This window comes from Oncorhynchus kisutch, linkage group LG6 (assembly GCF_002021735.2).
Source record: "Oncorhynchus kisutch isolate 150728-3 linkage group LG6, Okis_V2, whole genome shotgun sequence".
NCBI classification, from domain to species: domain Eukaryota; kingdom Metazoa; phylum Chordata; class Actinopteri; order Salmoniformes; family Salmonidae; genus Oncorhynchus; species Oncorhynchus kisutch.
This window is the reverse complement of record NC_034179.2, coordinates 32564610-32620231: the sequence shown is the minus strand read 5'-3', so window position 1 is coordinate 32620231 and position 55622 is coordinate 32564610. Positions and strand designations below refer to the sequence as shown.

The following is a 55622-nucleotide window of genomic DNA, read 5'->3' as shown; positions in this document are numbered from 1 at the left end:
GATCAATAGATAAACAGAATAACATTATATATATATATATATATATATATATATGTGTGTGAGTGTGTAATACTGAACATAGAAATCCTAAAATGGTAAAGTAGCGTACATGAGTCTGAAAGTGCTTTGTCGGCATTAAAGTGCTGAAGTCCATTGGCATCATCAGACAGATGAGTGGTTTTGGTTCATCAGGCTTGCTTCCTAACGCTATATGTTTCGCGGAGTGGAACAGGGGAACCCAAGAGCAGACTCAGATGAGGAGAGTGATATGATGTAACCAAGGTATTTATTGAAACAAGGCAGAGATGGAGTGCAGGTCAGGGGAAGCTCTGACCTTCAGAGTCTGGAGCAAGAAGGGTTGAGACAGGGTAAGCAGGTCCGGAGGGGAATCCAAGGGAGTAGTAGAGTTGGGAATCCAGAGTAGCAGGATGACGAGACGTAGAACTGGAGACAGGGACCAGAGTCAGAGCGGGCAGAAATGTTGCGGAGAGGAAAACAGCGTCAGGCAGGGAAAACGGGCACAACAGGATCTGAATAATAACATATGGCTAGAAACAGCCTGACTGAGCAGAGATTATAATCTGGAAGTGTGGAAGTGGCAGGGCTGAGTATTTGTAGAGGTATTGATTACGGAACAGGTTGCAGCTGGTGGGGATCTGCTCTGACTCCAGCACACCTGTCTCCCCACACACAATCACACACACACACAGAGGGAGAGAGTACTGGGGAAGTGGCGGCAGGTCAAGGAGACACAGGATGAGCAGTAGAGGGCGTTGCAGGAGCAAATGTGACACTATAATACAGTTTAATTTACACATATCTCATTTGCTACAATATTGTGTGAGCCAGTACATACACTTCCTACCTAACACAAATTACACATCATCCCAAATTTGCAAGATAGCAACCTCCTCTTCACTACTTGGCTCCTGTTTAAAAAACTCTATCATGTCCATTTACAACATTAATATACTCCAACCTTCATCTACAAATACACATACCTCCTAGATATCCTGACCAAACCCTCCAATGGATTCTTCCAGGTTAATTCCCAAATCCATGCATACAACACAGAACACTGCGATAATCTTCACCTTCCCCACTGCCACACCACACATAAGCAATTTTCTATCAGATACAGAGGTTCCTACTTTGGAATTCCTATCTTCACATTTCCAAAACATAACCAGCCCTCAATATATACACTACCGTTCAAAAAGTTTGGGGTCAGTTAGAAATGTCCTTGTTTTTGAAAGAAAAGCAAATTTTTTGTCCATTAAAATAACAGAAAATGTATTACAAATACAGTGTAGACATTGTTAATGTTGTAAATGACTATTGTAGCTGGAAATGGCTGATTTTTAATGGAATATCTACATAGGCGTATGGAGTAGATGTCGACCGATTATGATTTTATCAACGCCGATACCGATTATTGGAGGGCCAAAAAAAAAAGGCCGATACCGATTAATCGGCCTAGTTTTTTATTTTTATTTATTTGTAATAATGACAATTACAACAATACTGAATAAACACTTATTTTAACTTAATATAATACATCAATCAAATCAATTTAGACTCAAATAAATAATGAAACATGTTCAATTTGGTTTAAATAATGCAAAAACAAAGTGTTGGAGAAGAAAGTAAAAGTGCAATATGTGCCTTGTAAAAAAGCTAACGTTTAAGTTCCTTGCTCAGAACATGAGAACATATGAAAGCTGGTGGTTCCTTTTAACATGAGGCTTCAATATTCCCAGGTAAGAAGTTTTAGGTTGTAATTATTATAGGATTACTATTTCTCTGTATACCATTTGTATTTCATACCATTTGTATTTCACCTTTGACTATTGGATGTTCTTATAGGCACTTTAGTATTGCCAGTGTAACAGTATAGCTTCCGTCCCTCTCCTCGCCCCTACCTGGACTCGAACCAGGAACACATCAACAACAGCCACCCTCGAAGCATCGTTACCCATCGCGCCACAAAATCCACGGCCCTTGCAGAGCAAGGGGAACAACTACTCCAAGTCTCAGAGCGAGTGACGTCACCGATTGAAACGCTATTAGCGCGCACCCCGCTAACTAGCTAGCCATTTCACATCGGTTACACCAGCCTAATCTCGGGAGTTGATAGGCTTGAAGTCATAAACAGCTCAATGATTGAAGCATTGCGAAGAGCTGCTGGCAAAACGCACGAAAGTGCTGTTTGAATGAATGCGTACGAGCCTGCTGCTGCCTACCATCGCTCAGTCAGACTGCTCTATCAAATATCAAGTCATAGACTTAATTATAACATAATTACACACCGAAATACGAGCCTTTTGTTATTAATATGGTTTGAATCCGTAAACTATCATTCCGAAAAATGAAATGTTTATTCTTTCAGTGAAATACGGAACCGTTCTAACGGTTATCTAACGGGTGGCATCCATAAGTCTAAATATTCCTGTTACATTGCACAACCTTCAATGTTATGTCATAATAACGTAAAATTCGGGGCAAATTAGTTTGCAACGAGCCAGGCGGCCCATACTGCTGCATATACCCTGACTCTGTTGCAAGAGAAGTGACACAATTTCCCTAGTTAAAAGAAATTCATGTTAGCAGGCAATATTAACAAAATATGCAGGTTTAATAATATATACTTGTGTACTGAATTTAAGAAAGGTATTGATGTTTATGTTTAGGTACACGTTGGAGCAACGACAGTCCTTTTTCGCGAATGCGCACCGCATCGATTATATGCAACGCAGGACATGCTAGATAAACTAGTAATATCATCAACCATGTGTAGTTAACTAGTGATTATGATTGATTGATTGTTTTTTATAAGATAAGTTTCATGCTAGCTAGCAACTTACCTTGGCTTCTTACTGCATTCGCGTAACAGGCAGGCTCCTCGTGGAGTGCAATGTAAGGCAGGTGGTTAGAGTGTTGGACTAGTTAACCGTAAGGTTGCAAGATTAAATCCCCGAGCTGACAAGGTAAAAATCTGTCGTTCTGCCCCTGAACAAGGCAGTTAACCCACCGTTCCTAGGCTGTCATTGAAAGTAAGAATGTGTTCTTAACTGACTTGCCTAGTTAAATAAAGGTATAAAAAAATAAAAATCGGTGTCCAAAAATACCGATTTCCGATTGTTATAAAAACTTGAAATCGGCCCCAATTAATCGGCCATTCCGATTAATCGGTCGACCTCTAGTATGGAGGCCCATTATCAGCAACCATCACTCCTGTGTTCCAATGGCACGTTGTGTTAGCTAATCCAAGTTGATCATTTTAAAACCCTTTTGCTATTATGTTAGCACAGCTGAAAACTGATGTCCTGATTTAAAGAAGCAATAAAACTGGCCTTTAGACTAGTTGAGTATCTGGAGCATCAGCATTTGTGGGTTCGATTGCAGGCTCAAAATGGCCGGAAACAAAGAACTTTCGAGCCAGTTTGAGCTGTTCTGTGAAGGGAGTAGTACACAGCGTTGTGCGAGATCTTCAGTTTCTTGGCAATATCTCACATGGAATAGCCTTAATTTCTCAGAACAAGAATAGACTGACGAGTTTCAGAAGAAAGTTCTTTGTTTCAGGCCATTTTAAACTGTAATCGAACCCACAAATTCTGATGCTCCAGATACTCAATTAGTCAAAAGAAGGACAGTTTTATTGCTTCTTTAATCAGAACAACAGTTTGCAGCTGTGCTAACAATTGCAAAAGGGTTTTCTAATGATCAATTAGCCTTTTAAAATGATAAACTTGGATTAGCTAACACAATGTGCCATTGGAACACAGGAGTGATGGTTGCTGATAATGGGCCTCTGTACGCCTATGTATATATTCCATTAAAAATCAGCGGTTTCCAGCTACAATAGTCATTTACAACATTAACAATGTCTGCACTGTATTTCTGATCAATTTGATGTTATTTTAACGGACAATTCTTTTTTGCTTTTCTTTAAAAAACAAGGACATTTCTAAGTAACCCAAATTTTGGAATGGTAGTGTATGTGATTCTCGGCACCTAGCTAGCATGAAAACCAAATACAGGCACAGTCTGTGTTTGGAAAATGATTTAAGAATGAGACTATCTCCAATACAACCCAACATTGCAGAGTTATGTGCATCCTTTCAAGCACACCGTTCTCATTAACCTGTGGTGAGATATTCACAATTTTCAATGAACAAATAAGGTTTTATATGTAAGATGGTTAAATAAAGAGCAAAATGATTGATTATTATTATTTGTGCACTGGTCCTATAAGAGCTCTTTGTCACTTCTCACGAGCCGGGTTGTGATGACAACTCACTCATTCTTATGTTTAATAAATGTATCGTATAGTGTGTGTGTGTGGCAGGCTTACAATGATGGCAAAAAACAACATTTGAGAGTTTTTTATTTTACCTTTATTTAACCAGGTAGGCAAGTTGAGAACAAGTTCTCATTTACAATTGCGACCTGGCAGTGCGTTGACCCTGGTGCTAGAGGGAGCAGCTGGAGGTTGAATGTTTGAAGGGGTAGGGACTATAAAAAGTTTGGGAAACACTTGGTTAAGTAATTATTAAACCAGTTACAGTACATGCAGCCTGGTCTATGCCAATTGGGGAAAGCCTCTGAATTAGCAGTGAGCGATCAACAGTATCAAAAGCCTTTGACAGGTCAATGAAGGGGGCAGTACAATGTTGATTTTTATCCATACAGTTAACCACATCCTTTATAACTAGGAATGCAGCAGAGATAGTGCTGTGATCTGGTCTATAAACCGACTGACGTAGATTTAAAATACATTTCAAAGATAAGAAAGCTGAGAATGAATCAAGGATTCTAATATTTTAGCTAGGCAAGAAAGTTTAGACAATAATTATTTAGGCCACAAGGGTCACCACTGTTATGAAGGGGGTGTACATGGGCCACCTTCCATATCTTGGGAATAGTACCAGATTTAATAGTCAGGAAAAAACTATGGAGCGGGTTGTGTGTTCAACGTGACCCCAGTCATATGCATCTTGTCAGGCATCGGTGTGTCTCAGGTCCTCACCCACTAGACTGAGATAAGAGAGGAATGATAATTCAGGGCATGACGATGAGGCAAACTTGGCCCCCAGATGGCACGGTACAATACATGTTTGTTCATAACACCGAAATGAGGCGCTGAGAATGTATCTAATGATACTGGATGTCATTCTAACTGATGAAGGTGGGACACATTTGATAAGGGTGAAGCGATCTAGTGAGATCTCGGCCTGGTCCAGTAACAACCCATAGGCACTTGTGTAGGTCTTTTAGTCCACTGATATCTTGTACCATTTTGTCCAACAGGTGGCCAGTGGGATTTTACTGGTCATGACCTTCTTCTTCATCACTTACACCTTTCACTCCACCTGGGTGACCAGCGAGGCCTACTCCTCCCCCTCCATCGTCCTGTCAGATCGTGGCAGAGACGGCAGCCGCGTCATCTTTGACGACTTCATAGAGGCCTACTACTGGCTCAGGCACAACACCCCAGTGGATGCTAAAGTGATGCCATGATGGGATAATGGCTATCAGATAACTGCCATGGCCAATCAAACAATTCTAGTGGACAACAACATGTGGAACAACACTCACATCTCCAGAGTGGGCCAGGTGAAGTGTTATTGGACCTAGTTGGACCTAGTTTTGTCCCATGGAATAAATGTGGTGGATCTGAATGTTTTTCCTCATAATCCTGGACTATCGGACCACCATTTTATTACGTTTGCAATTGCAACAAATAATCTGCTCAGACCCCAACCAAGGAACATCAAAAGTCGTGCTATAAATTCACAGACAACACAAAGATTCCTTGATGCCCTTCCAGACTCCCTCTGCCTACCCAAGAACGCCAGAGGACAAAAATCAGTTAACCACCTAACTGAGGATCTCAATTTAACCTTGCGCAATACCCTAGATGCAGTTGCACCCCTAAAAACTAAAAAAAATTCTCATAAGAAACTAGCTCCCTGGTACACAGAAAATACCCGAGCTCTGAAGCAAGCTTCCAGAAAATTGGAACGGAAATGGCGCCACACCAAAATGGAAGTCTTCCGACTAGCTTGGAAGGACGGTACCGTGCAGTACCGTAGAGCCCTTACTGCTGCTCGATCATCCTATTTTTCTAACTTAATTGAGGAAAATAAGAACAATCCGAAATTCCTTTTTGATACTGTCGCAAAGCTAACTAAAAAGCAGCATTCCCCAAGAGAGGATGACTTTCACTTTAGCAGTGATAAATTCATGAACTTCTTTGAGGAAAAGATTATGATTATTAGAAAGCAAATTACGGACTCCTCTTTAAACCTGCGTATTCCTCCAAACCTCAGTTGTCCTGAGTCTGCACAACTCTGCCAGGACCTAGGATCAAGAGAGACGCTCAAGTGTTTTAGTACTATATCTCTTGACACAATGATGAAAATAATCATGGCCTCTAAACCTCCAAGCTGCATACTGGACCCTATTCCAACTAAATTACTGAAAGAGCTGCTTCCTGTGCTTGGCCCTCCTATGTTGAACATAATAAACGGCTCTCTATCCACTGGATGTGTACCAAACTCACTAAAAGTGGCAGTAATAAAGCCTCTCTTGAAAAAGCCAAACTTTGACCCAGAAAATATAAAAAACGATTGGCCTATATCGAATCTTCCATTCCTCTCAAAAATCTTAGAGAAGGCTGTTGCGCAGCAACTCACTGCCTTCCTGAAGACAAACAATGTATACGAAATGCTTCAGTCTGGTTTTAGACCCCATCATAGCACTGAGACGGCACTTGTGAAGGTGGTAAATTACATTTTAATGGCATCGGACCGAGGCTCTGCATCTGTCCTCGTGCTTCTAGACCTTAGTGCTGCTTTTGATACCATCGATCACCACATTCTTTTGGAGAGATTGGAAACCCAAATTGGTCTACACGGACATGTTCTGGCCTGGTTTAGATCTTATCTGTCGGAAAGATATCAGTTTGTCTCTGTGAATGGTTTGTCCTCTGACAAATCAACTGTAAATTTCGGTGTTCCTCAAGGTTCCGTTTTAGGACCACTATTGTTTTCACTATATATTTTACCTCTTGGGGATGTTATAAGTTTCTGTAAACTTTCACTGCTATGCGGATGACACACAGCTGTACATTTCAATGAAACATGATGAAGCCCCAAAATTGCCCTCGCTAGAAGCATGTGTTTCAGACATAAGGAAGTGGATGGCTGCAAACTTTCTACTATTAAACTCGGACAAAACAGAGATGCTTGTTCTAGGTCCCAAGAAACAAAGAGATCTTCTGTTGAATCTGACAATTAATCTTAATGGTTGTACAGTCGTCTCAAATAAAACTGTGAAGGACCTCGGCGTTACTCTGGACCCTGATCTCACTTTTGAAGAACATATCAAGACCATTTCGAGGACAGCTTTTTTCCATCTACGTAACATTGCAAAAATCAGAAACTTTCTGTCCAAAAATGATGCAGAAAAATTCATCCATGCTTTTGTCACTTCTAGGTTAGACTACTGCAATGCTCTATTTTCCGGCTACCCGGATAAAGCACTAAATAAACTTCAGTTAGTGCTAAATACGGCTGCTAGAATCCTGACTAGAACCAAAAAATGTGATCATATTACTCCAGTGCTAGCCTCTCTACACTGGCTTCCTGTCAAAGCAAGGGCTGATTTCAAGGTTTTACTGCTAACCTACAAAGCATTACATGGGCTTGCTCCTACCTATCTCTCTGATTTGGTCCTGCCTTACATACCTACACGTACGCTACGGTCACAAGACGCAGGCCTCCTAATTGTCCCTAGAATTTCTAAGCAAACAGCTGGAGGCAGGGCTTTCTCCTATAGAGCTCCATTTTTATGGAACGGTCTGCCTACCCATGTCAGAGACGCAAACTCGGTCTCAACCTTTAAGTCTTTACTGAAGACTCATCTCTTCAGTGGGTCATATGATTGAGTGTAGTCTGGCCCAGGAGTGGGAAGGTGAACGGAAAGGCTCTGGAGCAACGAACCGCCCTTGCTGTCTCTGCCTGGCCGGTTCCCCTTTTTCCACTGGGATTCTCTGCCTCTAACCCTATTACAGGGGCTGAGTCACTGGCTTGCTGGGGCTCTCTCATGCCGTCCCTGGAGGGGGTGCGTCACCTGAGTGGGTTGATTCACTGTTGTGGTCATCCTGTCTGGGTTGGCCACCCCCCCCTTGGGTTGTGCCGTGGTGTAGATCTTTGTGGGCTATACTCAGCCTTGTCTCAGGATGGTAAGTTGGTGGTTGAAGAAATCCCTCTAGTGGTGTGGGGGCTGTGCTTTGGCAAAGTGGGTGGGGTTATATCCTTCGTGTTTGGCCCTGTCCGGGGGTGTCCTCGGATGGGGCCACAGTGTCTCCTGACCCCTCCTGTCTCAGCCTCCAGTATTTATGCTGCAGTAGTTTATGTGTCGGGGGGCTGGGGTCAGTTTGTTATATCTGGAGTACTTCTCCTGTCCTATTCGGTGTCCTGTGTGAATCTAAGTGTGCGTTCTCTAATTCTCTCCTTTCTTTCTCTCTCTCGGAGGACCTGAGCCCTAGGGCCATGCCCCAGGACTACCTGACATGATGACTCCTTGCTGTCCCCAGTCCACCTGGCCATGCTGCTGCTCCAGTTTCAACTTCCACCTGACTGTGCTGCTGCTCCAGTTTCAACTGTTCTGCCTTATTATTATTCGACCATGCTGGTCATTTATGAACATTTGAACATCTTGGCCATGTTCTGTTATAATCTCCACCCGGCACAGCCAGAAGAGGACTGGCCACCCCACATAGCCTGGTTCCTCTCTAGGTTTCTTCCTAGGGTTTGGCCTTTCTAGGGAGTTTTTCCTAGCCACCGTGCTTCTACACCTGCATTGCTTGCTGTTTGGGGTTTTAGGCTGGGTTTCTGTATAGCACTTTGAGATATCAGCTGATGTACGAAGGGCTATATAAATAAATTTGATTTGATTTATTATTTTTTGTATTGATGACTTAATTAAGTGGGATAAGTGGGAAAATCCTATCATCTGTTAATGGCTGCTTGGTACCTGTGACTGCTGAATTTCAATTAAACTGTGTTTCTATTGACCGGTAGGCAATGGCGTCCACCGAGGAAAAGGCCTATGAGATCATGTGGGAGCTGGATGTCAGCTACGTCCTGGTGATCTTTGGTGGACTAACGGGGTACTCCTCAGACGGTATGTCTACAAAGCCAGTGGAAACTATCAATGCCCATCACCCTATGGATAATCACTTTGTTGAATTATTGCAGCTTCTTATTATTACAGCATTTTAACATATGTATTTCAGATTAAGTTATTGAATTAATGATCATTAGAGTTGTCAATGTCTAATACATAGATTAGATGGAGCACTTTGTGCATGTCCATTAATACATTTCAACTTGAGAATGTTACTAATGCTTTAGATCTGCTAACACTTCCAAGTTCCTGTGGATGGTGCATATCAGGGGCCATATTACAACCTATGTATTGTGATAATTACTTTGTTTGCTCTATAACCTGTTAATTCATATGCCTTGCGCCCGTGATATATAGGCCTGCAGGCCGAGACAATAAGAAGACACAGTGGCAGAATAAATTCAATCATCCTTTTTTATTTAAATCACAACACTGGATAACAACCTCTGTCCAGTGAAGTCCATAAAGCATATTGCATGTACAGTAACAGAGGGTTACATGACCTACAACATGGTCAAGTAAGTTAATGTTTCCAACATTTTTGGACCACAAAACAACTATTGATTTAGAACCACCGAGAGTTAACGCTAGTCGCAAAGAAAACAGGAGCTGCCTCCACCATTCCAGCACCATTTCAATTTCAACATCATCAAGCCACATCTGCTTAGTTTAATACAGTGACAACTAAAAGATACCAAAAACAATTTAGTCCAATCAAAGTAATCTAAATATGATGTGACTGTCCATAGTTCTGATTTGTGTGTGTGCGTTCCTGCAAGTAGAAAAACATGTTGACTCACCCTACTTGTAGAGAAACACCAATACCATCCTTCTCTCTTTCATGTTGACGAAACGGTCTATCACTCTGTTAAATAGTACACACTATTATTTTTTGCTGTCCTAGGCTACCTGGCTAAAATGCTTGCTCGCTAGCCTAACTTCCATTCATTGGCAACGTTAGTTAGTTAACGTTAGCCTTCTAGGCCTACATCTAGTTAAATACTGGACTTACATTCTCTCAGGCCAGGGGCAAAACAATGCATGAATTATTGGTTGGATCAGAATTGCCGTTGCAACCATTGGCCGGTACGGAGAATTAAGTATAACCACAAGTCCAAAGCCCTATCTCCATCCATGGCTAATTTAGGAAAAGGCTCATTTTAGCTAGCTGGCTAGCTAGCAACCGTAGGACAATAACACGAGATGTAACAATTCAAGTTTTTCTGTCAATGACGTAATACTCTGAATGGGATTTGAAAGGAGTGACGCCAAAATCCAAGCTGGCTTCCCTTGACACTTTTTTTTGCTGCACCAGGACCATTCACAGTTGAGCAAGTGGCGACCCGTCATTTGTTCTGTGCCTGTTTTGCATGTTATTTTGCCATTAATACGTTTTACATATCAGTTTGCAAACAATGTGAAATATATATCATTGAGTTAATTAAACCACATACAAACATGTTCTCTTTTTCGCTTTCTTGAGTAAGGCATCTCCAAAATGCATTTGTTTCAGCCTAGCTCAGTGCTTTATGTGGTGGTGGGGCAGCCAGCAAACAATATAGAGTGTATGGGTTGGTAATGTTCTCTAGTTGTGTTGTAATTGGCTCAGTGTTCTTTCTCTCCTGGAGACACTACGTCACCACAAAATCTATGGGGAGAGCTCGAACTTTCAAGCCCCTTGTGTGCTGCCATAGAGTTATATTAGAAGTGCCCATCCAAGAAGGCTCAAGGTCATTTGGCCACCGATAAGATGTTGTTAAATCACGTTATATCTACCATAGCTTTGATTGGACTGATCATGTCAGCATCATCATTTCAAAATCTTAGCTAGCAAACTAGCAGTCATCATCATGAATCAAGTCGACAATCTACTGGCAAATCCTTTTGAAAACGTATCGCAGCACATCCGCTATTGGACATAAACATTACACAACAAGTTGGAAATCGCAAATTCGACAGTGAATCAGGAATTGGTGGCTAACTGGGTGTGTGGTCCAAGTTTGGGTTTAAGGGTCTCTTTTCCAAGCTTAAAAGGATAAACATTCTACATTGGCCATACTGTCAATGCAGCATGACTTCTGTCGCGTTCAAAACAACTGGAAACTCAGAACTGGGAAATCTCAGACTTCAGTGGTTCAAGACAACTGGGAACTCCGACTGGGAAGATACGTTTTGAAAGGTCATCCGACTCGGAATTCCAAGTTGGGAACTCTGGCCTCTTTCTAGAGCTCCGACCTGAAGATCACTAACGTCATGATTCAACCTTGTTTTTTCCCAGTTGTCTTGAAACCACCATAAATCCATAGAATGCCAGACTTTGATGACATAAATAGCCTACTGTTCTGACTTGGTTGTGCACATGTAGCCTATAGCCTGTTTTAGAGAAATGTCATCATCAAATATTGTGAGAGCTTTCATTGTCTGCCTACATATCCCCTTTATTTATCCTACGATTCTGACTTGGTGTACAAGGAAAATACCTTAAGAACGGCCCATGTTCTGAATTCTGTTGCTGTATATTTCAAAAGTGCTGAACAAATAGTTATATTGACTACGTCTGTCCTAGCTCGTTCATTAATGTTTTAATCGAAATTACGGATTCACTCTAATCCGCTCGTCGTCCTTTTTTGCCATAGTTTGTACATCTCAATTATCAGTAGAAACCACATTTGTTTAAGCAAGTCAGCCATACCAGCTATATTTTTTTACCTCTACAGTATTGGTGTCCTGACTTCGGGACAGTTGAGCTAACGTAGGCTAATGCGATTAGCATAAGGTTATAAGTAACAAGCACATTTCCCAGGACATAGACATTTCTGATATTGTCAGAAAGCTGAAAAAAAAGAAATATTCACAATGGTATTCAGTTGGTAAGAGACAGACATTCCGTAAATACTAGGAATAGATTGTCCACCATCTATGCGTTATCCAGACAGAAAAGAGAAATAGGCAAAAGAACATTTCGATTTAGAGCAATAAAGAAATTGAATAAATTAACTAGGCAAACTAGAAACCTTTCAATATATAAATTTAAACATTATTTTAAAACAATTTAAATATAGTATATAGAAATGTTGTGGGACTATAGTTGATGAAGAATCAATATTTTTTAGATTGAGTATTTATTGGGTCATTATGCTAGTAAATTATGTATGTTTGTAATAGTGTGTTATATGTGAAAGTGTGTTTGTATTATAAATTGTATTTTAATGTTAAGGACTCTGGGAAGATTAGTGAAAAAAAAGAGATTCAAATCAAATCAAATCAATGATGTCGCTCTTGCTGCTGGTGAGTATCTGATCCACCTCTACGTAGACGACACCATTCTGTATACTTCTGGCCCTTCTTTGGACACTGTGTTAACAACCCTCCAGACGAGCTTCAATGCCATACAACTCTCCTTCCGTGGCCTCCAACTGCTCTTAAATACAAGTAAAACTAAATGCATGCTCTTCAACCAATCGCTGCCTGCACCTGCCCGCCCGTCCAGCATCACTACTCTGGATGGTTCTGACTTAGAATATGTGGACAACTACAAATACCTAGGTGTCTGGTTAGACTGTAAACTCTCCTTCCAGACTCACATCAAACATCTCCAATCCAAAGTTAAATCTAGAATTGGCTTCCTATTTCACAACAAAGCATCCTTCACTCATGCTGCCAAACATACCCTCGTAAAACTGACCATCCTACCGATCCTCGACTTCGGCGATGTCATTTACAAAATAGCCTCCAATACCCTACTCAATAAATTGGATGCAGTCTATCACAGTGCCATCCATTTTGTCACCAAAGCCCCATATTCTACCCACCACTGCGACCTGTACGCTCTCCTTGGCTGGCCCTCGCCTCATACTCGTCGCCAAACCCACTGGCTCCAGGTCATCTACAAGACCCTGCTAGGTAAAGTCCCCCCTTATCTCAGCTCGCTGGTCACCATAGCAGCACCCACCTGTAGCACGCGCTCCAGCAGGTTTATCTCTCTGGTCACCCCCAAAGCCAATTCCTCCTTTGGCCGCCTCTCCTTCCAGTTCTCTGCTGCCAATGACTGGAATGAACTACAAAAATATCTGAAACTGGAAACACTTATCTCCCTCACTAGCTTTAAGCACCAACTGTCAGAGCAGCTCACAGATTACTGCACCTGTACATAGCCCATCTATATTTTAGCCCAAACAACTACCTCTTCCCCTACTTTATTTATTTTGCTCCTTTGCACCCCATTATTTCTATTTCTCTTCCACTGCAAATCTACCATTCCAGTGTTTTACTTGCTATATTGTATTTACTTTGCCACCATGGCCTTTTTTTTGCCTTACCTCCCTTATCTCACCTCATTTGCTCAGATTGTATATAGACTTATTTTTCTACTGTATTATTGACTGTATGTTTGTTTTACTCCATGTGTAACTCTGTGTTGTTGTATGTGTCGAACTGCTTTGCTTTATCTTGGCCAGGTCGCAATTGTAAATGAGAACTTGTTCTCAACTTGCCTACCTGGTTAAATAAAGGTGAAATAAAATAAATTTTAAAAAGGTGAAAGACCTGGATAACCGAGGGCTCTCACGGACGTAAAGCCCTCCAACCCGCCAGTGTTCATGCACCTCTTTTAGCACACAGCACTGAAAATCATTCCCCTGTGGTCTACAGATGAGTGTGAAATGAAACTTTTTTTCATTTTGTTTGCAGATTATTTGTTTTTGTACTTACCAATGTGGCGCCTCATCTGGGAATGGAAGGAGGTGGTGTTTGATCATGTCCAATCAAATGTCAATGAGTGATTTCTGCAATCAGTGACCAAAAGAATGATATTGTCTGTCAGTGAGCTTTGAAGTTTTACAATTTGATCAATTAAAGATGCATAAATGTGGCACATTTTTCCAAGAGCTTTATAGGAGGGGGGAGGGGGGTCTGCAGTCTGAACAGCCAAAAAGCACATTGCATCAGATATTTCTAGCTGCAGACGGTTATTTGTCATATCTTGTTGCTTGCTAGCTACTCTGTTGACAGTTTGACATGAATATGTGGTAGCTAACTAACGTTAGCTTGTTAATTTTTTTACAAACAAATTAGTGATGTACTAGAAAGCTAAACAGATAGCTAGCTAGTTGACTGCTGTGGCTAGCCTAAAAGGACTCGTTTTGAAAGCTGGATCATCTTATCCTTTGAGGCTTTAAGTGTTTTCCCGACACAATGATTTTTAACATTCAAAGCAACTGCCAAACATCCATGACAGGCATTGTTGTCACCTTCGCCTGCTATATAACTTCTGACTGATGGGAAGCACGAGCACCACAACCAATCAACCTACAACACTGCGCACACACCCGTCGTTAATATGACAACCAGCGTAGCCATGTCAGCAAATTATTGCTGTCTTGAACACACACTTATCCGATTTGGTCACTTTAGGCTCCAGGAGTGAGCGTCACGTTTTATTCCTCTGCTTGCTCTTGCAAGTTGCACAAATGCAGCAAAGATTTTTTATAACTAACCCAAGATGGACCACAGCCTTTAATTTCCAATGGCAGAAAATGTATCATAGTGACCAGAACAAGCAAGGAGGTGGGCAGAACCAAGCACGAGCTAACGAGATCCTATTGGCGCGTACTAGCAGGTATTTGCACATATCTGTTAGGAAACGCCTACTCTGAAGTGCGCGTATGCAATAACTCAATTCGCACCTTGCACTCCTTTAGAAACTTTGGCAAAGGGTAAAGTCTAAAAAACGTAATCCACAATGATCGTAACTGATTGTAGTTTTGAGAACACTGTGTTGAGATCAAATGTTTCATTGATGAGAAAATTTGCAGAATGTCAGCCAAAATCCATCTGGCTCCATCTTCTCCCAGTGCTGGCCACTGGGCTTCCTCTCATCACCGTATTTGGTGGTGAGTGGGAATTCCAACAGGATGCTTCAGATTTATACATCTGGTGAAACGTCTCGTTTATTGTTCTATCTGTGTATGTGTAACAGCTGTCTAGCGAAGAACAGAAGACTGGTCACGGTAGCAGTGTAACAGATGTGATTGTACTTCGTAACTCTCTTGCGTTGTGCTTTTAACGAAAGCACTGTCCAGCCAGCAATCCCAGTTGATTTGTGTTTATGCTAACGATAGACACAAGGAAGCACATTAGATGTGCAGGACAACAATATGTTAGTGGCCCTAGATTCGTAATTCGTCGCTTGCATGTCAATATCTGACTGGGAAGAATTTACATTTCCAATGTCTCCCTATCTGCAAGCATGACCAATGCCATAACACATTATTGATATCTAACTTCAACCAACCAATACATAAACATCAAATGCATATTTCTGCAGTGTCAAGTGAAAACATAACCAACCTTGTTACATATGCAGCCTCTTGATCTCTTTGTCAAACCACATGTTGACTTCATGAATCATTATAAAAAGTATGGAAAAGAACTAGCAAGTATAATTGAAAGAGATATGTTTGATGACATAATAATGACACTTGATGTGGTATACACATCCCCCGGGCCCCCCAAAAAGAAATATATGACAACATCAGAATTTGAATATACTTATTTTACAGTTACTATCCTGTCTTTGAGGAAATATAGAAAAAGGAACACTATCCCATGCATACCTTGCCCTTCTCAAAATTAAAGCATGAAATCAAGCTTTGCATTTGGTTGTTCTTCTTTTGGTACCACTTTTGTTGCATCATGTAGAAACATGGTGTAACTAAGTTTAACAGGGTTTAACCACACAGTTACTATAGTTATAGAATCCACTTTTACAAGGGCATGCAATATAGTTTGAGAGACGTGTTCCTTTTCTTTCATAAACTATTCATTCATCATTTACACATTAATTACTCAATGGTGGCCAGCTGCAGTGCTTTTGACATTTTCAAGGTAAAGTCTAGGAGGATGTTTTACCTATAATTTAGTTTATTAATTTGTACATTAAAAATAAAAACATTTACAAACGATCCACAGAATATGCAGGAGATTGATATACCCATATACTGTACAATGCTTGATTTCATGCTTTAACTTTGAGAGGGGCAACGTTTTGCTGAAGAACATGTAAGTTGTCACATACCATTAGCATACATGCTGCATTGGATTCCATGTCCCCTTTTCCACATTTCTTCAAAGACAGGATAGTAACTATAAAAGAAGTATATCCGAATTCACACTCCAAAAGTCAGGGCCAACACGTTGAATCCCAAAGAAGTGCCTGATGCTCACCTTGCCCCTTCCACATCTCCTTCAGCCAATTTCTTCTTCACCTGAAACTGCAACGCAATAAAAGGTGTGTTCGTAACACATACTGAAAGCTCATACATTATGAAGGCTATTAAAAAAATAGGATTTTATAGAGACTAACATTTATGGACTGATTGCACGCAATTGATCCAAACAGCAAGTTGGAAAAGATCATATTCAGGATGGACCAGCAGTAGTAGCCTGGTACTGATGGCTCTTCAGTGTTGACATATTGGAAGGCTCCTCTTTGCCTTTGGGACTCAACACCATCTTGGGATTGCATGTCAGTTACAGGGGTGTTTGACACACCCCAACAGGCTCTAAAGATGAATGCTTAATACAGCTCATCTCTTACCAATTATACTAAGTAAAACCTTCTTAATATAAAGGTACACCTCCACCAAGGCATGCTACCCATCCGCCGACCACATCTGTGACAGAGCACAAGCCATAACTACGTAGGTAAGGATTCACTTAATTTCTCTGAAACAATTGAACCCTTGCAACAAATAACCATATTCTGTATGTGCATTTTGAAAAATTCTGATATTGTCAAATATAGTGGTGGAAAAAGTACCCAATTGTCATACTTGAGTAAAAGTAAAGATCCTTAATAGAAAATGACTCAAGCAAATGTGAAAGTCACCCAGTAAAATACTACTTGAGAAAACGTTTTAAAGTATTTGGTTTTAAATATACTTAAGTATCAAAAGTAAATGCAATTGATAAAATATACTTAAGTATCAAAAGTTTGAATAATTTCAAATTCCTTAAATTTAAGCAAAGCAGAAGTACCAATTGTCTTCAAAAAAAATGTTAACGGATAGCCAGGGGCTCACTCCAACACTCAGACATCATTTAAAAATGAAGCATTTGTGTTTAGTGAGTCTGCCATATCAGAGGCAGTAGGGATGCTCAGGGATGTTATCTTTATAAGTGCGTGAATTGGACCATTTTCTGTCCTGCTAAGCATTACCCGAGCGCCAAGTCTAGGTCTAAAAGGCTCCTTAACAGCTTCTTCCCCCAGGCCATAAGACTGCTGAACAATTAATCAAATGGCCACTCGGATATAATAGATTTAATTATATTTTCTTAAAACTGCATTCTTGGTTAAGGGCTTCTAAGCAAGCATTTCACGGTAAGGTCTACTACACCTTTTGTGTTTGGCTCATATGACAAATACAATTTGATTTGATTACAATTGTAACAAGTACTTCTGGGTGTCAGAGAAAATGTGTGAAGTAACAGTAAGTTGTTAGAAATATAAATAGTAAAGCACAGATACCCCAAAAAGCTATGTAAGTACTTTACACCACTGGTCAAATATTTATTGGGTGGGGAATGTGTATACCACATCAAGTGTCATTATTGAAAGATCATGTCATCAAACATCTCTCCTTGAATTATACTTGCTAGTTTTCTTATTTCACTCTTTTCCATACAATTTTTTTTTTTTTTAGATTCGTAAAGTCACATTTTTTTCTCTCCAAAAGGCACATCTGATTCTTCATCTGCAGGATTCAATAGTCATCATTATGATGGAATTCTAAACACAAGAAATGTGTCTATAAATTGTGTTTTGTGAAGAAGAGTGAAAAGTTCAGTCTGGTTTATCCAGGCTGGTGAGTGGTCAACCTAGTCTCAGAGCATTTCATATATGTATGTAAATCCGAGACAATACATTTATGTTATGTTTCGTATGCTATGCATGAATTTAATCACCAATTGTGTATTATATGTTACAAACAACAATATGTTATGAGTTTTAAAAATGTACAATATGTTACACATTTGCAAAACTAACAATACGTTATGAATTGGAAAACATATTACGAACGTTAGCTAGCCGGCTAACGTTAGCTAGGTTAGGGTCAGGGTTTAGCGTTAAGGTTAAATGTAGGAGTTACTTAAAAGGTTAGAGTCAGGGGAACTGTAAATCTTACTGCCGTTTATCCACATGGTTGCTCCCAGGCAGACTAAACAACTTTTTTGCCCGCTTTGAGGACAATACAGTGCCACTGACACGGCCTGCAACGAAAACATGCGGTCTCTCCTTCACTGCAGCCGAAGTGAGTAAGACATTTAAACGTGTTAACCCTCGCAAGGCTGCAGGCCCAGACGGCATCCCCAGCCGCGCCCTCAGAGCATGCGCAGACCAGCTGGCCGGTGTGTTTACGGACATATTCAACCAATCCCTATACCAGTCTGCTGTTCCCACATGCTTCAAGAGGGCCACCATTGTTCCTGTTCCCAAGAAAGCTAAGGTAACTTAAAAGGTTAGAGTCAGGGGAACTGTAAATCTTACTGCCGTTTATCCACATGGTTGCTCCCAGGCAGACTAAACAACTTTTTTGCCCGCTTTGAGGACAATACAGTGCCACTGACACGGCCTGCAACGAAAACATGCGGTCTCTCCTTCACTGCAGCCGAAGTGAGTAAGACATTTAAACGTGTTAACCCTCGCAAGGCTGCAGGCCCAGACGGCATCCCCAGCCGCGCCCTCAGAGCATGCGCAGACCAGCTGGCCGGTGTGTTTACGGACATATTCAACCAATCCCTATACCAGTCTGCTGTTCCCACATGCTTCAAGAGGGCCACCATTGTTCCTGTTCCCAAGAAAGCTAAGGTAACTGAGCTAAACGACTACCGCCCCGTAGCACTCACATCCGTCATCATGAAGTGCTTTGAGAGACTAGTCAAGGACCATATCACCTCCACCCTACCTGACACCCTTGACCCACTCCAATTTGCTTACCGCCCAAATAGGTCCACAGACGATGCAATCTCAACCACACTGCACACTGCCCTAACCCATCTGGACAAGAGGAATACCTATGTGAGAATGCTGTTCATCGACTACAGCTCGGCATTCAACACCATAGTACCCTCCAAGCTCGTCATCAAGCTCGAGTCCCTGGGTCTCGACCCCGCCCTGTGCAACTGGGTACTGGACTTCCTGACGGGCCGCCCCCAGGTGGTGAGGGTAGGCAACAACATCTCCTCCCCGCTGATCCTCAACACTGGGGCCCCACAAGGGTGCGTTCTGAGCCCTCTCCTGTACTCCCTGTTCACCCACGACTGCATGGCCACGCACGCCTCCAACTCAATCATCAAGTTTGCGGACGACACAACAGTGGTAGGCTTGATTACCAACAACGACGAGACGGCCTACAGGGAGGAGGTGAGGGCCCTCGGAGTGTGGTGTCAGGAAAATAACCTCACACTCAACGTCAACAAAACTAAGGAGATGATTGTGGACTTCAGGAAACAGCAGAGGGAACACCCCCCCATCCACATCGATGGAACAGTAGTGGAGAGGGTAGCAAGTTAAGTTCCTCGGCATACACATCACAGACAAACTGAATTGGTCCACTCACACAGACAGCATCGTGAAGAAGGCGCAGCAGCGCCTCTTCAACCTCAGGAGGCTGAAGAAATTCGGCTTGTCACCAAAAGCACTCACAAACTTCTACAGATGCACAATCGAGAGCATCCTGGCGGGCTGTATCACCGCCTGGTATGGCAACTGCACCGCCCTCAACCGTAAGGCTCTCCAGAGGGTAGTGAGGTCTGCACAACGCATCACCGGGGGCAAACTACCTGCCCTCCAGGACACCTACACCACCCGATGCTACAGGAAGGCCATAAAGATCATCAAGGACATCAACCACCCGAGCCACTGCCTGTTCACCCCGCTGTCATCCAGAAGGCGAGGTCAGTACAGGTGCATCAAAGCTGGGACCGAGAGACTGAAAAACAGCTTCTATCTCAAGGCCATCCGACTGTTAAACAGCCACCACTAACATTGAGTGGCTACTGCCAACACACTGTCAATGCCACTGACTCTACTCCAGCCACTTTAATAATGGGAATTGATGGGAAATGATGTAAATATATCACTAGCCACTTTAAACAATGCTACCTTATATAATGTTACTTACCCTACATTATTCATCTCATATGCATACGTAGATACTGTACTCTATATCATCGACTGCATCCTTATGTAATACATGTATCACTAGCCACTAACTATGCCACTTGGTTTACATACTCATCTCATATGTATATACTGTACTCGATATCATCTACTGTATCTTGCCTATGCTGCTCTGTACCATCACTCATTCATATATCCTTATGTACATATTCTTTATCCCCTTACACTGCGTATAAGACAGTATTTTTGGGGGGAATTATTAGTTAGATTACTTGTTCGTTATTACTGCATTGTCGGAACTAGAAGCACAAGCATTTCGCTACACTCGCATTAACATCTGCTAACCATGTGTATGTGACAAATACATTTGATTTGATTTGATTTGGTTGTGTTACTGCAGTCAGTCATTTTCCTTGGGGTGGAGCTGTGGTTTGACATTTAGTTCAGAGACTGCATACACAGAACAATGAGTCCGATGTTTCAGCAGATGTATAAATATAAAGCAACCGGTTGGCATTCCCATTCATCACCAAATATGTTGAGAGGAAGCCCAGTGGCAGGCAGTTGGAGAAGATGGACCAATATGGATTTTGGCCAACATTCTGCACATTTTCTCATTGATGAAACATTTGCTCTCAATACAGTGTTCTGTTCTCAAAACTAGAATCTGTAACAAACAGAGTGGACTACGTTTTGTAGAATAAATATTGCTCAGGTTGTAAATCACAGCTGGCCTGGTAGATTGTTTGCTGCGTCTACCCATTCGGGATGCATTGTTTCAGTTTCAATGACTCAATATTTTGAATAAAAACGGACGACTATGGCAGGAAATGTCAATACAATCAAACTAGCAAGGGCAATGATCACAACTCAGTCATAACGTGGCGAATAGGCTATCGCACATGCGTCAAACACAAGGACCGCGGGCCGAATAGGACAAACAAGCGAGTATAAATGAGTCGGTGAATTAAACTTCAATTGCACTGCTTTCGTGTGTCCCGTTTACAGACATGCCACATTATGGCTAGGCTACTAAAATGTTGCAGGTTGGCTTTGGTTTTTAAAGTTTGACAATGAATAACCAAAAAACTAAACCTGCACCAAAACACCATGCAAAGGAGAAACATGTAACGTTAGGCCTATTACAGCAACATTTGAGCAGTAGCCTAGGCTGGCTACTCAAATACAATACATTTTGAGTGCATCATACAGCAATGCTGCATTCAACCGCACCGCTGATCCTTGCAGTGTACATAAAAAACATGTTATTTGGATTGTTAAATACTTTTTGATTAGGGTCTGAAAGCATAACAGCAAAGGCTGAACAAAAAAATAAATATCTTATTTTGTTTTAATATGTTAAAATGCTATGTAGAGCATCCTACGTACATAAGTGGACATGATAAAAGGGACATTTTTTTCTAATGAAATCAATGCCAATTTTTTGGGAAAAGCAAATATGCCATGTCTGGCCCTATAATTCATAGTGTTTTTTTTTATATGGCCCGTGCGCTGATTGAGTTTGACACCCCTAGGCTAGTTTATCTATTTATGTAGCTAGCTATTTAAGTCATTGGAGGGGTCATTGGAGGGGTGGGTGAGTGACCAACTTTTCCCTCTCATATCATTTTTAGGTGGCTACAGCTAGAGATCCAGGTGTCATTTGGTTAGCTAGCAAGACATGTGAATTGCTTTTCTAGCTATGCTGAACTTGAATGACTTATCCATAGTTAGCATATCTCTTAGTTGTCATCAACTGTATTTGGCATCGGACGTGTTAGCAAGTTTCCATTCAGTTGTCAAAACATGGGTTGAAACAAGCATGCATTGGGAAGCAAACTGCAGGACAAGGAGGCTACTATTCCCCATTGTTAATCAGTGCAATTTTGACAGTCAACTAGATACGTTTATCTAATGTTCCCTCATTACATTTTAGCTCATCTGGCTCTGGCTAGCATTAGTTGATCTTGTTGTTGACGTGATTCAGCAACCGAGGGAGCGATAGTCCGATTGATTAAACAGCCATGAAAAGGTAGGCTCTGAAGTTCCCACATGTAAGAGGACTCCTGTGGAATTTACAGAAATCCATTCAGGTTTTGTTTTGGCGAACGCGTTCGAATGATGCTACTGCCTGTTAACAAGCAGTCTAGCTCAAAGTGAATAATGAAAGGCCCGTGTGGCAAATGGCTTATTTGCATATAGGCTTACCGTGGTTCTGATGGGCGCACGGGTCTGCATAGACTAATTCCGGACAAGACAGATGTTTATTAGGTTTTATTTACTGCAGTTTCTAAACGCATGGCCGCTTTCCCACTCTATATTGCTATAGAATTTGGACACACGTCTTACTATACGCAATTCCAACATTCTATGGATTTATTTAAACGACCATATCCAAGTGCTCACTTGTCAGGGGTACATATGAAAATATTTTAATAAGAGTTCATTTTGCTACAATGCAGTCAGTTCTAGTTTAAGCGTTCACACTGCAGGCCTTATTGCTTAAATCCGTCTTGGAATACTGACTGTCCAAACAGTGAGTTACAAATGACCAAATCAGATGTTTGTGTGTTCAGACAGCAGTATCATTTTCTGACTTGGCTACGCTAGTTGTCATAGTAACGACGTATGCGTGTGCAATGGCATACAGTATGTTGATTGGTTGTAGTGCTCCGTGCTTACCATCACTCAGAAGTTATGTAGCAGGCTAAGGTGACAATGCCTGCCATGGACATTTCCCAGTTGCTTTGAATGTTAAAATCATAGTGTAAGAACACTATGCATCAAAAGATAAGATGAACCACCTTTCAAAGAGAGTCATTTTTTGGGATAGCCACAGCTGTCAACTAGCTATCTGTTAAGCTTTAACACATTCACTAATTTGTTTGTAAACAATTAACAAGCTAGTTAGCTACCACGTGTTCTTGTCAAACTTTCAGAGTAGCGTGCAAGCAACAAGATGTGCCAAATAACAGTATACTAATTAACCATCTGTGGCTTGTAATATCAGATGTCATGTGTTTTTGGCTGATCAGACTGCAGGAAAAAGAACAGATTAGAATTGGATATGCATTTCTTTAAAAAGTGTCACTTAAACTGCCAATGTGAACAAGGCTTTTGAACCTTGAGAAACTGCAGCTATATACAGTGTAGGTGACCCATTTAGAAAAAACTGTGTTCCTTTTCTGTGAAATGTGACCACAGTTACCACTGCATATATAGTACTTTTCCCCCCACAGTTCAAATCATACCATTGTCTTGGTATTCAGTAAGCAAAATCATCAAAACAATTTGTGAGTTGAAAAGGTTGCCAAATCTTGACTCCTATAAAGCTTTTGGGGAAAACAAATCTGCCAAAGATTGCATTGTACTGTGCAAAGAAAATTCAAAAAAAATGACAGACAACATGCCATTTTGTCACATTTATGCCTCCTTTAATTGACCAAATTGTAAAAATTCAAAGCTCGTTCTTTTGGCCACTGATTGCAGAAATCACTCCTTGACATTTGATTGGACATTATGAAACACCACCTCCTTCCATTCCCAGACGAGAGGTAAGTACAAAAAAACGTTTTTTTTCTTTCTACAAACAAAATGAAAAAGTTAGACCACAGGGGAAGGCTTTTCAGTGCTGTGTGCTAAAAGAGGTGCATGAACGATGACAGGTTGGAGGGCTTTACGTCCGTGAGAGCCCTCGGTTATCCAGATCTTTCACCTCAAGGGGGTAAACACAGGACAGTGTTAATAATGTGTTTAAAATAAGTGTCTACATCAGGAGGTATTCAACTCTTACCCTAAGAGGTCCGTAGCCTGCTGGTTTTCTGTTCTACCTCATAATTAATTACACCCACTTGGTGTTCCAGGTCTAAATCAGTCCCTGATTAGGGGAGGAACAATTTAAAAAATGCAGTGTGACTGGCTTCGAGGTCCAGAGTGGAGTTTGAGGGGTTTACATGTAATGCCAGGTAGCCTAGTAGTTAGAGTGTTGGGCCAGTAACGGAGACATCGCTGGCTCGAATACCTGAGCCGATAAGGTGAAAACAACATATTCAACTAGAGACATTTCATATAAATAACCCCCTGGAATGGCCTGGTACTCTACGGGCGGGACTGAATAAATACAGAGGAGAGTAAGACAGTAGTCACAGAAAGAAAGTTTACCTTGTATATCCTGACCAGCCAGTGCTCTGTAGTGTAGGCCTCCTCCAGCACATCCAGCTCAAAGTCCTTGTTGCCGATCTCAGCATTTCGTACTCTGTCATAGCCAGGGGGGCGCTCTGGAACAAGGGTTAGAAAATCAGGACTAGGGCCAAGATGATAAAGAGGAATATAATATTTTCACACACAGTCCTCTGTGGAGACATGTTATGAGGTATAATACCACTCTGATACTTCAGGAAATCATTGAAAAATCAGGAGAAATAGGATATTAGTTTGAAGGGATAGAGGATGATGTCAGACAAGCATACCTGATACTAGATAGTTTGGGAGCAGACCTGCCATATGGATTATAATCATGCAGGGTTACTCACTGGCCTCTGTGTAGACCTGCCCGAAGCGGTAGTAGCACATCTTGTACATGAGGCAGTTTAGCAGGACGGGGGAGCCCTCTCGGTCCACACGGAACTCTCCAGTGGGGGTGTAATAGTCGTGCTCCTTGATGTGCTTCCCTGTGTCTGTGCTACCACCTATACGCACCATCCACAGGAACTTGTTAATGTCTGCACAGAGGATAGAGGAAGTGTTAGCAGACCTAAAGCATGATTTGCATGTCCATAAATAAACTTGAATGTCAAAGGTGCTCCATCTAATGTATGTATTAGGCATTGACAACTAATGATCATGAGTTAAATAATGTAATCTGAAATGTTAAAATGCTGTAATAATAAGAAGCTATAATAATTCAACAAAGTGATTATCCATAGGGTGATGGGAATTGATAGTTTCCACTGGCTTTGTAGACATACCGTCTGATGAGTACCCCGTTAGTCCACCAAAGATCACCAGGACGTAGCTGACATCTAGCTCCCTCATGATCTCATAGGCCTTTTCCTCAGTGGATGCCATGGCCTACCGGTCAACAGAAACAGTTTAATTGAAGTTCAGCAGTCACAGGTACCAAGCAGCCATCAACCTCTCTGCACACCGAACCGGTGATCGCTACATAAATAGTCATATTAAACATGAATGAAAATACAAGTGTCTCACATGATTCGAAAGCCTAGAATCTTCCAGCTTTTGTGAAGAATCAACAACAAGTGGGACACAATCATGAAGTGGAGTGACATTTATTGGATATTTCAAACTTTTTTAACAAATCAAAAACTGAAAAATTGGGCGTGCAAAATTATTCAGCCCCTTTACTTTCAGTGCAGCAAACTCTCTCCAGAAGTTCAGTGAGGATCTCTGAATGATCCAATGTTGACCTAAATGACTAATGATGATAAATACAATCCACCTGTGTGTAATCAAGTCTCCGTATAAATGCACCTGCACTGTGATAGTCTCAGAGGTCCGTTAAAAGCGCAGAGAGCATCATGAAGAACAAGGAACACACCAGGCAGGTCCGAGATACTGTTGTGAAGAAGTTTAAAGCCGGATTTGGATACAAAAAGATTTCCCAAGCTTTAAACATCCCAAGGAGCACTGTGCAAGCGATAATATTGAAATGGAAGGAGTATCAGACCACTGCAAATCTACCAAGACCTGGCCGTCCCTCTAAACTTTCAGCTCATACAAGGAGAAGACTGATCAGAGATGCAGCCAAGAGGCCCATGATCACTCTGGATGAACTGCAGAGATCTACAGCTGAGGTGGGAGACTCTGTCCATAGGACAACAATCAGTCGTATATTGCACAAATCTGGCCTTTATGGAAGAGTGGCAAGAAGAAAGCCATTTCTTAAAGATATCCATAAAAAGTGTCGTTTAAAGTTTGCCACAAGCCACCTGGGAGACACACCAAACATGTGGAAGAAGGTGCTCTGGTCAGATGAAACCAAAATTGAACTTTTTGGCAACAATGCAAAACGTTATGTTTGGCGTAAAAGCAACACAGCTCATCACCCTGAACACACCATCCCCACTGTCAAACATGGTGGTGGCAGCATCATGGTTTGGGCCTGCTTTTCTTCAGCAGGGACAGGGAAGATGGTTAAAATTGATGGGAAGATGGATGGAGCCAAATACAGGACCATTCTGGAAGAAAACCTGATGGAGTCTGCAAAAGATCTGAGACTGGGACGGAGATTTGTCTTCCAACAAGACAATGATCCACAACATAAAGCTAAATCTACAATGGAATGGTTCAAAAATAAACATATCCAGGTTTTAGAATGGCCAAGTCAAAGTCCAGACCTGAATCCAATTGAGAATCTTTGGAAAGAACTGAAAACTGCTGTTCACAAATGCTCTCCATCCAACCTCAGAGCTCGAGCTGTTTTGCAAGGAGGAATGGGAAAAAATTTCAGTCTCTCGATGTGCAAAACTGATAGAGACATACCCCAAGCGACATACAGCTGTAATCGCAGCAAAAGGTGGCGCTACAAAGTATTAACTTAAGGGGGCTGAATAATTTTGCACGCCCAATTTCAGTTTTTGATTTGTTAAAAAAGTTTGAAATATCCAATATATGTCGTTCCACTTCATGATTGTGTCCAACTTGTTGTTGATTCTTCACAAAAAAATACAGTTTTATATCTTTATGTTTGAAGCCTGAAATGTGGCAAAAGGTCACAAAGTTCAAGGGGGCCGAATACTTTCGCAAGGCACTGTGTATATATTTATTATACCTGTTGATACAGGGCTCATATGTGAAACTATTCTAACTGAACATTTTCTTTCACAGTGACACTGACTCCGAATGGGAGCCCCCAGTGCCAAGGTGTCCATCCCCCACTGAAGCTGGTTCATCCAGCCGGACACCTGTTGTCTCAGCGCTACTGGGGCATGGACCGCAAAAAATGACCCCATTCCAACTGCAATAAAGGACTACAACAAGAGCATGGGAGGTGTGGACATGTCAGATGCGCTGATAGGCTATTACAATGTTCTCCATAAGACGATGAAATTGTACAAGACTTTCTATCATTTCATCGACATTGCTGTGGTGAATGCATTCATCCTACACAAGGAAATGGCTAAGAGCTGTGGAAAGCCCCCCATCTCACAGCTAGCCTTCAGAGAGCTGCTCATCAAGGAGCTTGCTGGCTACAGCACCACGTTCTGGCCCCTCTACCTCTGTCCCTTCTGCTCCTGCTACAAGTGGTGTTCATCTGCCCAAATGTATTTCTGCAGGCATGGATGTGCCTCAGGGCCAAAAGGGCACAGCATGGAGGCGTCGCTGTGTTCTTTGCAAAATGAAGTCCCCCATCACCTGCACCACATGCTTTACAGCAGAAAGAGACTGCTATAGCACCTGGCATCAGCAGCACAATATTGTGTAGAGGACTGAGGGTCTTCCAAATATTGAAAGTGTTATTTTGTAAATGTATATACACTGCTCAAAAAAATAAAGGGAACACTTAAACAACACAATGTAACTCCCAAGTCAATCACACTTCTGTGAAATCAAACTGTCCACTTAGGAAGCAACACTTGATTGACAATAAATTTCACATGCTGTTGTGCAAATGGAATAGACAACAGGTGGAAATTATAGGCAATTAGCAAGACACCCCCAATAAAGGAGTGGTCCTGCAGGTGGTGACCACAGACCACTTCTCATTTCCTATGCTTCCTGGCTGATGTTTTGGTCACTTTTGAATACTGGCGGTGCTTTCACTCTAGTGGTAGCATGAGACGGAGTCTACAACCCACACAAGTGGCTCAGGTAGTGCAGCTCATCCAGGATGGCACATCAATGCGAGCTGTGGCAAGAAGGTTTGCTGTGTCTGTCAGCGTAGTGTCCAGAGCATGGAGGCGCTACCAGGAGACAGGCCAGTACATCAGGAGACGTGGAAGAGGCCAACAACCCAGCAGCAGGACCGCTACCTCAGGAGGAGCACTGCCAGAGCCCTGCAAAATGACCTCCAGCAGGCCACAAATGTGCATGTGTCTGCTCAAACGGTCAGAAACAGACTCCATGAGGGTGGTATGAGGGCCCGACGACCACAGGTGGGGGTTGTGCTTACAGCCCAACACCGTGCAGGACGTTTGGCATTTGCCAGAGAACACCAAGATTGGCAAATTCGCCACTGGCGCCCTGTGCTCTTCACAGATGAAAGCAGGTTCACACTGAGCACGTGACAGAGTCTGGAGACGCCGTGGAGAACGTTCTGCTGCCTGCAACATCCTCCAGCATGACCGGTTTGGCGGTGGGTCAGTCATGGTGTGGGGTGGCATTTCTTTGGGGGGCCGCACAGCCCCCCCATGTGCTCGCCATAGGTAGCCTGACTGCCATTAGGTACCGAGATGAGATCCTCAGACACCTTGTGAGACCATATGCTGGTGCGGTTGGCCCTGGGTTCCTCCTAATGCAAGACAATGCTAAACCTCATGTGGCTGGAGTGTGTCAGCAGTTCCTGCAAGAGGAAGGCATTGATGCTATGGACCGCCCGTTCCCCAGACCTGAATCCAATTGAGCACATCTGGGACATCATGTCTTGCTCCATCCACCAACACCACGTTGCACCACAGACTGTCCAGGAGTTGGCGGATGCTTTATTCCAGGTCTGGGAGGAGATCCCTCAGGAGACCATCCGCCACCTCATCAGGAGCATGCCCAGGCGTTGTAGGGAGGTCATACAGGCACGTGGAGGCCACACACACTACTGAGCCTCAATTTGACTTCTTTTAAGGACATTACATCAAAGTTGGATCAGCCTATAGTGTGGTTTTCCACTTTAATTTTGAGTGAGACTCCAAATCCAGACCTCCATGGGTTGATAATTTGTGTGATTTGTTGTCAGTACATTCAACTATATAAAGAAAAAAGTATTTAATAAGAATATTTCATTCATCCAGATCTAGAATGTGTTATTTTAGTGTTCCCTTTATTTTTTTGAGCAGTGTATTTTTTTTTTCACCATTTTTTTTGGGGGGGGGGGGGGTGTGTGTTAGAATACCATTTTGGTATTTTGTATATAGTTATTCCATTCAAAATGTATAACTTCACCAATTTGGCCACTTGGGTACATTTGGGCTACTTGTGTGGGACACCTGGGTGACTTCATGATAAATATCATGTAGCACACTCATTTTGGAAGTTATCATTCTGAAACTTTGCACAAGTACTGTTGCCCTCATGTTTTTCACTGAAATTGTCCCCATCATCCTATCTGAATGTTTGTTTTGTCTTGTTCATTTTAAAGATGATACAACAAACAACAAAAATAAAAAACATATGTTTTTTTTCATTGTATTATCTAAACCTGATCTATTGTGTTATATTCTCCTACATTCAATTCACATTTACACAAACTTCAGAGTGAAACTAAGAATATGCATATCCTTGGTTCTAGGCCTGAGCTACAGGCAGTTAGATTTGGGTATGTCTTCAGGCAGAAATTGAAAAAAGTAGGGGGGTAGCTGTATTAACAGATGATAGGATTTTCCCACTTATCAGTCCCATGTGAAGTCATCAATACAAAAAACATCTCACCTGGCCCACTCTGGAGATGTGCGTGTTGTTCCACGTGTTGTTGTCCACTAGAATTGTTCGATTGGCCATGGCCGTTATCTGATAGCCGTAATCCCACCATGACATCACTTTAGCATCTACTGGGGTGTTGTGGCGTAGCCAGTAGTAGGCCTCTCTGAAGTCGTCAAAGATGATGCGGCTGCCGTCTCCACCGCGGGCTGACAGGACAATAGAGGGAGAGGAGTAGGCCTCGCTGGTCACCCAGGTGGAGTGAAAGGTGTAAGTGATGAGGAAGAAGGTCATGACCAGAATCATCCCACTGGCCACCTGGTAGACAAAATGGTACAGGATATCAGTGGAACAAATACTAGAAAGACTTTCAGATCTATACACGTGTCTAGGGTTTAACGGTTGTTACTGGACCGGGCCTAGATCTCAATAGAGGTCCCTTATCAGCCCTTACCAAAAGTTGGAATGACATCCAGTAGCAATTGATACATTCGCAGTGCTGCATTTCAGTAATATAAACAAACATTCACACACACACTGCTGCTACTCTGTTTATTATCAATGCATAGTCACTTCACCCCTACGTACATGTTCATATTACCTCAGGTACCCCATACCCCTGCACATTGACTTGGTACCGGTAACCCTTGTAGATAGCATGGTTGTTATATTTGGCGCATGTGACAAATACAATTTGAAGTATCCTTCCTCTCTTACCTCGTTCTTGAAGGGGTAGGTGGCGTCCTGCTGCTTCTTGCTCTTCTTGTCTGGCCGGCTGATATCCAGGTTCTTCATGTAAGTTGTGAGGACCTGGGACACACCAATGCCTGACAGGATGCACATGACTGGGGCCAGGACCAGCATCAGACGCACCTGAGGAGAGAAGCAGCTGGATCAGTTAAACACACCTGCTCGGTTTTTCTTTCTTTATTTTAGGCTGTCTGTCATTAGTTCATAAGCTTTAGGGCCTGTACACGCACCAAATAGCCTACACGCCAAATGCTTTTAGGAACAGGCAGAAAAAGTTAGTCAATCCATAGAGGCAAAAAAGTAGGAGTTTAATTCAATAAGATAAGCTGCGAAATGGAGAGTTGAAAATAAAGGGAGGGCCAGAAAAGTAATTTTTGGGAAAATATTTGTCAAAGTGGTAAAATAGGATGATAGCATGCTATGTGTGATTGTGAGGCGCTATACAAATTTGAGTCAGACAGGGACTTCAAATAGGCTACAGTTCCCTTGATGTGACATAGGCCTATTGTTCAGATGGGTTAATTGGAAACTGATATCTGGGCACTGTATAGGTCTATAGCCTCTCACATAGCCTTAATATAACTCCTGCAGAAGTAAGCATTTCTTACAGTAAATGATACAGCAAATGTAGGCTAAATTTTTACACTGGAACAGGAGTTGGGAAAGAGGATTTATTTCAGCATCTTGAGATAATGCGAATGCACAGTTAGATAGCACCATCTGTAGAGGTGCTATCATAAAAGCACAAAATATGCATCCAAGCTGAAATGAAATCTTACCAGAAACATGTTAGGTAATTCTCACAGCTTTCTATTTCCTTTCAACCGGTCAAACTGATGTCATTTGGAAATTTTGCACAGAAAATATTTTCAAATGTTTTTGTTATTGCATTTTATACCAAGCCCCTAAATGGCTTTGCTCCGTGAAAGAAGCAGAGCTGAAAGAACTTTACCCATATCAACTAGATGGAGGCATTCATTCTACTGATTTATGACATTCTGGTGAGCAAGGGTTTATTCAGTCTTCTCGGGCAACATATAATGACAGAAGAGAAGCTGCATGTATCTAATTATAGACAAGCTGACTAACAAATAGCCAAAGCAAAATGTTTAAAATTTGTTTAAAAAAAATTGCTTCTCTAAAATAGAAGTCAGTTCTATTTGTGACGCTGAATGTGGTGCAAGTCCTGCCTGCCTCTCCCATCCCCTCATTGGTTATACCCACATGGGTGATTGAAAGATGAACTGAGTTCGGTCGGTCATCGTGGTAACTATGAAAGTTAGATGCCAATTTCCATATAAAGTCCAAAGAAGAAAAAGCCTGGGAGGAGGAGAGATGACTAGAAACGAGTCGGTTGACCGTTTTCTGTGGATTACTTGTCAGAGTAGAGGACCTTAGGCATTTCAGGTAAAATGACAATTCAACATTTATATCCCAGGACAAATTAGCTAGCAACTGCAAGATAGCTAGCTAAATTGCCATAAATGTTTAATGCTTTTCGACCTATCCCCAAATTAATACAATTGGTTCAGAGTTTGTTTTGATATTTCAACCTGCGTGTCGTGATCGCGTTTGGTGTGGGGGGACAAAATCAATTTGCAGCCGGTTTTGGTGCGGTGTAAGCATTTGTGATCCGTAAGTCCTTCAGATCAGAGGCAGTAGAGATGACCAGGGATGTTCTCTTTACAAGTGTGTGAATTGGACAATTTTCCTGTCCTGCTAAGCATTGGAAATAACTTTTTCATGTCAAGGAAAATGTATGGAATAAAAAGTACATTCTTTTCTTTAGGAATGTAGTGAAGTAAAGGTAGTCAAATATAATTAGTAAAGCACAAATACAAAAAAAAAACGGACTTAAGTATTTTTACTTAAGTACTTTACACCACTGGGTACCAGTCTTTTTTTTTACCTAATCCACTCCCTGTGACGTGGCAAAGAAATCACCACCTGCTGAAGACGACAGATTTTGGGCCATGTTCCCACTCTAGCATCGCCTCTTCCTCTGGTGTGACACAAATTTCAGTTAATTACTATAGCTCCTGACTTGGGCCAAACGGTGTAATTTTGTAAATCCGGATCTCTATGGCAAGACAATTCATTCACCCAAGTTTCATCAAAATCAGGCCAGTGCTGTCTGAGATATCGCGTTAGCCTAACGAAAGGACTGAGAACGATCCACAGTCCCCTCCCCGATGTAATCGTGGGGAATGGAAAATATTTTGCTTACAGAGCAGATGAGGGCCAGCACATATTAACCACTACGCAAAAGGTGTTATAAAGCAGTGCAAGAGAGGTTTAGTTGCAAAATGACAAATGGTTCTACACATGACAGTTTGCATTGTAATGTTATTCTACTAGCAACTAAATTCGAATTATTTTTGAGTGGCAATGACATGAACATACAGTATTTTCAGCATGACTTTCATGTGAGAATTATACGATTACAACCCAAAAGTAATGTGAAATGCACTCATTTAGCTATGACAGCAATATATTTAAATTAAACGACTTTGTCTGGGCTTGCTAGCAGTAGCCACTAGCCAGCCAGCAGCCCTGGGCGGAGCATTGCACCCTGGGAGTTGAAATGCACTCGGAATGGTAGTATGCTGTATAAAATCCATTGTGTATAAACTTAAAATGAGTTTCAAAGTGTTAGTTGTTTTGGAACTAAACTATTCAATTAATACATACAATTATTTAACTGTAATGAATCATAGGTCAAATGAATGTAATTTGATCCAATATTATGGCCATTGTAAAATAATTTTATATGCGCCGAGTCGCATAGTTTTGCATAAGGACATTTTAAGACATTCTTCTGTTATTTAATATAGTTTTATTTTTGAAAGAAATTGAATAGATATTCTATTTGTTATTTCAGTAGTTCAAAATGTTTTAAAAAATAAACGTTTTGAAAAATAAAAAGGACAGTTGGTTATTCAGTGACTTTAGCCAATACGCTTTATTTTTCTTGGTGTGGTATCATTTCGACATTGAGTATCATTTTGGTTGAGTATTTTGCAACTAAACCTGGTATCAGTATTGAATTCTGGTATCATGACAATTAGGTACCACCTGCATTGCTTGCTGTTTGGGTTTTTAGGCTGGGTTTCTGTACCGCACTTTGAGATATCAGCTGATGTACGAAGGGCTATATAAATACATTTGATCTGACCATGTGCAAGTACTACTCACAACAGCAGAAATATTGGAATATTTTAAATGTATGGTGTCAAATATTGCTCTCATTCTAATCTGCTAGCTGACTTACCATGACAGCTGAGAAGTACATGCTGGTGACGCCATACATGATGATGAAGATCCTTGCATCAGACAGGTTATTGAAGCAGTAATACAGACCCACTGTCAGGAAGAAGCAACGCAGGTTCATTAAAATAGTGCAATGTTTTTCTTCACAAGTGATTGTTGTACCTTCGTCCCAAAGGTATTCTGATCGATCCATTCATCTAAAAATCATTTCACCAGCAAGATTCTGACATTCGAGACTGATTGAGAATAATCTATGTACCTGGGAACATGAAGACGAGCAGCTGCAGGTCAAAGTAGTAGGAGGACCAGGTGGTGGGCTGGTGCTCAGACACAGAGGCGATGATGGGGATGTTGTTCTTGGCGTAAGATGGGTCCAGCAGTGAGTAGAAACGACCCGTCCAGGGGGAGATCTTCCCTGAGAAATACAACAATCACAACAGTCAAGTCAAATAAAAAGGCACCACCAAATCACTTACTGTAGTTCTGATACTTAATGGGTATACTGTTTTGCATTTTGTTATTCTTAAAAATATCAGTATGTTCCTAAAAAAGGCATTTTAAATCTGGAGAATCTCAAATTTATAGAGGAATTGTGTTGATAGAGAAATGCAATTACATGTTCAACAACAACAAACAAGCTTTGAACGACCATACAGGCCTATAAATAGAGGCATTGCCCAGGCCTGTCTGAGTGGCAGACCTGAATTCAAATACAGCAGTATTGGTTTTCGTTCAAACATTTTAACTGGACTTGAATGAGCGTATTTTACTGAGTGGATCCTTGGCGAGCCTCTTACCGGTTAGCATGAGCACGGTGCCCACAGAGAACAGTACGAAGCCCACCAGGGAGATGACGCTCTTGAAGAGGACCTCAAACTGCTGGGCGTTTAGCTTGCTGCGCAGGTAGTCCACAAAGGCATGAATCTGACATAGGCCAAACACCCCGAATGCTGCCATGTGCTCAGATGACTGTACTGGCTTCAAATGGAGATGAGAGGGAGACAAGGAGTTGAATGAACTGTGTGTGTGTTTCCCAAAATCTCTCCACCAGCAAAAATGACTGATCGTACAATATATAATGGCTTAATCATTGTAAATAATCATATTGGGCCATCATATGGACCCATGTTGTCTTCACAAGATAACATGCAACGGACATGCAGTCTAACAACTGACTGCTCCAGTTGGAGCAACGTCAGGGCAGCTGCTGTGTCTATGCGAATGAAGGGAGAGAATACGTTTTTCTTTTTTTTACTTGGAAGCCGACAAAAGAGATCTGCATGGAGAGGATGGTTCCCAGGCAGTAGACGGTGCAGTAGGCCACGTAGATACGGTGGGAGAAGCGGCCGGTGAGCATGAGGACCAGCACGTGGAGGGGGATGAGGTTGATCAGGAACACATAGCCACCCCAGGAGGACACCTATAGACAAAGACATAAGGGGTGTGTTCAGTTGGTTTAACGTTTTTGCCTCATATTAAATTTATTAGTCACTTGCGCCGAATACAACAGGTGTTGTATTACAATGAAATGCTTCCTTACGAGGTCCTAACCAGCAATGCAGTTAAAATAAAATATGGTTAAGAATAAGAAATAAAAGTAACAAGTCATTCAAGAGCAGCAGTAAAATAACAGTAGTGAGACTATATACGGGGAGGGTACCGGTACAGAGCCAATGTGCGGGGGCACCGGTTAGTTGAGGTAATATGTACATGTAGGTAGAGTTATTAATAAAGTGATCACACAGTCTTCCAGAACAGCTGGGGCTCTCATGCATGTTTCAGTGTTATTTGCCTCAAAGCGAGCATAGAAGTAGTTTAGCTCATCTGGTAGGCTCGGGTCACTGGGCAGCTCTCGGCGGCGCTTCCCTTTGTAGTCTAATGGTTTGCAAGCCCTGCCACATCTGACGAGTGTCAGAGCCGGTGTAGTACGAGTCGATCTTAGTCCTGTACTGACCCTTTGCCTGTTCAATGGTTTGTCAGGGGGAATAGCGGGATTTCTTTTAAGCTTCCGGGTTAGAGTCCCGCTCCTTGAAAGCGGCAGCTCTAGCCTTTAGCTCAGTGCGGATGTTGCCTGTAATCCATGGCTTCTGTACGTACGGTCACTGTGGGGACGACATCATCGATGCACTTATTGATGACACCAATGACTGATGTGGTGTACTCCTCAATGCCATCGGAAGAACCTGGTTGCACATTTAACATGCTGATAGAAATTTGGTAAAACAGATTTAAGTTTCCCTGCATTAAGGTCCCCGGCTACTAGGAGTGCCACCTCTGGGTGAGCGTTTTCCTGTTTGCTTATGGTGGAATACAGCTCATTCAATCCGGTCTTAGTGCCAGCCTCTGACTGGGGTGGTATGTAAACAGCTACGGAAAATACAGAAACTCTCTAGGTAGGTAGTGTGGTCTACAGTTTATCATGAGATACTCTACCTCAGGCGAGCAATAACTCGAGACTTCCTTAGATATCGTGCACCAGCTGTTATTTACAAAAGTACATAGTCCACCGCCCCTTGTCTTAACAGAAGCTACTGTTCTATCCTGCCGGTGCAGCGTATAACCAGCCAGCTGTATGTTGATAATGTCATCGTTCAGCCATGACTCTGTGAAGCATAAGATATTACAGTTTTGAATGTCCTGTTGGTAGTTTAATCTTCCACGTAGGTCATCTATTTTAATGTCCAAAGATTGCACGTTTGCTAGCAGAATGGAAGGAAGTGGGGGTTTATTCAATCGCCTACGAATTCTCAGAAGGCAGCCCACCCTCCGGTCCATTTTTTTCCACCTCCTCCATTCAAATCATGGGGATCTGGGCCTGATCGCGAGAAAGCAGTATATCGTTAGCGTCGGGCTCGTCAGACTCATTAAAGGGAAAAAAGGATTCTGCTAGTCCGTGGTGAGTAATCGCAGTCCTGATGTCCAGAAGCTATTTGTCATAAGAGACTGTAGCGGCAACATGATGTACAAAATAAGAAAAAAATAAGTTAAACAACGCAAATAAACAAACAAAAAAAACAATCGGTTGGGGGCACGTAAAACGTCTGCTATCTTCTCCGGCGCCATCCTATTATAACGATGCACACCGCTTTATATTTTATCTTCATCTTGAACGCAGTGAAAGAAAGCCTCCTTCAGATGAGCACCATGAGAGGAGTGTCACAACCTTTAGCACGGACTAAGTTACTGTACCTTTCAGTTTGTAAGTTATCTCGATTGTTATTTTAGAGGCGTTTGTCTCACCATGTAGAAGTAGGCCAGGGCACACATGGCGGACCAGTATATGGAGCCTGTATTGACTGCCTTGATCCACATGTAGTACGTCAGCAGCATGCAAAAGATGGCAATACCTGGACAGAAAAACAATCAATTATATTAAAGACCACAACATGGGCCAAGTCCTTTAAACTGGCATGTTAATGGGGGTGAGGCCATTTCTGTACCTTCATTGTCATAGGAGCCTGCGACAGAACGGGAAATGTAGCCAGGTACCACTGCTATCATGGCAGCAGCCAAGAGCCCTGCACCTGCATCCTACAAGAAATAGACTGTAGATATGAAAGCCATGGAAACAAGTACATTTCAGAGCTCTTGAGCATTTTCAGGTTGTAGGCTACCTCCCTGCTTTCCTCCATTTCTTTATGTTTTCTACCCCTGAACAGGACCCAGGTGTGCTGCAACCTACCTTGAGCTCCTTGGTGAAGTGGTAGGTGACGATTGCAGTGAAGGAGGAGAAGAGGGGAGCCAGAAAGACACAGACGTTACGGATGTCGATGGTGATGTGGAAGAAGTTCAGGACGTGGTACAGAGCAGCAGAGGTGATCATCAGGCCTGGGGGAACAGGGCAGAACAGAAAGAGTTAACGAAGGGCAAGTATTTTAGCTACTAGCCATGTCAGCTTGCTGTTGTCAAAAAATGTGTGGGATAGGCCAAAACAAAATCACAGAAAGGATCTATATAACAGAGGGAAAAAATGGTGACACAAGGACTTACCAAAAGCCACCTTAACAGGACTTTTTTTAGTTGAACATTTTAATGTCTAGATAAAATCACCCTATAATGTAAAGTACTGTACAAAGTATTGTGTTGAACAGGTCATCCCATTCCTACCTGGGTAAATAGTGCCACCGATGATTCTCCCCAAAGGGTACCATGCCCGGTCATCAAACCAGTTATGGAAGTTGTAGAACCCCTCTTCTACCAAGAAGCGGGTTGTTCTGTAGTTAAAGTATCTGAGGATGAAGCAGAAAAGCATTCAAGGTCATGCTCCATTTCTGGTTTTAAGCAACATTGAGAATTATTTTTTGTAAACTACCATGAATCTGATTATTAAGAAACCAAGGCAGTGGACTTACGGATCAAACTCATGGATGACACTCTCGAACCTTAACACAGAGAAAAGCCTGGTGGAAAAGGCTAACAAGAAGGGGGAGAAAGAACAAGTCTAAACCATCTCTACACGTTGCATCATCAAAGTCCGCAACAATTGCCCTAATAATAATAGTATGGAATATAAGTGTAGAGTAACAGAAAGGGATGTAAAGTATGTGTTCTTACAGAGGATTGCAGCCATAGACAGGATGAGCAGCTTCAGCAACGTGTCCTGTTTTTCATAGGACAGCCGCAGGAAGCCTAACTTCGTCATCTTCACACGGGGAATGATAACTTGGCTTATCCCTATTGGAAAGAATCTACATTAGCAGTGAAGGTGCAAGGCAGCAAGCGCCATTCTAGAGGTCGACCGACTAATCGGAATGGCCGAGTTCAAGTTTTTATAACAATCGGAAATCGGTATTTTTGGACACCAATTTTTTTTTACACCTTTATTTAACTAGGCAAGTCAGTTAAGAGCACATTCTTATTTTCAATAACGGCCTAGGAAGAGTGGGTTAACTGCCTTGTTCAGGGGCAGAACGACAGATTTTTACCTTGTCAGCTCGGGGATCTTATAAAAAAACAAACAATCATAATCACTAGTTAATTATACATGGTTGATGATGTTACTAGTTTATCTAGCGTGTCCTGCATTGCATATAATCGATGAGGTGCGCATTCGCGGAAAAAGGACTGTCGTTGCTCCAACGTGTACCTAACCATAAACATCAGTGCCTTTCTTAAAAATCAATACACAGACGTATATATTTTTAAACCTGCATATTTAGCTAAAAGAAATCCAGGTTAGCAGGCAATATTAACCAAGTGAAATTGTCACTTCTCGTGTTCATTGCACGCAGAGTGAGGGTATATGCGATAATAATAAACGCTTTGTTTTCTAAATGATATTTTCCGGATTTGACCATATTAATGACCAAAGGCTCGTATTTCTGTGTGTTATTATGTTATAATTAAGTCTAAGATTTGATATTTGATAGAGCAGGCTGACTGAGCGATGGTAGGCAGCAGCAAGCTCGTAAGCATTCATTCAAACAGCACTTTGGTGCATTTTGCCAGCAGCTCTTCAAGCATTGCGCTGTTTATGACTTCAAGCCTATCAACTCCCGAGATTAGGCTGTGTAACCGATGTGAAATGGCTAGCTAGTTAGCGGGGTGTGCGCTAATAGCGTTTCAAATGTCACTCGCTCTGAGACTTGGAGTGGTTGTTCCCCTTGCTCTGCAAGGGCCGCTGCTTTTCTGGAGCGATGGGTAACGCTGCTTCGAGGGTGGCTGTTGGTTGTCCTGGTTCGAGCGAGGAGAGGGACGGAAGCTATACGGTTACACTGGCAATACTAAAGTGCCTATAAGAACATCCAATAGTCAAAAGTATATGGAATACAAATGGTATAGAGAGAAATAGTCCTATAAAGACTATACACTACAGCCTAAAACCTCTTAACTTGGAATATTGAAGTCTCATGTTAAAAGGAACCACCAGCTTTCATATGTTCTGAGCAAGGAACTTAAACGTTTGCTTTTTTTACATGGCACATATTGCACTTTTACTTTCTTCTCCAACACTTTGTTTTTGCATTGTTTAAACCAAATTGAACATGTTTCATTATTTATTTGAGGCTAAATAGATTTTTTTATTTATGTATTATATTAAGATAAAATATGTGTTCATTCAGTATTGTTGTAATTGTCATTATTACAAATAGGTAAAATATATATATATATTTTCTTATTTAAATCGGCCGATTAATCGGTATCGGCTTTTTTTGGTCCTCCAATAAATCGGTATCGGCTTTGAAAAATCATAGTCAGTCGACCTCTACTCCATTCCAAACTTCCACACTTGCATTGCTTGTGCATGAATCAACGCAGCACAAAAAGTACACTCCCAACAAGTCCGTTTTTACTAGATTGGTCAGTAGATTGGCCATGAGGCAAATCCATTCCATAAATTATTTTCATAGTAATTAATGGTTTAAAAACATGGAGCTTCAGTCTACAAACTAAACCCCAATTATATTGGAAAACTCACTTGAGTAATGTTAAACACAAAACCGCAATCTATTATTAACAACTTGTCTTACACCAACATTATTTGCCTGATGAAATCACTGACTGGGTTTAAAAGACGTGATTCAGTCTGTTCCAACTAGGTGTGTAAGCATTAGTCCAAGCATTGCAACTAAAATTAGTTTATAGTTTATATTTAAGTTTATATTGGAAAATAGTTTATATAGTTTATATTTAAGTTTATATTGGAAAATTCAGGTAGGTCCCTCCACGTTAATGACACGTTTTGCAACAGAATCGGCGTAATGAATCGCCCCCGATAAGGACATGCGCACTTCCAGTTTGATGTGGCGAAGAATGAAACCAGGAAATGGATGCAACTCCGTCTAGACTGCAAACATTCCTTGTTATTCGTACAGTTCTTTCCAACACATCATTGGTTCTTTCTCTGCCTTCATCAACCAAATTATTAAGACATTCGTGTTGTATGTAGAAATGACCAAGAAATAGCAACATAAGAGACAAATCTGGCAGCCAGCCTTTGCTAAATAGGTAAAGTTAACTAGCTAGTTAATGTAGCTTAATGTGTTAGCAAATATGCATGTATGTATTGACCTAGCTAAACGCAATACGCAGTTATCTGATGGGTTTTCCGTTCCTGTAAATAGACTGCAGATTCCATTAAACTCGAGGGCTGAGCCTTCTTTTTACATGCTAACTTGCTAGCTAACTTTAGCTGTATGAATGAACAGAAAATCTGCTTTCATTTATTCTCAAAGTTACACCTCGTGATTAATTTCTGAATAGTCATACAAACAGAGCCATAGAGCAGTTCAATTATATTTCTCGTTGAGGTAGCAGCTATTTTGAGCGGCACTTACCACTCCGTTGCTGTTACACATGTACACACAACCTTGTGTTCCCGCCCAACCACACTATGCAACGTGTTTATTGGCCTTGCACCGGCCCTCAGTAAACTCTCATTCCTGATTCGTTCATCAGCTATCATTCAAACAGGCCGCGCAGTCGCTGTTCGTTCCAGTGACGTGTCCTTACTGCTGAGAATAAAATAAGAACTTGCAATTCATGTGTAGTGATTTTTATTTCTTGTTTCTGTTCATTTTATGTTTCTTTAGAGAAAATATACGTGTAGTGATGGCCTGTTTTTTTATTATTGTAATTTGTAATACATATTTTTATTAAGACATTTTTTTTTTAAAGAGCTTGATAAAAATAGTCTGAAGTATGAACAGAGAAGCTGTTCCCTCTAAAGTATCACCCACATTGGGACATGTATAAAACACCAGAATATTTTTTTGTGAATTCTCTTACAAATGTTGAGATGTTTTAATTAAATATCCAGGTGGGAAAGTTAAAGTAAATTTCCTGCAATTATACACATTTTGTAATGACTTATGACATGTTAATATGAAATTTGAGTGAGAATGACTAACGAAATCAATAGGGTACCCCTGGAGGTCAGGGCCTCTTGGCATGTGCCCTGTGTGCCTGGTCGGTATTCGGCCATGATTACTACAAGTGTAGATGGCTGGCTAGACAAACTACCAATTAAAAAATTGTTAGCTGACATGTCTGAGTGACTGACATGAAAACAACTGCTAATGCCCAACCAAATTTCTATATTGCAACTGGTGTATTCTACTATTTTTACTCTCAATAGTATGCTGATACCACAAAGGAGTTCCTAAAAAATGTAAATACAACTTTTTATTTATATTTTTTCTCTTGGTTTTGGTTGAGCCCCCTAAGCAATCACTTTTTTTCAATTATGACTGGAGCTGGCCCTGGGTGGAAACATTGAGCAACAAAGCAGCTAACCATAGAATAACATTTGAGACCAAATAAATTGGGGTCAATCAAGATTACTTCCAAGTAGATGTAGTGTATACTGACCAATTTTATTTAGGCAATACTTTTACTCCAACCTCACAAATATCAATCTGCATACATAAACACTATGCACTTCTTACAATTACTACATACCGTTTAAAAAACACTTCCCCTTCCCTCGCAACCCATGAGATTAATGACTAGGTGAAAGCTAGATGATGGTAATCCCCTTGGTGAGGTTTGGTTGAACATTAGAGCCAAGTGACATCATGTAAAACAAGATGCCCCTACAGGCTGTTTGTATTTGCCACTGCTCATGGGGGAACAAAACACAGAGGGTTTCTCCCCTGTCTGTTACTTCAAGAGAAAATCTGTCAGAAGTTCAGCTCAGTGACATCTTCCTAGTTCCTACACTACAGTCCTTGGTGTGCAATTGATTTGAAGCAGAAGTAAATCAAACAGAGTAGTAAAGAAGTTTGGCAGTTTCATCTTGATCTGACCCAGCAGCAGACAGACAGCTTCACCTGTCTGTCTAATGCTGTGTTTACACAGGCAGCCCAATTCTGATCTTTTTTCCACTAATTGGGCTTTCGACCAATCACATCAACTCTTTTTCAGAGATGGTCAAAATACCAATGAGTGAAAAAAATATCAGAATTGGGCTGCCTGTGTAAACGCAGCTTAATACACCCCTATAGAAAACCGCTTCCTTAAAACAGCTAACTTCACTTATCACCACACAACAACCAGTGATTTCATATTTGGATTTTTTTAGGTAAGGATACTCTTCCTTGGTAGTGTGAGGTTTAGATCAGGGCCTGTATCCACAAAGCGTTGAAGATCAGGAGTGCTGATCTAGCATCCGTTTGGACTTTTAGATCATAATGAATATAAGATTGTATGGACAGATCCTAGATCTGCGACACTTTGGCTGTGTTTACGCAGGCAACCCAATTCTGATCTTTTTTCCACTAATTGGTATTTTGCAGCCTACATGGATACAGGCCCAGCGCCCATGCTGAAAGCGTAAAAATCATGATTCCTCTAAATAAAGCCCTTATAGGAATAAATAAAAAGTGTCCCTTTGTTTTCACCGCACAAGCTTATCCATGGGGCAGAGGAGTAGCAGTGTCACCCTGGCTTTATAGCGAAACAGCTATTCATGAACAAGACAGCATCCTATCAGGGTGAAAGGAATGTCACTTGCAACACAGAAAAAATTACACTTGTGCTTTACTTTTGAACATCGCACACATGTCACCCCCTTCAATTGAAAAGCCGAACAGGCGTCTTTGGGTCACACATTTTCTACTGCTTGAGCTCCTGTTTCTCTTATAAAATATTATCTCAGAAGTATTGTGGAGCTCCTGCACCAAAACAGTACCGTCACCCAAAATGAACACAGGCACGGTATTTCAATCCAAGTCAATCATTGATAACATCAGTCCTGGCAAAAATGTAACCTTTTCCTTTTTCTCTTCCACATCCAGTGTTTTATACAAATCAGTCTGGGATCAGTCACCGGGTTATAAACAGATTAAACAAACAATAAGATAGCAAACATTGGAGTTGGAATTGAAAAGAGCAGAAAAAAAACAATGTATATGACAGCTTGTGCTGTATTTAAAGCTCTCAAATGGCACATCATACATTAAAAAAACTATTAAACAAAATAAATGAGAAAAATATATAACCTGTGTGTTTGAGTGTGAGGGACAGGGCAGTCAAATCTCATTCGTCATTCACATTAAAAACACACCTTGCAGGTGCTCCAAAAGAATATGAAGGACTGTGGTAGAATCATTAAAATCACATAAAACCCCCCCTTTAACCAAACAAACATCATTCCTCTTCCTGTCCACAGAAAGAATCAACTGCTCCTCCATTTGTTTACTAAGCAGTTGCTGAGCTGCTCCTTTGTCGCCCCCTGGTGGCCATCACTGGGAGGGTAGGGGTCTCTGGCGGCCAGGTGAGGCGTGGGGAGAGGGGGGCAGCTTCTCGGTGGAGGTGGACAAAGTCAAGGACGACTGTAGGTGGACCGTTTTGTGGAACAGCTTGTTGCTAATCAGCACAACCAGAGAGAAGAGGCGCAGCTGGAAGTGACTGTGTGGAAAAGACACGGGAGGAAAGAGAGTGAGTGAGCAGGGAAGAGGATTTCACTGGTTCTTTTTACACAAGTGAATCTGTTTGATCACTGGTCATTGTTAGGGCTTGCAGTGCACCATACTCACTATAACTTTGTTGGGGTCTTGGCCTCGTTAGCGCTGATGATGAACAGAGGGAACAGGATGGAGAACAGACAGCCACTAAAGCAGAAAAATATTTAATTTGAGTGGATCATTCAAATGATTTGGTATATCAGTAGAACTGAAAGTCTGCATATTGGAAGAGTCTCTGTGTTTGGATTGAAAGAGGGGCTACAAGTGGCGTTACCTTATAATATATGAAGAGGGGAGGGCAGTCAATAGAGCCATGGGGAGACCAAAGCCAAAGTAGTAGGGCCAGTTCCTCTCAATGTTGGACAGCCGTTGGTGCATCTCAATGCCTTGGATGAAACGGTTACAAATGGGTTGAGATTCTGCTCAGTTCCTATTACCTAAAATGAGCAAAATACTTTGTGAAGAAAAACATCTGAATAGAAATTAGGCACACCATGGTTGAACCAGCGATACTCAAAGCAGTAGAGGGAGTAGAGCAAAGACATGTGAAGAAGGCTGACCATCTGTCCAATGGCATCGATGGGGAAGAGACTCACAACCATACCCTAGTGGACCACAACAAAGACAAGATGATGAGCTAATAGATTGACTATTAACTTCAACCAATGGAAGTAATGAATTAGTGCTCTCAGCGTTGATCCCAAAGACCCCTGTATGTTTTAATTTCAATATAACCTTAGTGAACCCTTCTTTGTGAACTTGAAGACACATGGGAACGTCAATTGCTGTACTACCTGAATGAGGAAGAGGGCCTGGAGGAGGAGGTTGAAGAGCATGTCAGCAATAATCTTACTGACGCTGGGGAAGGGCTGGGCTTTCCGACCAGACACCTCAAACGCCAGGTCAGCTATGTCCTACAGCAGACAACCATAGGGCATGTTAACCTCCTGTTTCACTGTGTGACATATGTTATCATCTCAAAAGATCCTCGGGCAATAACAGTGTAAAAACACTGGAAGGGAATATAGACAGCATAGCAATAACACATTGGAAATCCGTTACTGCTGTGAGACAAAAAGGAAAGCACAGCCAAGCATTCATTCAACTGTATTAAAGCCACTACTCCATCGCCTGAACATTGCTGGAAAGCTATAAACATCATCAATAGAGACCGTAATTGGTTTATGATAAAACTATGTATATACAGTGCCTTGCAAAAGTATTCATCCCCCTTGGTGTTTTTCCTATTTTGTTGCATTACAACCTATAATTTAAATGGATTTTTATTTGGATTTCATGTAACGGACATACACAAAATAGTCCAAATTGGTGAAGTGAAAAAAATAACTTGTTTAAAAAAATTGAAAATTGGTGCATGCATATGTATTCACCCCCTTTGCAATGAAGCCCCTAAATAAGATCTGGTGCAACCAATTACCTTTAGAAGTCACATAATCAATTATGTGCAATCTATGTGTCACATTGTCTGTCACTTGATCTCAGTATATATATACACCTGTTCTGAAAGGCCCCAGAGTCTGCAACACCACTAAGGAAGGGGCACCACTAAGCAAGCGGCACCATGAAGATCAAGGAGCTCTCCAAACAGGTCAGGGACAAAGCTGTGGAGAAGTACAGATACAGTGCCATGCGAAAGTATTCGGCCCCCTTGAACTTTGCGACCTTTTGCCACATTTCAGGCTTCAAACAAAGATATAAAACTGTATTTTTTTGTGAAGAATCAACAACAAGTGGGACACAATCATGATGTGGAACGACATTTATTGGATATTTCAAACTTTTTTAACAAATCAAAAACTGAAAAATTGGGCGTGCAAAATTATTCAGCCCCCTTAAGTTAATACTTTGTAGCGCCACCTTTTGCTGCGATTACAGCTGTAAGTCGCTTGGGGTATGTCTATCAGTTTTGCACATCGAGGGACTGACATTTTTTCCCATTCCTCCTTGCAAAACAGCTCGAGCTCAGTGAGGTTGGATGGAGAGCATTTGTGAACAGCAGTTTTCAGTTCTTTCCACAGATTCTCGATTGGATTCAGGTCTGGACTTTGACTTGGCCATTCTAACACCTGGATATGTTTATTTTTGAACCATTCCATTGTAGATTTTGCTTTATGTTTTGGATCATTGTCTTGTTGGAAGACAAATCTCCATCCCAGTCTCAGGTCTTTTGCAGACTCCATCAGGTTTTCTTCCAGAATGGTCCTGTATTTGGCTCCATCCATCTTCCCATCAATTTTAACCATCTTCCCTGTCCCTGCTGAAGAAAAGCAGGCCCAAACCATGATGCTGCCACCACCATGTTTGACAGTGGGGATGGGTGATGAGCTGTGTTGCTTTTACGCCAAACATAACGTTTTGCATTGTTGCCAAAAAGTTCAATTTTGGTTTCATCTGACCAGAGCACCTTCTTCCACATGTTTGGTGTGTCTCCCAGGTGGCTTGTGGCAAAATTTAAACGACACTTTTTATGGATATCTTTAAGAAATGGCTTTCTTCTTGCCACTCTTCCATAAAGGCCAGATTTGTGCAATATACGACTGATTGTTGTCCTATGGACAGAGTCTCCCACCTCAGCTGTAGATCTCTGCAGTTCATCCAGAGTGATCATGGGCCTCTTGGCTGCATCTCTGATCAGTCTTCTCCTTGTATGAGCTGAAAGTTTAGAGGGACGGCCAGGTCTTGGTAGATTTGCAGTGGTCTGATACTCCTTCCATTTCAATATTATCGCTTGCACAGTGCTCCTTGGGATGTTTAAAGCTTGGGAAATCTTTTTGTATCCAAATCCGGCTTTAAACTTCTTCACAACAGTATCTCGGACCTGCCTGGTGTGTTCCTTGTTCTTCATGATGCTCTGCGCTTTTAACGGACCTCTGAGACTATCACAGTGCAGGTGCATTTATACGGAGACTTGATTACACACAGGTGGATTGTATTTATCATCATTAGTCATTTAGGTCAACATTGGATCATTCAGAGATCCTCACTGAACTTCTGGAGAGAGTTTGCTGCACTGAAAGTAAAGGGGCTGAATAATTTTGCATGCCCAATTTTTCAGTTTTTGATTTGTTAAAAAAGTTTGAAATATCCAATAAATGTCGTTCCACTTCATGATTGTGTCCCACTTGTTGTTGATTCTTCCCCAAAAAATACAGTTTTATATATTTATGTTTGAAGCCTGAAATGTGGCAAAAGGTCGCAAAGTTCAAGGGGGCCGAATACTTTCGCAAGGCACTGTAAGCGTTGGGTTATTAAAAAATATCAGAAACTTTGAACATCACACGGAGCACCATTAAATCCACTATTAAAAAATATAAAAAATATGGCACCGCAATACACCTGCCAAGAGAGGGCCACCCTCCTAAACTCACAGACCAGGCAAGGAGGGCATTAATCAGAGGCAACAATGAGACCAAAGATAACCCTGAAGGAGCTGCAAAGCTCCACAGCGGAGATAGGAGTATCTGTCCATAGGACCACTTTAAACCGTACACTTCACACAGCTGGGCTTTACGGAAGACTGGCCAGAAAAAAGCCGTTGCTTTTTGGCAAACCTTTTGGTGTTCGCCAAAAGGCATGTGGGAGACTCCCCAAACATATGGAAGAAGGTATGTCTGGCGCAAACCCAACACCTCCCATCACCCCGAGAACATCATCCCTACACTGAAGTATGGTGGTGGCAGCATCATGCTGTGGGGATGTTTTTCCATTGGCAGGGACTGGGAAACTGGTCAGAGTTGAAGGAATGATGGATGGCGCTAAATACAGGGAAATTCTTGAGGGAAACCTGTTTCAGTCCTCCAGAGATTTGAGACGGAAGGAGGTTCACCTTCCAGCAGGACAATGACCCTAAGCATGCTGCTAAAGCAACACTAAGGGGAAACATTTAAATGTCAACTTGAAGGAGCTGGAGCAGTTTTGCCTTGAAGAATTGGCAAAAATCCCAGTGGCTAGATGTGCCAAGCTTTTGAGACATACAGCTGAAAGTCTCTTGGGGTAATTGTTATGCACGCTCAAGTTCAAGTTCTTTTTTGTCTTATTTCTTGTTTGTTTCACAACAAATATTTTGCATCTTCAAATTTGTAGGCATGTTGTGTACATCAAATGATACAAACCCCAAAGAAATCAATTTTAATTACAGGTTGTAAGGCAAAAAAATAGGAAAAATGCCAAAGGGGTGAATACTTTCGCAAGCCACTGTACAACTAGTGCTCTCCGGTGCCAACTGAGCAACAGTTGTCCTTGACCAGCTATATCCCACCCTTGTTACAACGACAACCACAAAACATCTACGTCATCACCTGTGTACTAACAGAGGCCTCACCTGGAACCAAATGGCGTTGACTATCTTGCTGAGCACAAACAGAGGGAGCACCCAGAGAGCACTGAACACGGAAGTCAATATGAACTCCAGCCAGGACCACACGTTACCATGGAGTGAGGGGTCACCTGTCAAGAAATGTCTCTTTGAGTGACAGGTTTTACCACTGTTATTAACAAATCACTATGAAGCATGTGATAATGGAGTGAACCCGCCCCATAGTTCCAGGCAGGCATACCGATAATTCTTGCTGTCAGAGTCTGCAGCAGTGGAATAAACACCCGATAGAAGAGGAACAGACTGAGCTGCAAAAATATTTGGAGGGATTACTAACATGAACAATGTCGTTGTAGTATTACTTCTCTGCCCCTCTCATAGAAAAATCAGTATTTGCATGATATGGATTTTTCAAACAGTTTTAAAATATAGAAAAGTATGTTTCTTACCCAAAACACTCCCCCATTCCACGCACAGCACTGAAGAATCCTACTGGCTAATTTGGGTTCACTGAAAGAGAGAGTATGACTACACATTATCACTCACCTTCGTCATTAATAAGCACAAAAAAGGTATAGGCCTAAGCCTACTGTTCACACTGGACAGCACACAACAATCCATGTTAAAGTTTTTTAATATGAACCCGTTACAACTAGAAAGAGCATATCCGGTTAGATAGGGAGGAATGTTAAAAATACCCTTTTATGATATGTATCAAATAGCTCCTCGGGCTGAGAGAGAAAACACATATACCCTTTTTTATACCCACAATATCGTGCCAACCAAAACAGAAATGTGCTGTCTCTGATTTTTTTCTTCTACACCACCCCTTCCAGCACGGTTCCAAAAACTGGGGGTTTTGAAACCAGTCCAGCTTGGCTCGGCAGTGTGAATAGGGTATTAAAGTCGTAATTGCCAGTGTCTACCTCTCCTGTTTGCGTTCCTCACTCTGGGCCCGTCTCTGAGCCAGGGCCCCGTTGGCTCTCCTCTTTCGCTGCTCCTCCCTTTTCTGCTGGATGCGGGCATCCAACTTGGAGATAGTTCCGATCCCCAAAATGGAGTCCTTAATCCCCTGTAGGACACACAGAAAATTCAAAGTGAGACTGGGGTAAATGCCTTATGAAGAAAATCAACACAGCACATTATTCTAATGTTGAACACTACACTGTATGTTAGACTTGGTATGTGTATACGTACATGGGTGGAAAAGTTCCTTTTACATCCAAAGCAGTGTTACAAAATGCAAAATGTACAAAATGTATCTTAATATCATTGAAGTCAGGTAACTTGTGCTTAAATTCACTTGCTTACCTAGTAGCACAGTTGAAATAAAAACACTTGAACTATACCAAAAAAACAAGGCTAATCTTTGTACTGCTTTTGTGGAGGAGATCTTCATCTGGAAGTAAGGTAATGAGGGTCAAGGTAAACAACACAAGGGTAAACATTTGGTTAAGCCATTAAATGTAGGCTACTATGGTTTTGCCCGAAAGCAACGTTTGCTCTAAAGCAAATAAGAAAAAACACGAAAGAAAAAGCTTAAACTTTACTATAATGTTTAATTTGTCTAGTGTAAAAACATACTAACTTATTAGACTAAATGTCTAATGGGCCGAGTGGATGGCATCAATTTAACTAGAACATAATTCCCAATGGATCTAAACAGAGCTTGCTAGTTGGTTCACCAGCTCATGATTCAGACTCATGATAGCTGTACCCTCCTTTAACCCCATGTGTAGGCCTATCACTTGTGTGTGGACAGACGGGGTGTGTTGGGTTGCTGTCTGACCGTCGCAACATTACGGAGGAAGGCCCTGACACTGTCTGTCATCTCCAGACCAGCTGCAGATCCATCAACTGCAGGAGGGGGTGCTGGGGACCTGATCAACTCTCATCGCAGGGAGGGCACACCTAGCAACCTGTGACATCACACCACACAGGAGAACAGTTACGGAGAGCAGCAGATTCACTTTGCTCCAAGTCTCATGTTAAAGAGCATGTTATTCAGCCTCTTTTAGGGAAGTTTTTATTCATGGCAAGGAGGAGCACACCAAGCAACCAGTGACATCACCAGTCACATCACACAGTTAAATATTTAGAGCAGGGCTCTCCAACCCTTATGCTGCGTTCTGGACAACTGGGAACTCAGAAATCTCGGACTTCCGACTTCAGTGCATTCAAGACAACCTAGGAACATACAAAGATGTATGTTCCTGGAAGACAACTGGGAACTCAGGGGGAAAAAATGACCTTTGACTGGGGAAAATAGTTTTGAACAGTTATTCAACTAAGAAACTCAGGCATCTTTCTAGAGCTCCTACTTTCCGACTTGAAGATCACCGCAGTCATGATTTTACCTATTTTTTCATTTATTTTGTCCAGACACAGCAGGGGTTCAAACTGAAGAAACCAGTTCCTACATTTGAATATAGAAATGTATTCTATCAAACAAAACTATGCTACATTTTATCTCTGGGACCCTCAGGATGACAAATCAGAGCAAGATTACTGAATGTAAGTACTATAGGTCGACCGATTAATCGGAATGGCCGACTTAATTAGGGCCGAACAATCGGAAATCGGTATTTGTGGGCGCCGATGTGCCGACTGTTTTTATTTTTTAATACCTTTATTTAACTAGGCAATTCAGTTAAGAACACATTCTTATTTTCAATGAACAAATACCATGCTATTGTTTGAGAGTGCACAACAAGAAACTTATCATGGCAACTGGTTTGATACATTCACCTCTGAAGTTAAATAATATACTTACTAGAGGTCGACCGATTATGATTTTTCAACGCCGATACCGATTATTGGAGGACCAAAAAAGCCAAACCCGATTAAATCGGCCGATTAAAAAATATATATATTTGTAATAACGACAATTACAACAATACTGAATGAACACTTATTTTAACTTAATATAATACATCAATAAAATCAATTTAGCCTCAAGTAAATAATGAAACATGTTCAATTTGGTTTAAGTAATGCAAAAACAAAGGGTTGGAGAAGAAAGTAAAAGTGCAATATGTGCTATGTAAGAAAGCTAATGTTTCAGTTCCTTGCTCAGAACATGAGAACATATGAAAGCTGGTGGTTCCTTTTAACATGAGTCTTCAATATTCCCAGCTAAGAAGTTTTAGGTTGTAGTTATTATCTGAATTATAGGACTATTTCCCTCTATACCATTTGTATTTCATTAACCTTTGACTATTGGATGTTCTTATAGGCACTTTAGTATTGCCAGTGTAAGAGTATAGCTTCCGTCCCTCTCCTCGCTCCTCCCTGGGCTCGAACCAGCAACACAACAACAGCCACCATCGAAGCAGCGTTACCCAAGCAGAGCAAGGGGAACAACTACTAGAAAGCTCAGAGCGAGTGACGTTTGAAACGCTATTAGCGCGCGCTAACTAGCTAGCCATTTCACTTCGGTTACACCAGCCTCATCTCGGAAGTTGATAGGCTTGAAGTCATAAACAGCACAATGCTTGACGCACAACAAAGAGCTGCTGGCAAAATGCACGAAAGTGCTGTTTGAATGAATGTTTACGCGCCTGCTTCTGCCTACCACCGCTCAGTCAGATACTTAGATACTTGTATGCTCAGTCAGATTATATGCAACGCAGGACACGCTACATAATATCTAGTAATATCATCAACCATGTGTAGTTAACTAGTGATTATGATCGAATATTTTTTACAAGATAAGTTTAATGCTAGCTAGCAACTTACCTTACTGCATTCGCGTAACAAGCAGTCTCCTTGTGGAGTGCAACGAGAGAGGCAGGTCGTTATTGCGTTGGACTAGTTAACTGTAAGGTTGCAAGATTGGATCCCGCGAGCTGACAAGGTGAAAATCTGTCCTTCTGCCCCTGAATCAAGGCAGTTCCTGGGCCGTCATTGAAAATAAGAATGTGCTCGTAACTGACTTGCCCATTTAAATAATAATAATATAATAATATCTTTTTTTTATTTTTTTTATCGGCGGCCATTCCGATGAATCGGTCGACCTCTAGTCCAAACACACCAAGACAGTCGTGAGGAGGGCACGGCAACACCTTTTCCCCCTCAGGAGACTGAAAAGATTTGGCATGGGTCCCCAGATCCTCAAAAACGTATACAGCTGTACCACTGAAAGCATCCTGACCAGTTGGCATCACCACCTGGCATAGCAACTGCTCGGTATCTGATTGTCAGGAGCTACAGAGGGTAGCGTGTACGGCCCATCACTGCGGCCAAGCTTCTTGCCGTCCAGGACCTATATACTATGCTGTGTCAGAGGCAAGCCCAAAAAATGGTCAAAGACTCCAGTCACCCAAGTCATAGACAGTTCTCTCTGCTACCACACAGCAAGCGGTACTGGAGCGCCAAGTCTAGGACCAAAAGGCTCCTTAACAGCTTCTACCCCCAAGCCATAAGACTGCTGAACAATTCATCAAATGGCCACCCGGACTATTTACATTGACACCACCCCCCTATTTATTTTTACACTGCTGCTACTGGCTGTTTATGGCAAATGGAGCATCACGTTAGCCTGTTACAATCTGCTAGTTATCCAACCCTGTTTCTGGAGAGCTACCCTCCAATCCAATCCCAGTTGTAACTAACCTGAGTCAGTTTATCAACCAGCTAATTATTAGAATCAGGCACGCTATATAAAGTAGGGTTGGAGTGAAAAACTACTGGACAGTAGCTCTCTGGTTGGAGAGCCCTGATTTAGAGAGCATCAGGTTTGTTTTGCTCATAACATTAATGTTAGAAAGAGCATGCCATTGTATATGGCCTATACTATTATTCAAACAATTTTCTAAAATGGTTATAGCATATTTCTGAACAAGTATAGATCTATCACTCTCACTTTGCAGCTAACAACATCTATATGCAAGCCCAAAATCCATGCCACATTTGAGCATGTGGACACCTCATGTGCAGGCCTAGATCGAGAGACTTAGTGTCTGCAAATCCCTTGTTCACTTTGGCTGTTAAAGGTTTCAGGTTAATGTAACATACACAACTACAGTGGAATGCCTTTCTTGCAAACTCAAAACCCAACAATGTAATACTAGAAAAAAAGATAAGAATTAAGCAAGCATACTATATACAGGGTCAGTTCCAATACCATATTTACAATGTGCAGGGATACTGGAGTGATGGAGGTAGATATGTATAGGGGTAAGTTGACTAGGCAACATATAAGATAAACAGGGTAGCCCGAACATGTATGTGAGTGTGTGTGTGTAGAGTCAGTAGAAATGTATGTGCATGGCATTCTTATGTTGAATAGCCAGTTACATTATCAAGTGATGTTAGAGACACCGTTATCTAGCTAACTAGCCATCTGTTAGCCAGTTATGATTGAAACGTTGTTTTGCCTCAATTCTAGGAACCCCAAGGGTCCCTGTGTCTAGGGGCAGACAACACTGAAACGTTAGCTAGCTGCAAGAACATTATACAACCAACTGTTGTTAATCACATTCCTAGCTACTTGCAAAAACGTTAGTACACAGACGTTCAGTAGTAACATTAGCTAGCTACATTAGGTGTCAAAACAAACAATTATAGCTACCTAGGCAAATCGTCCAAAATGCAAAAGGTGCAAGCTAACATGACCGGCAACTGTCTCGCTAGCTAACAACGACTTTACATGATTTAGCTAAATGAATAAAAAACAAGCCAGATAATCGATTATTTAGTCAACATGGCCTACCTCATACGACAGCTTCACTTAAATAATCTCTTCACCTCTTTTTTTCTGCAACAACAAACCAAACCCTGCCCCGTAACTTGTGTAATGCGCAAACTCCAACCTAACGGATTGTGGGAGATGTAGTGTGGTGTCTGGGACGGCTAAAAGTTGTGTCATCTGCTTGCTCTTTTGGGGTTATGCCCTAAGGAAGCACCTGTGACAACTATTTGTGTAAAGGGTTTTGTAAAGACAATTTTCCAGTGAATCATCACTCATGGATTTCATACAATTAAACACTGTAGTAGACCAACATAAACAAAAAAAAATAGAAACACAAGTGTTGGTCCCATGTTTCATGAGTTGAAATTAAAGATCACAGACATTTTCCATCTGCACAAAAAGCATATTTCTCAAAAATGTTGTACACAAGGTTGTTTACATCCCTGTTAGTGAGCATTTCTCCTTTGCCAAGATAATCAATTCACTTAACAGATGTGGCATATTAAGAAAATGATTAAACAGCATGATCATTACACAGGTGTATCTTGTGCTGGGGACAATAAAATGCCATTCTAAAATGTGTTGTTTTGTCACACAACAAAATGCCACAAATTTCTCAAGTTTTGAGGGAGGGGTGGGAAGTGGACATCGCAGGTCCCTGAAAGATTGCGGAAGTGGATGCTGAGTTTGAATTAAGCAGCGCATCGAGTAAATTTGGTGAAGACGAATGTTCTGAATGGACAACAGTAGTATAAAAAACTGGAACAAAAAGGAAATTGTCAAACCTTTTATTGAAGGATACATGTGTAAATGATAATGAATTGCTTCTTGTTGGGATGTGTTTGTTGAGTAAGGATGCATATTTGGGAAACCCGTTTGAGGTGTCGAAAATGGTGAAGTATGCACTTGGAAAAGTGGTCTGTCAGAGTGACCCGGAGTGGCCTTATTTTGATTCATTGTATTTCTGAAGAGCAAATACCTACACATGTGAAGCTTGGTTATGTAAGATATGCCGTAAGAGCTTTCGTCCCCAAACCACTGCAGTGTAAGAATTGTAAAGGATTTGGCCATGTTTCAAGTGTTTGCCGACGAACAGAGTATACTGAAGAACGGTATACTGAAGAACAGTATACTGAAGAACGGTAAGGGTGAAGGAAATTGAGGTGGCAAATGTTAGAGCGGTCAATCGAATCTCCTATAAGG

At 41.5% G+C, this 55622-nt stretch overlaps 2 protein-coding genes across 4 annotated transcripts; both read right to left on the bottom strand.

Moving 5' to 3' along the window:
* Window positions 1-321: 321 nt before the first annotated feature.
* LOC109892718 (dolichyl-diphosphooligosaccharide--protein glycosyltransferase subunit STT3A-like) lies at window positions 322-41363 on the bottom strand. 2 transcript variants are annotated; one of them, XM_020485458.2, is made up of 17 exons: window positions 41263-41363; window positions 38540-38659; window positions 38338-38398; window positions 38093-38214; window positions 37668-37813; window positions 37426-37516; window positions 37226-37332; window positions 35241-35405; window positions 34783-34963; window positions 34245-34400; window positions 33987-34078; window positions 30683-30838; window positions 29978-30283; window positions 25345-25447; window positions 24910-25098; window positions 24539-24654; window positions 322-444 (listed from the first exon to the last, which is right to left on the bottom strand). In XM_020485458.2, the coding sequence occupies exons 2-17, from the start codon at window positions 38625-38627 to the stop codon at window positions 337-339; spliced, it is 2187 nt and encodes a 728-aa protein (XP_020341047.2). In that variant the 5' UTR covers window positions 38628-38659; window positions 41263-41363; the 3' UTR covers window positions 322-336. The 2 variants fall into 2 exon arrangements, with proteins under 2 accessions (XP_020341047.2, XP_020341048.1); XM_020485459.2 differs by lacking the exon at window positions 322-444 and adding an exon at window positions 23787-24092.
* Window positions 41364-42268: 905 nt separating this feature from the next.
* LOC109892717 (etoposide-induced protein 2.4 homolog) lies at window positions 42269-54578 on the bottom strand. 2 transcript variants are annotated; one of them, XM_020485456.2, is made up of 11 exons: window positions 54441-54578; window positions 50517-50646; window positions 49654-49799; window positions 49177-49237; window positions 48969-49035; window positions 48734-48858; window positions 45186-45305; window positions 44885-44996; window positions 44666-44777; window positions 44464-44538; window positions 42269-44335 (listed from the first exon to the last, which is right to left on the bottom strand). In XM_020485456.2, the coding sequence occupies exons 2-11, from the start codon at window positions 50556-50558 to the stop codon at window positions 44170-44172; spliced, it is 1026 nt and encodes a 341-aa protein (XP_020341045.1). In that variant the 5' UTR covers window positions 50559-50646; window positions 54441-54578; the 3' UTR covers window positions 42269-44169. The 2 variants fall into 2 exon arrangements, with proteins under 2 accessions (XP_020341045.1, XP_020341046.1); XM_020485457.2 differs by having other exon boundaries at window positions 54300-54471.
* Window positions 54579-55622: the final 1044 nt, after the last annotated feature.

Excerpts from the sequence above, each read along its gene's own strand:
- LOC109892718 (XM_020485458.2), bottom strand. The coding sequence starts at position 38,627 with ATGACGAAGTTAGGCTTCCTGCGGCTGTCCTATGAAAAACAGGACACG. Across the intron at positions 35,406-37,225 it reads CCCTGGCCTACTTCTACATG|GTGTCCTCCTGGGGTGGCTA; the intron begins GTGAGACAAACG and ends CTTTGTCTATAG. Across the intron at positions 34,401-34,782 it reads CACCGTGCTCATGCTAACCG|GGAAGATCTCCCCCTGGACG; the intron begins GTAAGAGGCTCG and ends TGTATTTCTCAG.
- LOC109892717 (XM_020485456.2), bottom strand. The coding sequence starts at position 50,558 with ATGACAGACAGTGTCAGGGCCTTCCTCCGTAATGTTGCGACG. Across the intron at positions 49,036-49,176 it reads GGAATGGGGGAGTGTTTTGG|CTCAGTCTGTTCCTCTTCTA; the intron begins GTAAGAAACATA and ends ATATTTTTGCAG. Across the intron at positions 44,539-44,665 it reads CCCTCTTCATATATTATAAG|TGGCTGTCTGTTCTCCATCC; the intron begins GTAACGCCACTT and ends TTTCTGCTTTAG.